The sequence below is a fragment of the Elgaria multicarinata genome, chromosome 7 (assembly GCF_023053635.1).
Source record: "Elgaria multicarinata webbii isolate HBS135686 ecotype San Diego chromosome 7, rElgMul1.1.pri, whole genome shotgun sequence".
NCBI classification, from domain to species: Eukaryota; Metazoa; Chordata; class Lepidosauria; order Squamata; family Anguidae; genus Elgaria; species Elgaria multicarinata.
In genome coordinates, this window is record NC_086177.1 from 79,483,573 (window position 1) to 79,553,111 (window position 69,539).

The window sequence follows — 69,539 nt, forward strand, 5'->3', positions numbered from 1 at the left end:
GATAAACACGGCCAGTTCCTTAAACCTTTCCTTGTGGGGCTGGCTTTCCATATTGCTGACCATGTCTGTTGCCTTCCTCTGAACCCATTTTAATTTGTCTATATCTTTCTTAAAGTGCCACACCCAGAACTGGACACAGATGAGGTCTGATTAGTGTAAAACAAAGGGAAGCTATTACCTTCTTGTAATTTTTATGCTGTTAATACAACCTAAAATTAGGTTGTATTAGCCTTTCCCCGCCCCCAGCCGCATCACACTGCCAACTCATTGTTTTGTACTTTCATATTGTGTAATGTACAGTGCCAGAGTGGAAATGCTCCATACATCCAAGATCCTCATGATAATCCATGCTACACAGTATGGTGATAGCATGAGGACAGCACTTGACAGTTCTCTGAAGCAGTATCCATGTGATAAACTCTAGGCTAGATCAAGCACTTTGGACTTCATTAAACTCAGCAATAGCACTTAGGGGTTAACCAGTGAAATTTGTTAAAGCTGTAAGAACAGCTTACAATTACTGCCAGGTATGAGAAAGCCCTTGGACCCTGGAGAGATTGTTTGTATAATGTAATCTTCTTTTGATAAGGTAGGGGCAGTAAACTCATGTTACCAACAATAAAGCATCCAGCGTAACATACACAGGAGAAAATCTTATTTCCTGGGATGTCAATTGCAGGAAACTGATGGACGGTGAAAGAGATAAAGTTACTTTTTGGGGGGTCTATTTCACAAATATGATGAACATATGAGTGTATCGCTGTAAGAAGCAGTGAGAAGCTTTTTATTCTGGTGAACTGAGTCCCTCTACTGGCCAAAGGTTAACATCTGTGCATCTGCTAACAGTAAGGAGGCTGTCTATATGTGCTCAAAGCCCTGTGGTGGCTGCGAATTTGCGCCGTGCCAGTTAGATGATGCAGTGCAGCCACCACTGGGCTTTCCCATGAAGTTGGGTGGTAAAAAAAGTTGGGAACTTACCCCAACTTTTTCAGAACTGGCTGTTCTGCCATCTGACCTTGCTCCATGGCCGATCCAGGCTGATGGCGACCAGCGATTGGTCACCAGAAGCCAGGAAGAGTATGGGTGGTGGCTCCAATACCCAGATGATCATTGGAAAACCTGCGTTCCCTCCTTGGCATGGGGATTACCTGACGCCACCCCAGGTAAGCAAAACCATGGGGTTTTAGGGGGAACGCGACGCCATCTTGGCACCATGAACCCAGCTCCCTATATAGTCCATCTCATTTTAACTCAAAGTAAAGGAGCACATATATGTTCTTTTTCGGAACACAAGGTTATCCCTTCTATTATACACACACACACACTTTGCAGACCTCTTCCTCTCACTGTTTGAAAGCTAATTTCTTTAATATTTTACACTCGTCAAATACCTTCATTATTTTTAAAGGCAACAATCAATACAGCGCCTTGACAAGGCTACTCCCATCCATTATGTTGGAACATAATGGACATGTTGGGAATAGCCATAGTTTTAGGCTGACTCTTAAGAAAACCACATTGATAGAGATGTGGTTTTTACAGGCTAAATATTAATCGTTCAGTGTATGGAGCTTGTAAGTTTCTGAAAGGCATCAAATTAATGTGGAATGGCAAAAGAATATTCACGATCATTTTCCAGCAAAAATCTTTATTACCACAGTACATTTCAAAACAATATTCACTTTACAAAGTATATCTGCTTCATATTAGCATTTTTCATACAAGAGCCCAGAATTCCTCTATTTGGCCTGGTGTGCTAAGGAATCATTCTGACACTTTTGAAAAAAGTAAAATCCTTAAGGCTGTTTAAATATAAGAAACATCTACAGGCAGCTTGCATCATGTTGTCCCTTTACATTGGTGCTAGAGACCTTCCCTCAAAAACTATGCACTGCTATGTCAGCACAGTGATGCACAGGACTGAATCATAAGACCCATTGTTAAGCCTGCTCCAGGAATGCATGCCCAACTGAAATTAATCACAATTTGAGGATTGGGCTAAGAACAATTTGCCCCCACAATGGCTATGAACCCATATAATTCAAAAGAAAATGAAACTGGGGAGGAAATCTTATTGGTTACATTTAGTTTGACAGTTATCATTTTGGGGGAGAAAATGGTGCCTGCATGGTTATGGCTGTACTAGATGAACTAACGTAATGCATGATCTAACAGGGAAAGCAGAGAATTAGTAAATAATGGTATGAAACATCTTGGAACGTTACATTTATGGTACATCTCCAGTGTTGTGAACAGGTCACGCGTACATTAGGACATCGTCAGATGAATCAGAATGCAAAGCCCCATGTGACAAAGATAGGCGATAGGAGGCTTGCATGCTATATTGAAAGCTCAGTGGCCAACAATTCAGTGATGCAAGTTCAAGCTCATATGCACTTGGGGCGCGATCCTCTCCAGATAGTTGCCAGACTCTGAAATCAGAGGCTGTAACTATCCAATGCAGGGCGGCTGGAGCATGGAGGGAATCCTCTCCTCCATGCTCCAGCCACCCTGCATTTTTGTCTGGACAGATTATTTCACCCACATAGGCACAGCGTTGGGGAGGGAAGTGGTCTGGAAACCTGATAGAAAGCTGTGTTAAGCAGCATCCACAGTCTCCTCCCCACCCCAGGCCCGGGACAACCCTCTTTTCATCCTCTCTGTACTCCGTTTCCAAGTGCAGAGACAAGGTCAGCACAATGAGAGTCACACCATCTACAATGGGGCGGGAGAGAGCAGTTTCTGGGCTCCGAGGTTGGAGGCCTGGTTCTAACCTTGGTTCCCAGAAACCAAAAATCCTATGTCCCTTTAGACAGTGTCTAGTGGTCATAGGATTGCTCCCTCCATGTACAATTTAAGTCAATATTTCTGGATGTCACAAGGCTCACTCACTGAACATCCAATTCTTTAAATATATCTTAAGAAATTCTGCTGTCACTTACTTTTCTAGGAAAGGTGAACAAATACTTGGTCCCTCCTCTTTCACCTGTCAAGTCTTTTTCAAAATTAGAAATAAATTCCTCAGAAGAAGACTTTAAAAAGTCCTAGTAAAGAATTTTCAGTTTAAAACCCATTCTGTGTCTACTTAAATGTTGAGAATATTTATTCAATGAGTTGTGACCAAATGTTTTTACATTGCTTTAATAATTTAGTATTAATAACAGTCTATTGATTTTATTTTTGTACTTGAATCTAGGTAATTCCCCCTCCCCCAATTCATCACCCCTTCTAAAAGTTACTGTGAGGGTGGAAAGAAAAGGGACAGTTCTCTGAACAACTGTGACATGATCAAATCAAAGTTGTTACGCCAATTTCAATTTAAGAGATTTAATTAAACACTTTACTTCACCATTGCCTTTAGAATGCTTAACTTTGGCTGGACCATGCCGTCAACTCTGTAATTACATCCTTTTTCAAAGAGGATATCTGACAGGCCAGCGTGGATATGGTTTATGTGAAATACTATAGGCGCACCACCAGGTGGAAAATATGAAAAACCAAAGTTGGAAAATGTAGAATCGGAACCTTTCCATCATAATGCTAATGGGAAAGCATTTGTAGGCAAGACTTGGCAGCAGGTGGCACTCACTGATTCTCTCCCAGAGGTTCTCTCCCAGATATTTTGTAAAGGTTTCCCTCACTCCCACCATCCAGGGAGAATCATTGGCATAGGAGGAATTATGCACCTCTCCCACATACGAAGCGAAGATGTGATGCTCAAAAACAGTTTTCCAAATGTTCATTTGCCATTTGCACAAGACAAAAGAAATGACCAGAAACATTTGGGGGTGGGGGGTGGGGGAAACAATTGAAATATTAGGCTTTGAAATGTCAGGATTCAGCATCAACCCTGTCTGCCACACTACTCAAATCCAAAAAGTGTGCTCCACATAAAAAGTTTTATTAAAAACAAAAACAGACCAGCTGATAGGAATAGTCAATCGCAGGGTCAGTGAAATTTAACCATTAATTTGTTGCATCATCCCTTTCAAGAGGAATGACCTGGATCTCTTTGGCTATCCGCTCTGCTATTACTTGGTTATTTGCCGCAATTATTCTTCTGGACATCAAATCAAATGGCCCTCCTAGAAAAAAAAAAGACATACACAAAGCAGTACAATTAGTTTATAGCCTTAAATATAAAGGGGAAGAAGAAGGACCGAGGGGACAGGAGCAGGCCGAGGAAACATCGGGGCCTGCTCCTGTTGGACTCTTCCCCTACCCCCACAGGGCAAACTGCCATCTTGGCCCTGTGGGGAAGAAGAAAGACCGAGGGGACAGGAGCAGGCCAAGGAAACATCGGGGCCTGCCCCTGTTGGACTCTTCCCCCACCCCCACAGGGCAAACTGCCATCTTGGTCCTGTGGTGAAGAAGAAGGACCGAAGGGACAGGAGCAGGCCGAGGAAACATCGGGGCCTGCTCCAGTTGGACTCCCCTCCTTCAGGAGCAGGACAATCCCATCAGCCCTTTCCCCAGTCCACTTAATATCTCTCTCTCTTTACCTCTTCCCCCCTGAACTCCTTTTCCTTGTGTGTCATGTCTTTATTAGACTGTAAGCCTGAGGGCAGGGACTGTCTTTTTTGCTAAGTGTAAGCCGCTCCGAGAGCCTTTTTTGGCTGAGGAGCGGGGTATAAATATGATAAATAAATAAATAAATCTGCCCTAATAGTATGAAGTAAATCAAAGTAGGATAGAACCCAACTGTGTCCCTCTAATCATGGGAAGATAGGGAGGGAGTTGCACTAGCGGGAAGGAGCAAAGCAGAAGCGAAAGGGGCTGCATGCTCTCTCTTGGTAAAGCTGGATTCTCTGGAATTCTAGCTCACCGTTGCAACTGAATGCATTTTTTACAAAAGCACTTATGACAAATTGAGGTAAAAGCCATATTAATCACATTTAGAATACTGTGTACAGTTCTGGTCACCACACCCAAAAAAGATATTGTAGACCTGGAAAAAGTGCAGAAAAGGGCAAGGAAAATGATCAAGAGACTGGAGCATCTTCCCTATGAAGGAAGGCTAAATCTTGTCGATTTTTCCTGTATAATATTGCCAGGATTCGATCATTTTTGTCTGTCTCTTCTGCCAAGACGCTTGTTCATGCACTGGTTATTTCACGGTTGGACTACTGCAACCTTCTTCTCTCTGGCCTTCCTTCTTCTCACATCAGCCCGTTGGTTTCTGTTCACCACTCTGCCGCAAAGATCATCTTCTTAGCACGCCGCTCCGACCATGTTACTCCGCTTCTGAAATCTCTTCATTGGCTTCCAATTCACTTCAGAATCCAATATAAACTTCTCCTGTTAACCTTCAAAGCTTTTCACGGTCTAGCTCCTTCCTATCTCTCCTCTCTCATCTCACACTATTGCCCCGCTCGTGCTCTTCGCTCCTCTGATGCCATGTTTCTCGCCTGCCCAAAGGCCTCTACTTCCCTTGCTCGGCTTCGTCCATTTTCGTCTGCTGCCCCTTACGCCTGGAACGCTCTTCCAGAACATTTGAGAACTACAAGTTCAACCACAGCTTTTAAAGCTCAACTAAAAACTTTTCTTTTTCCTAAAGCTTTTAAAACTTGATGTTGTGCAGACTTCTACTGTTACTTTCTACTGTTAGTTTTTCCCTACCCTGTGCCTGCTTACCCTTCCCTGTACCTGTTGGCATTCTCTTCCCCTCCTTATTGTTTTACTATGATTTTATTAGATTGTAAGCCTATGCGGCAGAGTCTTGCTATTTACTGTTTTACTCTGTACAGCACCATGTACATTGATGGTGCTATATAAATAAATAATAATAATAATAATAATAACAGCTGGGATTCATTAGCTTGGAAAAAAGAGGCTAAGAGGAGACCTGATTATGCATGGTGTAGAGAATGTGGAGAGGGAGACATTTTTCTCCTTCTCCCATAAATACTAGAACCCGGGATCATCCCATGAAGCAGATAGGTGGGAGATTCAGGACAGATAAAAGGAAGTACTTCTTCACACAGCACATAGTCAAACTATGGAATTCACTGCCACAAAATGTGGTGATGGCCACCAATTCGGATGGTTTAAAAGGGGGCTGGATAAATCCCTGAAAAAGAAGGCTATCAATGGCTACCAGTCTTGATGGCTACATGCTACCTCCAGTATCAGAGGCAGTAAACCTATATAAACCAGTTGCTAGGGAACATGGGTGTGAGGGTGCTGTTGCACCATGTCCTTGGTGGGTCCTTGGTCGACAGCTGGTTGGCCACTGTGTGAATGGAATGATGGACCAGATGGACGCTTAGCTGTTCTTATGTTCCTATGTGTGTCTTTTGGGACAAAAAGTGGATGTAATCCAGTAGAAATTAGTGGGTGTAATTTAGCATAAATCAGATGCGCTAATGCTATTATCCTATTGAATGGACACAATTAAATGCGTAACATTCTCTAGATTGTGCTCTTTACATTTAGCTAGTTGGCAATTGTTAACTGCACACAAATAATACACTTCCTTCAATTAAGAAAACAAAAAGAAACTGGTCAGGTTATGTTTCTGACGTATTTTACCGGAGACATCTAGCAGCACTCCGCCTGCTTCAGTAACAATAATTCCAGCTCCCGCCATATCCCAACAATGAATTCCCATCTCATAATAGGCATCTGCTCCTCCTGTTGCCACCAGACACATATTTACGGCTGCCGTCCCGACTGCTCTAATCCTAAAACAGATAATATAGATTAATGCCGTGAGAATTAAAACCCACAGTCTTACATTGAGATATTTACAGCAATCACCAGTCATCTGTAATGCAAAAGCACAGATGCAAAGTTTCTGGCTGTTCAGTCCTTTTGACTTCTTTGGGCTCTAAATGCAATAGTCTGGTTTGAACTAAACACAAAGTGTTGGAGTTGTGAGACTCAGGTTCAAATCCCCTCTTGGCAATGAAGCTCACTGGGTGACTTTGGGCCAGTCACTGACTCTCAGTATAGTATACTTAGTAGTATACAATTGGCAACCAGTAACAAGCAGGCGAGAATCAGTGTTATATGGTCGGACCTTCTGGGCAGCATAGACAATGAATATTGCTTTTTGGCCTTCTGGCTAAGATCAAGTGACCTTTGAACAACATGCCCTTGTGGAATTTATGGCTGGGACATGCAACTCAGAACATCCAGTTAGCCTCACATCTCCCACAATCCTACCTTCTCTGCTGCCACCTCTTCCTAATTCTTAGCCCTCATTTCTTGGTTCAGTACTACCTTCCATTTCTGGAGTAAGGGGGAACACAGGGGTAGGACTACTGTAAAAGTTCTTTCCACTGTGGACACCTTTTCTTATCGGAGTAAGTTTTTGTCTTCTGTTCCGACTGTATGGGACAAGATGCAGTCAGTCCTTCAGCCAATATGCTAGACAGGGAGCTCCTCTTTTTGGCTCTTGGGTCAGATGGAAAGGAGAAACAAAGCTTTCCTATAGTTTCTGGAAAAGTTGTGCTCATGTGCCAAATCTTACAATTTTGTTGTGCTTATGTGCCAAATCTTACAAGAAAAAGGCAAATAAAATAGAAACAAAGAAGATGCCATACCCATGAATAGGAATGCTGAGGAGTCTTTGCATGTTGGAAAGAATAGTTTTTATAACTTCTGGATCGCGGCTGGATCCCAGTTCTGACACCAAGAGTGCTTTTGTAATATCTGCAAAAAAGGGGGAAAATATCAAAAATAAATCAAGCCTACCTACTGTATTCATATTCATTTGGTCTGTGTTGTTCAAAGCCAATGTTTACGACAGGTGCTAACAGAATGTATTGCCCAAAGCACAGCATTATTTTGCAAGGAGGTGTTGAGTCGTGGCCATCCTTGCTCACAGATTTATCTGGATTTACATAGAGTTCTTTGGCAAACCTTTGACTTGTAACAGATCTAAAGCAGAGTACAAGGTTGATTTAACTGGTTCTGACCAAGGGCCAACACTATCTCATCAGTTTAATTGTGCTCCACAAGGCTCCATTGTCTCCTGCCCTGAATATTGTGCCTGGGTGCCTACCAACATACATTAGATGGGTAATGAAGCTACTGTGGAAGGACTTGCCACATTTTGTTGATATGAATGATCTATTTGCCAGGATTATGCTCTGGAAAGCCTGTTATGTTTGCAGTAGAAGGCAGCTGTACTCTGCATTCCTTGTCACAAACCCTTCTCCCCTCCATGGATCATTTTCATTTTTTTAAAAAAAATGTTTAGTAATAAGGCAAACAAGCATTTAACTGAATAAACCTAGAGGTAGCATTAAAAATAAATAAAAAGAAAATGCAGACAGCCTGTCTGAAACCTGGTAAAAATATGTTAGACAGACTACTGAGTCAGCATTCAATTTGCTGGTTAGTGTATTTGTCAAATGCAGTGCAGAGGCAAGAGGACACCAAGCAAAAAACCAGGACAAGCCATGCCTTAACATACATCTGTATGAACCCTTTGAAGTTCAACAACTGCATGGCAATTGTTCAGTGGGAACAAGAATTCTTCTAGCCACACACTTCTCTGGCTGAAAGCACCCCAGGTGAAATAACTATTCGAATACCATTTGATGTTTCAGATTAAAATACATTTGGGTGCTTCCATCCCTCAATCCATCACTTCCTCCCCCAATTTTGTAAAAGTTATACTGCTGTATAAATACAGCAGAGGTCTGTGAGAGATTGGTGAAAGAGCACATGGAGAGGAAGCTGGCCCAGGAAGAGAGCCCAGAGCAGGAAAGACTGTGGTGGGTCAGCAAGTCTAGGAAGAGAAGAGAGTCTGATGAGTTAAAGTCAAGGGAGGCTAAGTCAAGAGACAGGCAGAGCTAGTGGACAGAAGAGTTTAAAAGGGGAGAGTGTCACTCAAGGAAGGGAAGAGTCTGAGGTGGAAGTGGATGAGGGAAGGTGAGCAAGTGAGAAAGCAGAGTGAGAATTGGAAGCTAAGTCAGAGCTAGAAAGAGAAGACGCCCAAGGCTGGGTCTTGGCACTAGCGAGAGAGGGATGCAGAGACTAGCCTGGCCTGTATGGGCATATAAAGGTGAAGGGGAGACTTTGCTTCCAGGCTAGGAGTACGAAAATGGGGCAGAAAATGGCCCAGAGACTATGGAAGCAGAGAAACTCTAAACTGTAAAGGCCAGGACCTAGCTAATGGGATAATGCAGGGGCGGGCAACTTATGGCCCTCCAGATGTTATTGGATTGCAACTCCCATCAGCCCTAGCAGCACAGTCAATGGTGAGGGAACATGGGAGTTGCAGTCCAACAACATCTGAAGGGCCACACACTGCCTACTCTTGGGATAACAGGTGAAGTAAACACTACATCTGATACTGTAACCTAGAGAAATAAAGCTGATAAATTATATTTCTCAAGTTGTTTGTGGAAGAGATTATGGAACCCTATGATGTGGAGTTGCCTCAAGTGAGCTCTGAGGTTACCAAAGCCTTACCACGTTGTTGCGATACTTGGAGTTTTTGTCCATTACAAAATGCTCCTTTTCCTTTCATGCCGGTATACATTTTGTCTTCTACACAGCTATACACAATTCCAAATTCCATCTGCCACCAAGAAAATGCAACATTTTGTTTAAAAACACGCATACACACACAAGAGTTTACATTCTGTAATAGGATGCAAAGGAAGCATTTCTGAATCTTAAAATGAAAACAAGAAGTTACCTTTTTCTTCACAACAAAGCCAATTGAAATTGCCACAAAGGGAAACCTTGAGAATAAAAGAGAGAAGAATATTGCACATGTAAGCTCAGAGGCAAGTTAACCTAGTTGGAAAAGTCAGAACTTGTTCAACTGTAATTAAAAAAATAGGATTTGGAGAAAAATTTAACCGTCCACTCCTGTCTTAACCAAGATCAAGCTAGAACACAAAAACTATCATGTTTATACAACAACACAGCTCAAATACCATACCTCTGATTCCAGAGAAACTGGATATTAAAATATCTCCCCACCCCCTCACTCCAGTATATGTAGGGGCTAAGAGACAGATTGTAAAAATGTACCTGTGTACAAAGTTAGTAGTTCCATCAATAGGGTCAATAATCCAAGTGGGATTATCCGTCAAGTTACTTCCTGCACCAGCTGCAACAGATTCTTCTCCAATAAAGCTAGGGAAAATATAGATCATTTTTAAAGTGTGCATTTACACCTGATATACGTAGATTTTAAAACATCACCACAAATTCCAAAACCATCACTCATCCAGCAAACCATTTCTGGAGCATTCTAATTTCCTTGAACCAAATTAAATTTATTCAGTGGAAATGTATAAATATAAGGATAGTGCCAGATCAGATTAAAAACGCTATTAGTCCAGCATCCTGAACTGGGCAGGATGTTGTCCTGGCAGACCACAGAGGCCTGCAAGAAGCTTCTCAAAAGCCCACAAGAAGGACATGAATGCAATAACATCCTGCATGGATGACCCTTAGCAACTGATATTCAGTTGATATTCAACATGGGATTTCTATACAGAAACCAAAGTAAATAGCCATCTTCCATTAATTTCAAAGCCATCTAAGCAAGTGGCCATCACCAGAGTGAATTCCACAAGTGGGACTGAATTCTACAAGATAATTTCACATTGTGTAAAGGAGTACTTTCTACTATAAGTCTATTATATATAGAACCTTGTACCTCCAGACATTCTGCAATGACCCAAAACAAGCAATAACTTTGCTTGTCTACAATCAAGTTCTCAAGTAAGCAATCTGCTCTGAAAAAGATGAGAACTTAAATTTCAACACCTTAACAACTATCTTTACTAAATAAGGATGCTTTTAGACAGAGAGCTCCTAGCATTACTGATTAGAAGACATTTCTTTTCCTTAAAAAAAAAAAGGAAGAAGCAGTTGGAAAACATGGGAAGCTTACGAGTCAAAGATGATGTTGCCTAGACCCTTTTTAAAATTCTGTGAACGAGTCAGGGTGATGACACTACAAAAGCCTTGGCTGGAAGCACTCTTAGACCGCTGCACTGGAGAGGTTGATCATGCAATGGTATGACCACCACATATAACACAGGAGAACTTGGAAAATTACAGAGAGTTCGTTCTGCCCACACTGTTATTTGACATTTGGTATCCTCACCTCATCATGTCAGGAGTCTATAAAGGCTTCTTCAAACTTACTATGAGTCCTAAAACTGGGATATATCAGTTAGATTTATCTTGCACATCACCACAAGCAGTGGTCAAAGGGGACTATAAGACAACTGGCTAGATTTGCCAGTGGGTCAGATGTTAAGGCCTGACCTCTTTGGTCAGAGGAACACAGGATGTGCTATCACAGGATATAAATTGGAATGGGCCATGAAAGGTGCCAAGTCCAACTGTCTGTCTTACCAAACTCTGCAGCTTGCCTCTTGGTAGTGTTATTCTTCAGAAAGAAATCACAAAGTATGGAGGGCTAGAGTAGCCACCTCTTCTCTTCAAGCAAGGAGAGGAAGGCTTCCCTACCTAGGAGAGGTTTAGGGTTGTCATCCTCACCCATGGAGGTCTGGTAATGTGGGAGAATGTTTGTGTGTGTGGGAGAGACACTAAACTGGTTTGTATGATTAAACAGCGCGCTGTGGTTTTATCTAAAGATTGTCCCAGGCGGTTTGAAGAGGCTGAGGCCCTGTATTATTTTCAAATGGAAGTGACATCTTATACCACATAATTGTGGGAATTATAAAGTCAGCCCAATTAAGTCTTCAGGGAGCATACAGCAGACCGCATTTGCCACTGATGAAGACCTTGTGTTGAAATGCATTTGGCCTTTTTACTTCATGTTGTGCCTGATAGATATTTATTCTTGTGCAATATGAGGTTGCACTTTTAAAGCAATACTATTGTTAACCTTTATTTTATTTTTGTACATTAAACATTATTGTTCCATTGTATATATATATATATCCTTAACTTTTTGTTTGGTATTATGGGGTTGTAACTTCACCCTGTCCCAGCAGTGAGTGCGTGGGTAGCTCTCTGCTGCCCACTCAATGCCTCATGCAGCCCTAAGGCTGTACAAGTTGCCCAACCCTGGCCTCAACCTTCCAAGTTGTGTTATTCCCCCTTCTTCCATCTCAACCTAACTGGAACTGGAATGTGATAACAGAAATTATGCAGGCCAAATGCAGCTTTAAAACATATACAGAAACCAACTTTATTAAATAGGCAGGCTTCTCCTGTATTTCATGTTGAGCCATTAAGTCCCAAAAATGAGTGACTTGAATTTCAGGCACATCTCCCCTCTTGCCACTGATAATAAAACTTAACTTCTAAAATATGCTGTACCTGTGAGATGGATATTTTTCTTTTAGAGAAGAAATAAGCATATTTTCCACTTTTTGATCAGTTACTGTCACTAGATCTGCTGGAGAGCTTTTAATCATGATATCTATCTCCTTCGTCAGTGCCTCTCGGACTACCTGTAAAGAAAATTATGTACATGAGTTGTCTCTGGTGTTTTTGAAGAACATGAGTTAATTAAGCTTATAAGTGAGATAAACCAGACGTATCAGTTTAAAGCAGATTTTAAATAGATTTGATTTCATGTTTGCTCTGGAAATCCCTAATCTCTTCATACTATGTAGGCATTAGATAGAAGTACAAGTTTCTTCAACACATATTTTTTCACAATGAAGAATAATATACTTATGTAGATCTAAATATGTTATACCTACCTCTCCAGCTCTTTTTGCTAAAGTCACTGCAAAGTCCATGCATTCTTGCCAAGGATCAGCCATCTTTATCTAGGTAAAAAGGCAGATTTCACAATTTATGCATGTTAAAAAATCATACAATACAGCAGTGATGCTGTGATAAAAAAAATTATGTGACATTTACTAAATAGCTTTCAGCTTATTAGTCTCCATATTCTTGACTTCAAAGTGTTAGTTATTTTAATTTTGCTGTGGTTTTATACATGTTGAGGTGACAGGCAAATGAAAGTTAGTATTCCCCTCCTGGTACCTTGCCTTGCTGTGGCTTTGATGACAAGAAACATTAGGATTTTAATATATATTCATTTTCAAGGGTAAAATCTCACATATACTTACTTGGGAGTAAATTCCACTGACTGTGGTTGTGTAATGGAACATATAGAAAGACAGAAGGGAAAAAATCCAGAAAAACACATGTGTAAAGGAGCTGATCTTAATCCCACAAAGAATCCAGAAGCAGAAGCCTTGATAATGTGGCAAGTTAAAAGTCCCACGTAGAAAAGCCCTTAGACCCGGGGAGTGCCATTGCCAATCAGAATAGACGATACTGAGCTATGTCGACAAATAATCTGACTTTGTATAAAGCAAGCCTCATGTGGCGCAGAGCGGTAAAGCAGCAGTTTCTGCAACTGAAACTCTCCCCACGGCCTGAGTTCAATCCCAGCGGAAGCTGGTTTCAGGCAGCCGGCTTGGGTCGACTCAGCTTTCCATCCTCCCGAGGTCGGTAAAATGAGTACCCAGCTAGCTGGGGGAAAGGTAATAACGGCCGGGGAAGGCAACGGCAAACCACCCCACTATAAGGCCTGCCAAGAAAGCGTCAGCGAAAGCTGGCGTCCCTCCAAGAGTCAGTAATGACTCAGTGCTTGCACAAGAGGTTCCTTTCCTTTCCTTTCCTTGTATAAAGCAGCTCCTATGTACTTATGAGAAAACATGATAAACATACTGGGTAGTATGTCTAGTTAAGATTAGGGTGTAATTTATGAAAACACAAGTTTTCCGGACAGAAGAGGATTTTTCAATACCGTAACCAGCTAAAAATACTAATTTACTCGACCACCCTGAACTAAAGTTTTGAACTGAACCTCCACTATATAATTAGTGGTTCATTCCTATTCCACAACCTTTTTGAAGTGACCACCATTTGCAAGAAAAGGTGGATAATTTCGACTGCTGGGAAACAAGGGATCCATTTGCTGTGGGAGCAGTTACTAAAAGTAGCAAGTCAAATTGGGACGCCGCTTATTTTAATAATAAGGGAGTGAAAGAGATGAAATTACTATTAGCAAAATATATAACAAAGCATAATAAAGAAGATCTCAGAGTACAGCACAAGAGTTAAGATAAACTGAAAGAGATCTTTTGTTTTTCCTGCAAGGAACTAAAAGAAGAATACACCAAAACTTCTAAAAAGTTAATACTGTCCAATACTAAGGGCTGAAATACATTCACTAGGATCCTAAGCTCCCGTAAGCACAACTCTACACATGAGACGCTCCTGCTGTTGGAAGTGGCTGAGGCAATTTTCTTCAATTCCTGGTTCCTCCTGAAGCTCCGGAGGCTTGTGAGACCTTCCAGAACAGCACGGGAGGTGGCTTTGGCACTGCAGGAGGAAGAGGGAATCAGTGAAACCAATCTCCACTGAATCTGAGTCCCTTCTGTGAAGGGAAGGGGCCTCTCTGCTTACAGAAGGGCAACTGAGTCAGGATTTATCCTAGGAATCTGGGATACTGCTCCTGCTTTTCTCGTAGAAAATAAATATTATCGGGCTGGATGTCTGCACATACAAGCCTCACTGGTAAAATGAAGGTGATATTATTTATTTATTGATTGATTGCATTTTTATACCGCCCAATAGCCGATGCTCTCTGGGTGGTTTACAAAAATTAAAATGATACATAGCTGCTTCTTGGTCTCCTTGATGTAATGCTAGCTTCTATATTCTGTTATCAGCTAACTGTTTTGCAATGGTCTCGCTTAGTTGAAAAACAGTGAGCACAACTCGTCTGAATTCTAGTTCATAGGAGAAACAAATGATTAGGATGGCAGCTCAAATAAGGAGCTTGTTTTATTCTTTCCAAAGAATGACAAAGGTTAACTGCTGTGCTGTCAGATTCTACTGAGGTCCATAAACCTCTTCATGGTGGAGGAAATTGCTTCTCTTCAATCCAGTGCAAGCCATCATTTTGTAACATTGGACTACACAGTGATTGCATCATTTCCTGTTATGCTGTCAACCTACATGACAGGCATATGCAGAGCAAATAAGCCCTGCTGCATAATTGAGGCAAAAGGCATGCATGCCCTGACACTGATGCCTAAAATTGGCACTGACTTGTAGTGAAAGCTTGCAGTGAAAGTTGTATATAAAGATAAGCAACTGATAAAAAAAACCCACTGATCGCTTATTATATATGACAGATTGTAGGCTTCTTGACTATGGGATCTGACTGTTTTACTATATCACATTGTAAAGCACTTGTGCATTGATGGCACTGTATGCATTTACGTATAAGTGAATAAAAATGGATATGAACAATGATTACTTTCCCCATTCAGAAGCAAAATATTTTCCAGATCTTTCAAATATCCAGATAATCAGTTTATAATGCTAAAAATTGCAGCTTATACCATCTGTCGAGACCTTCAGAGGGAGAGAAAGTAGCAGTCCTTCTATTAGGTTTAGATCCAATTCCATTACCTGCTGCACTTTGCAACTAAAAACCAAGTGCCTAATTTGGTTTTTTTGCTCCCTTCTAACTAATTTCCCTTCCTTTTGTAATGGGTCTTTTAAATCAAGGGTGGGTGGGCAGAAGGTAGCTCTCTAGGTGTTATGGATTTCAACTCCCAGAAGCCCTTGAAAGCACGGCCAAGGGTCAAGAATGCTGGGAGTTGAAATCCAAAATGCCTGGCAGTCTACTTTCTTCCTGCCCATTTTAGACAGTAACCCTGCGGGCAGGGAGTGTTTTACTTTTTATCCCTGTAAAGGACTCTGAGATCCTTTCTGATTGAAGAGCAGGATAATTATATATATATATATATATATATATATATATATTTGAATGAATAAATAAATAAATCTGTTGGTGGTGGCCCAGCAAGTCAGTGGGCTGAATGGTTAATTTTCTTAGCACTCAAATACCCAAATGTTGCTTCTGGCTGGGCATGTCCATAGCAATAGTGAGTGCTGTGTGCGGAACATAATGATGAGGATCATAATCTCCATCACCACCACCAAATGATTATTTTTTAAAAAATCTATAGAGACTTAGGCCATAGCTAGACCTAAGGTTTATCCCTGGATCGTCCAGGGGTCAAACCTGTTCATCTAGGTGACGCACAGGGGAACCAGTGCTCAGGCAGGGGCGAACCCTGGATGATCCCAGGATAAACCTTAGGTCTAGCTGTGGGCTCAGTATTCCTCTAGAGTGGGGAAGTATTTTTGCAACTTTTGGTAAAGGCTATGCTGTCTCTGTACATCAGCCTCCCAAAACCTCGCGCTGTTCAGCTGTTTTGGACATCCACTCCCATCAGCAGGGCCAGTGGGAAGGGATGCTAGAAGATGTAGTTCAAAACATCGGGAGGGCACCAGGCTGGGGAAAGCCTGCTGCACAGCAATACGCCCAAGCTTTAAAATCTACGTCTTCTCATTCGTTTTATGCTATATAAAAATGCTACGTACTAGTGAAGTGTCGCAAAACAGGGACCCCCGTTCTATTCCTGGGGGTTTTCCGTGCTGAATGGGAATGTCCAGGAAGGGTTTCGATCGGCTGCTTCTAAGCAACGAGGATCTTTCTATGTAAGGACCTGCCCCAGGCTTCATTTCAGCCACGGTTCAGCCCTACAGGGATAATAAGGACGACCCCCTGCGCGTGTGCAGAGTGCATTGTCACCCGAGCGTTGCCAGCCAAGGGGACCGCAGAAATAGCTGGAAGGGATAAGAGCCAGCTAGACCTGATCTGCAAAAGGGCAGGCAGGCAGGAGCAGCCCCGCCAAGGCCACGGGCTTACCGTTAGGAAGTCGAGTCGCTGCCGCTTCTTCTACTGCTGGCAAAGCCGGGTCGTGAGCCTGGTACGTGACGACATCAACGGGACTCACTGCGCAGGCGCCAGCGTGCCTGAAAATTGCCCTCTGCATAGCAAGGCTTGTTCCGTTACTGCGTCTCGGGGGAGGAGAGGCGTCGATGACCAAAAAGCCGCCTCGCGCGACACACGCCCGGTGCAGCTGATTGGCTCTCGCGCGTTCCGCTGTTTCCCGGGGAGGGGGGGGGAGAGAGGCCAGATTGCGCACAGAGCTCGACTTTAGTCGCTGCCAGGGGAGGGGTTTTCTCTAGGCGCGTTTGGAAAACAGCCAAGAGCAGGGACAGGCGGAAGGTAAACTGGGATTCTGTATGCGTAATTTGCAAAATCATCCCCTTATTCATTGCTGCTTGTATTTACTGGGTTATTTCTGTAAACGCGGCACGGTGAGTGCTAAATTAGCCCCCACACTAAGTAGAGGTGTACGAAATTATGCATGGTATGGAGAATGTGGATAGGGAGACATTTTTCTGCCTCTCTCAAAATGCTAGAATCCGGGGTCATCCCATGAATCTGATTGGTGGGAGAGCCAGGACAAATAAAAGGAAGTACTTCATCACACAGTGCATAGTTACATTATGGAACTCACTACCACAAGATGTAGTGATGGCCACCAATTTGTTTGGCTTTAAAAGGGGGTTGGATAAATACCTGGAGGCGAAGGCTATCAATGGCTACTAGCCCTGATGGTTGTGTGCTAACTCCAGTACTCGAGGTAGTAAGCCTGTGTGCACCAGTTGCTGCGGAAGATGGGTGGGAGGGTGCAGTTGCACCATGTCCTGCCTTGTTGGTCCCTGGCCAATGGCAGGTTGGCCACTGTGCGAACAGAGTGCTGGACTAGGTAGACCCTTGGTCTGATCAGCATGGCACTTATGTTCTTACTTGAGATCCATTATTGCCTGGCAAATTATATCTACATCTATATAGATATACCATGGGAGGCTGGTGGCTGCAATTTTGGTGGGGCTATGAATCCATTATGCTTTTCAGACAGAACTCTAAAGGTGCTATCCACAGTGCTGAATCTAGTTTGGGCTACAGATCAGCACCTTGGCCAGCTCCTTTAGAATTCTGGCTGCCCTCAGAAACCATGTAGGTTTAAATGGAGGCAGTCCTTGAGTTGGGCCCTGAGGCTGTAGGATTTCTAGGTTACAATCAAACAAACACTTTGAATTTGACTCAGAAACAAATTGCCAACCAGTGCAGTCAAGCCAGGACTGGATTTTATATGTTCACATCACCTAATCCCAGTCCTGGCCAATGAATTCTCCATTGTCAAAGGCAGTCCAACATACAATGAAGTGCAGTAACCTAACGTAGAGGTTACCAGAGCATAGAGCACTGATTCTAGGCTACCCCCATCCAGATAACTTTGCAATTGGGCTACCAGGTGAAGATAGAAGGTACTGCGACACAAAGGCCACTTGAGCTTCCAATGACTGATGAATCCAGGAGTCCACCAAGCTGCTGACCTGCTCTTTCAGAATTTACCATTAACATTAGCCATAACCCATTCAAATTAGGTTCTATTGAGTACAGGGATAGTTTCAGGTTACATCCCACACCCTTTCTGGAGCAGGGCCCAATTCTGAAGTACAGACAGGGCAATGAGGATAATTGGGGGTCTGGGAACAAATCCCTACGAGGAGAGACTAAATGAACTGGCCACGTTTAGCCTTGAGAAGAGAAGGCTGAGGGAAGACATGATAGTACTCTTCAAATACTTGAAAGGTTGTCACACAGAGGAAGGCCAGGATCTGTTCTCGATCCTCCCAGAGTGCAGGACATGGAATAATGGGCTCAAGTTACAGGAAGCCAGATTCCAGCTGAACATCAGAAAAAACTTCCTGTTAGAGCAGTATGACAATGGAACCAATTACATAGGAAGGTCATGGGCTCTCCTACACTAGAGGCATTCAAGAGGCATCTGGACAGCCATCTGTCAGATATGATTTAATGTTGATTCCTGTAGATTGAACTCAATGGCCTTATAGGCCCCAATTATTCTATGATATTTCCCACAGCCACATCCCCAAGGAGAGCCCAAAACATTAGGCAGCTGTATTGATCTAGATCAACAGATTAGTTCTAGCAGTTTCATCTCCATCAGAAGCAGGGCTTTCATAAAGCTAACAGGTATGAATTCAAGACCAAGGCACCTCAAAAAGCTTTGCTTTATCAGAAACAATGTACTGTTCCTGGGGAAATTCATTTCCTCTTAGCTACTGTGAAAATTGCTGCTAAACTCAGAGGGATGCAGAAGACTGATCTTCTTACTTAGAGTAGACCCATTGAAATGAATAGGACTTAAGTTAGATTGATATTGAATAAAAAAACAGGGTCTGCAGCCTCCTCCCACTTTCCATTTTAAGACTAATCATATTTATTAGCAATATTTCCATGCCACTTCACATTTACACAAGTCCTGAAGCAGTTTACAAAGGAATACAATAAACACAAAGCAATAAATAGCACCATATTAGAGACTAATTCATGGCCCAGGGAAAGCCAAAGTAAGAGGGATTTGATCAATTTTTTGTTGGGGGATAGATTGCCCCAGGTTTCTGAAAAAGTGGCCTGCTTTGCTTTCAGAGCAGCAATTCTAAGGAGGAAATTATGTGACAAGTTGAACTGTCTTGATGAGTAATCTTTTACAGTTAGGATTTATTATTGTTTTAAACTAATGTATATCTTGCTCTTGATTTTTTTTTAATGTGTTTTGTTTATTGTAATGGCTTTTGCGACACAAATAAACTATTTACTTAATATTTATTAGCAGTATTTCTATGACATTTGCACAAGTCCTGAAGCAGTTTACAAAAGAATACAATAAACACAAAGCAATAAATGGCACCACATTAGAGACTGATTCATGGCCCGGGGAAAGCCAAAGTAAGAGGGATATATTTTGAATCAATACGTAAAATGTGCCAGTATCATTCTGCTTGATCCCAGGGCAAAGAGGAGCTGCAGATGGGAACTCTTAGATGCTGTCCGTGCATGCAATAATTCTCGCACGTGCCTCCCAGCTACACATATTCATGGTTTCCTATAGGGGGCAGCAGCAGTAGGGCCCCCAACATCACACCTGTAAAAGGCCCCATAAACCCTCTGGGAGGCCCTGTGAAGCTGACCCTGAGCCAGTGGGGGATATTCTCAAAGGTACTCTTCTTCCAGGGTGCTATTAATTGTAGGATCTGCCCTGGCTTCTTGTCCAACCCTGCGTGTCTATTGTGAATAAATAGATAGTGATTGTGTAAATATTCATACTTTTTCACTTTTGTTCAGTGCTATTTTTCCACTGGTTGCTGCTGCTTCTTCCTTCTTGAACTAGTCACATGCATTATCCCAGCCAATCAGGGCTCATGCAGTTAGCAAGCTGATGTCACAATGTTATGTAGGCAATCAGAGCTAATTGGGTTTGTGATCACATAACTTTAGGCAAGTGTGAATTAACATAATGTAAATGAATCAACATTTTTGGGAAAGAGTTGCAAAGAATTGCCCAAACAATGCATTTTTCTACTCTGCCAATAACAAAAATGTTTGTGAAAAACTAAGTAGTTTTGGCTTAGCTTTTTATTATTTTCTTATATTCACACTCAAGCGCTTCTGCTAATTGCCTTGTTTCACTTTTGTTTTCTTGTTTACAAGGAACCATTGGGACACTTATTTTGTGCCAAATGTGGTTAACCACCTAAGATGCCACACATTATCGGGCCACGTTCCAAGATCCTCTTCTACAAATAGTCACAATTTACCTGGAATTTCTTAAAATATAAAGCCTATGGAACAAAATGGCTTATAACTATGGAGAACAAAGGATTTGATTATCCCAGGCTCTCAAACAGCCATAACACAACTTGTACTAAAATATGATTCTACTGCTACAGCTGAAAGAACTTTCAAAAGAATAATTAAAATTATCAAGAAAAATACTAAACAATTTAAAAGAACATGCTAATATGATATATGCACAAGAACATCAGCATGAACCACCTAGTAGGTTCAAACAAAATTCAGTGTCACCAGAGGTTTGTTGTTAAAAGACAAAACATTTCCTACAGCTTGCTATGCTTAGTCAGCTCTCCCTCAGCAAAGACATCCATGGTATCAACACCACCATGGAGAAGTCTGTGGCATACTACAATGGACTTGACAAAACAAAAATGACAGAATCTTCAACGGAGCCTCTTCTACTTATCTCCAGGAGTGAGATATAGATTGAGGCACTGTGCTTAAAAAGTTGTGTGTGACTCAATAGCTGCTGTCTCTTGGCCTAGAAGGAGAGTATAGACTCCATAAATGCATCATGTGGTGAATGGCATAGTGTTACAGAGGCTGTATGCATGGCTCTACCTCCACTGCTCCATTGGAGCACAGTGAGCAGCTGATACAGCATGTAACATAGAAAAGCTTAGACTGTTTGACACTCACCATCACATATTTCCTTTTCTTGTTGGAGCGGTTACATCTTGGTTTCTCGTTATCTTTCCTTTGCTAAAATCTCTGTCATGGCTGTCTGCAGCAACATGTAAAGATGCTGCACTGACAAAAACAAATTAATGTAAAAGTGCACATTTAACAAACCTGTGCCTTATTTAGGTATTATTTCTCCCAAAGCAGTTCAATGTAGGGCAGGTGGAGATCACAATTTCCCTTCTGTTCCTTAGATTTTCCTTTATTACTCACTGTAGATTGGCTACTGAACTTATGATGACCTGCATGCAGAGATTTAAGAGGGTGGGGGGAAGGTGGAGGGACAGAAATTCAGGGGAATAACCCCCCATTTCCCCTTAAATTTTCTAACTTTCATGGGGGGGGGGGAATGGTTCCTCCCTCCCACCCCATCCCCCAAAAATGTTTCTGAGTTTCCCCCCCATTTGGGGGTGTGAGAGATTTCCCAGGCCTTCACATCTCTACCTGCATGTAGGAATGATCAAGCACAGATTAAGCATGACAGATAGAACTTCCAGATCAGCAGCAGTCAACTTAAACTCAATTCTTTTAGTGGAAAAAGTGCACACAAGTGTTAAGAGGCATCAAGTGATAAGTAAATCCTTGGCCTACTTTGGATTAGAATAAGCTAAATACAAATATATAGCCATTTCTAAACTGAATTCATACCAGTAAAAAACCAAAACAAAAACCCTTGTACCTTGCAGATATATATGAGAGTATAGCTCTTCTCTTGGGTTCAGTCTGATGATTACACGTGCAGTGTTTTCCATAATTATTCTAGATATGAATTTACATCTTCTAAAAACTGAACTTCATTATCAAGGTATTCCAAGATCACATTTCCACCATTATATAGCGGGGATTCTTTGCAGCTTATCCAAGATACTAGGATGTGGTCCAAAGGCAAGGCTTCTCCAGTTGCTGTGTGGCAAAGTCTTAATTTCTGAAAATTAGGGGGGGGGAAATACTGTGTATTTCATTCAATTTGAAACCATATAACAATACTGTAACATAAAAGTTGATTTACCCTGGCTGTGGTTTTGTTGTTGTCATTTTTAAGGTTTGCCATGGAAGCTGCAAAATCGATCACTTTGCCAATGCTCCAGTTACCACAAAAGAACATAGGTTTGTTTTTTTCCTTACTTCCTTTAGGTAAAATCACTTGGAAATAGATTCTCTCTGTCTACAACAGAAAAGGCCATTTATAGTGTTAAAATATTAGTTTCTATTCATATATTTTTGTTACAGATTCTACATTTAAAGGTAGCCTAAAAATGTTAAATAAACTAAATACATCAACTATAAGTCTCTGAATAGAAGACTTGTATAGAAGCATCAGGAACATATAAACCATAAAGAATATCTGGTAACTAGGCAGTATCCACACATATTTCCCTACTATTTCCTTTTCAATTTCACGAACCTCCTCCCTGTATATAGGCATTTACCCCTTCATACAGCAAAAACCATTTTCCTTCATTCTAGTTTTAGTTTCCAGCTGTGCCCCCAAAAAGGAGAATTGGTATTTCAATGGATTCAGTCCAATAGAAATTACTGCAATAAAGAGTCCAAAGAAAATAGTCCCCACCTAAAAATATTTTAATTTTAATATTAGGGAAGAAAAGCAATTTCATCTTATTTGTTAGCATGTTCTAATTCAGTGATCAATGAAAGCATAACATTTAATGAACACCAGTACACACCAAAAAGTATTGGGGAATGCTGGGAGATGTAGAACTTTTTTCTGTCTAAACATGTATAGCGTAGCAACTTTACACATTAAAGGATCAGTAGCTCTACTATTCTATGATACTACAGACATCACCTTAAAAACAAACAAACCATAACTAAATATGGCAGAAAAAACTGAAATGTGTTATCTTCTTTGGAGATAAATGTGCATGACTTACCTGTGGCAAGGATTTATCTCCACATGCATGCATTTTCAGTTTCATTAGAGCCACCTTTGCTGCTGTTTCACTGTTCTTAGCTCCTCTGCATCTTTTACTCACTGTAGCTTCTTTCTTAGAATCTGAGATATACACATTCATTTTAATAGGAATCACCTGTCCTGCTTGTTTTGCTAAAAATAAAATATGTTCCAGTGTGCATTTTCAAGGTGCTTAGAAATCAGTGCAGTGAGAGAATGTACATTCTCCCCCCCTCAGCTTGTAGATATAGGAAGAAATTTCTTCTCTGACCTCCAAACCACTGTATGCTTGCCAGTATTCTACATGTGCGACAGAGAACAGACAACACCAATAACTACAAGTATAAATGTAGATATAATAGAATCTACTTGCTTCTATGGGCTTGTCCAGACAAAGATTTCAAAGCAATAAACAATTGCTACTCAATTGTTCTGTGGGATACAGGTGTCTCCATGCTTTTTCAATCAATATTTATTATATAGTCACAGACTATTTAACCACACCTTTTTGCATTTTCCTAGCACCCAAATTGCAGTACTGTAATCACTAGGAAACTACAATTTTATCTAAGAATGATTTCAACCTGCACAGGTTTTCCACACATTCTAGTGTACAGAATAATAATAATAATAATAATAATAATAATAATAATAATAATAATAATAATTTTATTTATTTCTTACCCGCCTCTCCCTTTGGATCGAGGCGGCCAACTGCACATAAATATCTAGCATGGGCTTGAAGGCTGTTGTAGGGAGATGGAAGTTAAGGATTCAGTATTATTTTCAGGACACAATAGAACTAACAGCACAATCCTATACATGTCTACTCAGAAGTAAGTCCCACTGAATTCAGTTAGGCATACTCTCAGGTAAGTTTGCATTGAATTGCAACCTTAACCTCTGTAATACCTCCATCTGAATAATAAGAGAGGCTCTTAGGGCAGCAATCCTATACCCACTTACTGAGAGGTAGCCCTATTGAACTAAACAGAACTTACTTCTAAGTAGGAATGTATATGATTGTGCTGGAAATACTGTAAAAATTCATAGTCAGGGCTTGTTAAGTTAAATATAATTAATGCTTTCATATTTCCTTTTAATATCCTTGTACTCTATTCTAATGTAGAGTCCCAAACAGTCTTTTTTGTGTGTGGTTTAATCTTTTTATTATTTCCAAACACCAATAAATAAAAGACACTACAGAGCAAAAAACAAAACAAAAACGAACAAACAAAAAACACAAAAATAAAATGTTCTTCTAATGTCCCTCCCCAGCAAAAATATGCAATGTTGTTGTTGTTGTTGTTGTTATTATTATTATTATTATTATTTTTCTTCTTACTCTATCACTGTCAAATCCAAATCTCTAATTTCTCTCTTAACATTTCCTACATAATTGGTTGAATCCACAGATATACTAGTCATCTTTTTCTCGTCCCTTCATAAAATTTACAAAAGGTTCCCATTCAGTTATAAATCTTAAAGTTGATTTTTCTCTCATTATTGCTGTGACTTTTGCCATCTCTGCTAGCTCAAACATCTCAATAGCCATTCCTCTATTGTGGGCACTATTTTGCCCTTTCATCTTTGTGCATATAGTAATTTTGCTGCTGTCGTCATATATAAGAATATAGTCCCATGATTCTTTTTCATCTGTTCATCCATAAATCCCAAAAGAAAGTATTCCGGTTTCAGTTGGATATTAATTTTTAGGATTTTTTGGATTACAGACCCGTCTTGAAACACGGACCAAGGAGTCTAATACAAGCACGAGTCAGAGACTATGTTGGCCACCCAAACAGTCTTCTGCAAAAAAACATATTTTAAAAAATACTATTGCACTTACCTACAATATCTTTAATAAGCTGCTGTGTTGCAGCCATACGGGGTTTGGGAGTTTCCAGTTTCTCACACTCATGGTCCAACTGATGACGGTGCCTGTAAAGAAAAGGTGAAGAACTATTCACTAGGCACCGTACAGGCTAATTCAAAGGCATAGAAGTGAGGTTGGTTCCATTCATTCCTTTGCTCACCTTAAGCAAAACTGCTTTTCACAGTAAGTGCATAACACAGGTACAAGTTCTCTTCCATCACAACCTTTATATGTGCACAAGAAAGATTTGTGATGATCTGGTTTCACATCCTCACGGTTTAGATTTTTCTAAGTTAATTTCAAAAGAAAATTGAGATAAATATATGTTGTACAGAGACTACTGTTACCTTCAAATGTACACCTTAAATTCTACTGGAATGTTATGCTACATGGAATTTAAACCTGGCATTTTCTTAATCACACATTCCACTCATTTAGTAGCTCTTTCTGAATAAAAATATAAAAAACTATAGAATGCATGTTCTTGATATGAGAGCACTATTACCAAAATGTCAAGGTGACAGAGATTAGTAAATCAATAAGTTAATAATCTAAATAAGTGGCTGAATATTGAAGCCACAATAAGGTATATGGACTCTGGTTTATCAGTAACTCCTGAAAAGGAAAAGGGTTACCAAAAAAGGAACACAGATTAAATTCAACAATTCACAGATAAAACAAAAAAAATTATCTAACCAATCTGAGGCAGAAATTAAGTAAGAAATAGATAGATATGATCACACATAATGCCAAACCATTGTTTAATGCTAAAACAATGAACTCTGTGCTTACATGCTCTTTCCTCTCTTGTAAATTAACTGTTAGTTACTTTCTGAATACATTCAAGTGAGTAAATAATGGCTTATATTTGCCCTGCAAACCAGAAGTATAAACCAGGATAAATCCTGGTTTGGAGTGCAAGACAAACCATAATTAGCTGGCTCAGACTGAATGGCAAACCATGATTTGTTGCAAACCATTTATGTAAACTATTTAAACAGATGCATAAGACATGGGAGTGTGTGAATGCCAGGCTCAGTCATTACTTTTTTAAAAAAGGTCTGGTTTGTACATTTATTTATTTATTGCATTTCTATATCGCCTAATAGCAGAAGCTCTCTGGGCAGTTCACAAAACTGACCAATGTTTAAATCCACACAATCTTTGCTGCATTCAGGACTTCACAAGGAAAGCTCTATGGGAACTATCCACAAGACAACTGAAAATTGTTATGACTATTATTTTTATTTATTTATTTATTTATTTATTACATTTACATACTGCCCCATAGCTGAAGCTCTCTGGGCAGTTTACAAAAAGTTAAAAACAGTAAACATTAAAAGTATACAAAATTTAAAACCATCAAAAACGTAAAAACAACAGTATAAAAACAACAATATCCATTTAAAAACAACAGTACTATCTTGACAGTACATTTTTTCAGCCATTGTGATGACAGAAATGGGCCCCATACATATGATGGATTATTCTGTGGACTTTAAAAAGGAGCTCACTTGTATGTGTAATATGGCAAAAACAATGATAATCTGGATTGCTTTAAAGAAAACTTGTGAAGTGCTGCTTGCAAAATTACTCAAATGGACCTAACAGAACTGAACTTCATAATTAGCTAAAGTATTCAGAGCTGTTTCAAGTGATTTATGAATTATGAATTATGAACTTACTTCAGAACAGCCATGAGCAGCCCGACTTCTGTGCTGAAGACTTACCATTACATAAAAATAAAGATAGCACATATCGTTAGTATGTGAAACAACATAAAAACATAAGATTATAGTGGGAAAGCGCTAAATGAATCTGGTGTAGCCCGTCTTAAATTGAGCCAATACAACATAATAATTGCACGAAACATAATATTTGAATAAAATTTGCTCATATTGATTGCATTTCCCTTAGTTTCTCCCTTTTCTCTCTTTTCTCCACTGCTGCCTTTTCTCCACTCCACTCCACTCCCCTGCCCCAACTCCCTAAATTTAGATTGTAAATTGCTCAGGGTTAGGGCTGTTTTTTTTAAAAAAAATGTATTTTAGAACTAAGCAATAAGAATGCTGATGAAACTATATAATTATACACTTTCTTACCAGAAGACTCCTGAACAACCATCACAGACAAAAGGTAGAAAATCTGAAATGAAAGAGGTAATAACAACAGTACTTTTGGTGTACATATCCATGTATATTTTGTTAAATATGATTATAAGACTGACAAAAATAAGGCAGAATATGCTAATAAATCTCCCATGCCAATAAATTACATCCAGTATGTGGGAGCCTCAGGCAATAATACAAAAACTTATTATGCACAGTGAATTCTGATGCATTATGGCCTTCATATTTCAGATTTTCAAGGAAACCCTGTATTCTTAGGTCACAATCCTATGCATGTTTAAACAGAAAAAAATCCTACAATTGTTTGCGACTTTAATCTACAAAGATCGCACCTTTAATAGGATTGTGCCATTAATCTACAAAGACTGATATACACCAATCAACTAGTGTTTCTAACTTGTATAGTTTAATAGGAACTATCCAATGAGACACTGCAGTTAACGTAAATAACTTTTTACTTGTGTAAAAATAGCAAAATGCCACTAGCAAAATGCCAATAGTGCTTCCTGGAGTGATGGATTTTCCAGGGTAACCCACTGTGCCAGCAAACTCTATTGGCGTTGCACTAGACATAGTTTACGTTATTTATGTTATGGTATTTGCATTAATTGTAGTGTCGTATTGGATGCTGCCCCTAAGGAAAAATGTTTATTTGAGTTTACAGTTACAAGAAACCTCAGCGTTCGGTAATTACCTAGTCCTTTTATTAAATCCTCAAGTAACACAAGACAATTACAGCCCTTTGTGTTTCTTTCTTAACTATTAAAATTTCATTGGTTGGAAAAGCAAAAAATACAAAATGAGTCATATCTTTATTGTCTGTACTGACATATATATAACTAGGATTTTTGAAAGTCTTTGATATGCAGTTATAGGAATCTATGAACACAAATGTCCTCCTTCCTTCCTCACAGTGTTTGCAAAGACATAATGCACATAGACATTCTCTGAGTTGCCTAGAAGATACTGGGCCTCAGAAAAGCATCATGCAAACAGATGTAGGGAAAATGTTACCATTTCATATAAAAGGGACGTGTAAGCCTATAAATGTCAACTGTGTCACTTTCACTTTATTATACAGTTTGTAATAATTCACACTTTTAGCTGGAGGTTACTCTGTCAGAATGTGAACAAGGCAAAAGGTATACAAATGATTTCAGTAGAAGAGATGACATAGAAGAATGACAGAATCATAGAATAGTAGAGTTGGAAGGGGCCTAAAAGGCCATCGAGAGGAGCAACCAAAGTACAGATATCATGATCCAGGCCTCAAATGCCAAGTATTCTCAGTATCAGGACTCAAGGGGAAGAGTCTTTATTTAATTGTTATATTTTACCCATCCTGGAAAGAGCTCAGAATTGTCAACACAGTTCTTATCCTCCCATCTACTACCATGTTATCTTCACAAAAACCCTGTGAGGTAGTTAGGCTGAGAGTGACTGGTCCAAGATCACCAGTGAATTTCATGACTGAGTGAGGATTTGAACAAGAATTCCTAGTTCCATCTCTCTCCTTTTAGAAGTCCGGTGCTGCTCATTGCTGCTTGAACATAACATAGAAAACTAAGACAGTTGTGTTCTGCTGAGCTTCTGCTTAATGACACAATTTCTGCTGCTGCTGGTTGCTTTTAGCTTTTGTTAATTTTTTAGTTGTTTTAGTGTCATTGTTTTATTATTTGAGTTTATACCTGAACTACCTGCCCCTTTCCATAGATGCCTGTGATTGCTAACAATAATAATATACAAGTGAATTTAAAAGATGAAAGTAAATATTTTTAAAACTACCAAACCCAAATACAATTATAAATGTAAAAACGCCAAGCAAAAGAAAACATTGTTTTGCCTTGATTAAAGTGTACAATATTGAACATAAGCTATCTTTTGAGCACACTTTGTCAGTCAATTTATTGTGTTACAAGCAGTTAGCCATTATACACAAGTTATAAAAGAGAACAGTTTACAATAAAAATAATTGAGCATCAAAGAGGTCACTACCCAAACCCTTCATGCATTGTGTAGAATGTATCTGCATAGACTTAGCTAAAAATGTCAACACTCTAAGAAACAATTTTTTTTGCATCTGATAACAAATGACAAATTTTAGCATGTGATGAGGAGCCCTTCAGCGATTTTAGCAAAGGAGAAATGTATATATTTTATACATAGGACATTCAAGCAAAACATGAATTAAGTCTTTGATAAAGACTGAGTTACATCCACATACTCGATCTTTAATTGGTAATCTCTTATATCGTCCTAGCTGAACTGCTAAATGGAGAACATTTAGTCTTGCCTGTGTATCCTCAATTTAATGTTGGGTATATCCACCAGATAACTTGGTACAGATAAATAAAATGGCATGAAAGAATTATAGAAAGGGTTAGTTTTACAGGACTTAAGCTCTTCTGACTGAGACTGCATCTCTATATCCTTTAATCTTTGCAATAGCAGGGTTTTAGCTTTATCATGGCCCTGGGATAAGAGAAAGGGTACTGAAAATCCCAGATTCATTACCACCCCTTGCATTCTATGCATCCATGAGTCTGAGCCCTCCTCTGCCAATGTCGTCAGAAGAATCTCTGACAATTGTTGGAAGATGGATTTTAACCAAAAGAGCAGGGCTAATCTAAGAGCTTCCGCTCTAATTGGCATAACTCCTGCTTCTGCACGCAGCAGAGCACACTTTGTAGAAATGCAGGATAAAAAAATATTTTAAATATATAAACCTAGATTACCACCCACAGATACATCTTTCCAGACTGGCAAGATCTCGTTTTCTTTTTAAGTAAATGAGGGCCCAAACCTATGCATGTTTAGACAGGTCTGCTAGCCCTGCTGGTTGCGGCATGCTGGGAATTGTAGGATGTTTCTCTCTCCCTCAACACACATAGGATTGCGCCTTTAATTACTCGCCACCTGCCCTTTCACCGTCTGATTACAGCCTTTCCTAAACTACGCTGGTTACCTAGCAACGGGATGGAGGCGCACTCCACGCTCTCTCCTAGAAAGAGCCACGCCCCCCATGTTTGCTTATTGTCGAACACCTCCTCCCCTCTGGAACACCCGCGAACGGAAGGCACTGGTAGAGGCAGAAAAGGTTAGAGATGAACCCATTGCTCTACACTTCCGGCTTCCATCTGAATGTTGAGGTTCTGAAGCACGAAGCAAAATGTGAGAGCCGCTCTAGCATTAAATCCTTTTCCCCCTATAGTACTGCCCCCTATGCGTTCAACTGAGAACCAGAAGTCTTACCACCACGAGACTGACCAGACGGAGCCACCTAACAGAAAAGCGCCCCTCTTTCCAGTTAGTCCCTACCGTTCACTTTTCTGCAATACATTTGACCGACCCACCCGCACCCTCACGTCCTCCGGTCCCTGTGCCTCCGATCTCAGGGCTCTTACCAAGCTGGCCACAATTCTCCACATCGCAGTGTTGCCCTATCTCCAATTCCGCCATGTTCTTGTACAGCGCATGCGCACGCCGCCGCCATGTGCCTTCGACTCTGATGGTTTAGATCCACCCCTCCTCCCAAGTGGATGCGTTCCAATGGCTATCGGGTTACGGTCGACGTCATCTTGAGGGGCGGGGCTTGGCCATTTAAGGATTCCGAACGGTGACTGGGAATTAAGTGGGTTAAGAGGTGCGTCGTAACTACTGCTTCTCTCCCAATGCCATGATTTCGTTGTCTTGAGTTTTGCGTGCAGCCGTGTTTACTCCAAATAAATCCTGTTGACTTCATTGGGACTTACTTACAAATGTAAATCCCACTGAAATATGGATGGCAAGAACATCAGTGGTCTATGCTCTAGAAACCTCTAGGTTAGATTACTGCAATGTTATGCACGTTGGGCTGCCTTAATGCAGAATTTGACCAGGTTGTTGAATGGGATTAGCCAATGTGAACCTATAAACCCGGTCCTAGCTCGTCTGCACTAGTTGCCAATTTGTTTCCAGGACAAATTCAAAGTGCTAGTTTTGACCTATGGAACCTACATGGCTCAGGTCCCCAGTACAGCTTGGACCACTTCCCTCCATATGAATCTAGCCAGCTTTTGAGGTTAGTTTCAGAGGGCCTCCTTTGTGTGTTCCCTCAGACAGAAGCTCAAGAGATGCCAATTCAGGAATGGGCCTTTTCTGTGGTAGCCCCGTATTTATGAAACTCTCCCTATGTAAGTTAGCTTGGTCCTGACGCTGTCATCTTTGGTGCACCAAGCAAAGACTTACTTATTTCCCCAGGCAACTGGACAAATAAGCTTTTGTGGTGTTCCTTCTAGGCTGTAAACAGGGGAAGATTTTGTGTATTTGTGGGTGAGCACTTTTCATACTGTACTATTTTTAGATTGTTTTATGATATTTATTTGTATTTATATTATTGTGTTGATTATGGTTTATATTGATTGCCCCCTGTTATATTAATAATTGATTTCTGTATTGTGTGTTTAAATCACTTTAAGACTGCTTTTTGTGCTGGGAAGTGACACATACATTTAATAAATAAATAATGATCAGCAGAGTTTACTTATGCCAATGTGTCACTCATTACACACTATTAGATCTTTTCTCCCAATCACTGATATAGCATAAGGAATTTAAATTACAATCTTAATCCTGTTACTCCTTTAGAATTTGAGAGACTTACTTCTGATTGAACAGGCTTCAGATTGTGCTATCAATTATTTCAAGAGGGGTCTAAGAACTGGTCTCATGAGGATTTCTGATCGGCAAGAATCTTTTTGCCATTAGTTTTTAAAATAGACACACTTATTTAGGTCTCTCCCTGGCCTCTTAGCTTTCACTGGTGACAGGCTCAGTGCATGCCCTTCCATGGATTAAATACATTGTTATCCTAACACTAACCCTGTGAGGGTCTAAGGTCTGGTTCCTGTACCTCAATGAACATTTAATTCCCATGCTGTTATGTTAGTTGCTCAAGTTTATTTTCATTTATTTCTAATCTAATACTGGATTCTTTATTATAACAATAAATGTCATGAAGCAAGATTAGACATTTGGTGTTAACTTCAAGCGATACTAATTAGACTCTAATCATGTTGGACTTTTACCTAGGATGTCTGAATTCAGATCTTTCCTAATGCAACAACTCTGCAGGAATCTTAGTTTACCCCTCAAACCTGTAAAATCAGAACAACACTGACTGGCCACACAAAGCATATAAATAGTCAACCAGGGACTGGGGCTTTCAGACGTTAGTCCTACTCTTCTTTGGAATATTAGAAGCAACAACAATACCGAAGGTGCTTCTGAGCATGTGCAGAGAGCACTTTCCGCCACGTCCGTGTATCTCCAAAACCAACAGCTAAGAGTGCTGAAAACTTCGTTTCAGAGGGTTCATTTCCCTTCTGTTCCAAGGAGAGTCCAAAGTCTCAATTTAGAAATCACTCCCTGCTTCTTCTGCTGGGCGTGCTGCTCCCAGGGCGTCCGCTTGTGCGTCGGCAGCGCATGTCACTCCCCTGGCAGGGGCGGGGCACATTCCTCAGGTCGAAACACCTGTTGCAGGTACCTGCCGGTCACGTGGCTCCGCCATCAGCCCAGGGAACGGCGGCAGCGGCGGCGGCGGCAGCAGCAGCAGCTTCCTTCTCTCCCTCCCTCCTTCCTTCCTTCCTGGCGCTTCTCCACTGCCTCAGCCGGACGGAGCTAGGAAATGCCGTAATCACCGCTCTCGGCTTGTTGTTGAGCCTTGGGGAAGTACTCGGGGGCGCTACGCAAAGTTTCGAGGCGCGGAGAGACGGCGGTCAGACGGCGGCTGGCTCTCGGGGGGGCAAAGATGAGTAAAATCCACAAGTTTTTCAAGGGCGGAGGAGGCTTCTCCAAGGGGAAAGGCAAAGGGGGGCCCACACCCCAGGAGGCTTTGGCCCGGCTGCGGGAGACGGAGGAGATGCTGACCAAGAAGCAGGAATATCTGGAGGCCAGGATAGCAAAGGAGTTGGCGCTGGCGAAGAGGCACGGTACCCGAGACAAGCGAGGTGAGCTTTACATTGGGCCAGGCCTTTATCGGTAGCAGGGCTCGGCCCTGGAAGTGACGGGCTGCCCGCAGGCGTGGTTTCAGGACTTGGTCGTGCTTGGTCGCTTTAAGACCTCTGAGCATGTCCAGAGTGCAAACCCGTTCCCATTAACTAACTGCTATATGTTAGGGGTTCGGGCTCTTCCCCCCCCCGCCCATTCCTTAAAAATGAGTCTATTGTGTGCGCGAAGGGACTTAATACGTCACAGAATTAATATGATATGGGAGGCAGTTTTAACTCTCATGAAGTCACGAGGAGTCGGAAGCGACTGACCGAATAAACAACAACAATAAATAAATAAATTACATGACTTAACTCCTCTTGCGTGAGGATTTACACTTTTGTGTCTGCCTCTGTTTCGTTCAGTGTTTTATTGATTTTACGCCTGCTGGTTGCTAGCAGTTGCAGTTTTTATCTGGATTTCAGATTGCTGTATTTGTACAACGTTACTGATCTTGTTTTAAACGTTTGTAACCTTCGGAGGTTTTGTTTGTTTTTTGCTCTGAAAGGTGGGGTGTTCGTTAGTAAAACAAAAATTGGATTTCCTTGTTCTTGATATTGGAAGGCATAATTGCTTATTGATGTCAGTGTATATATCCAGAGCACACACACCAGAGCATACACGCAAGACATCCATCCATCCATTTGCAACCGTACCATGTGATTGCATGCAAGACGTACATAATTCTTTCCTGTGCAAAAGTGCTTTCTTCATTCCCAAGCAAGTGTCCTTGATCAATAGAAATGAATGGTGTCATTAAATAATTTTATTTATTACATTTCTATACTACCCGATAGCCAAAACTTTCTGGGTGGGTCACAAAAATTAAAATCCTAAAATACAACGTGCTAGAACTTAATATAAAACTTTAAAAGTTAAAAACAGGATTTTGGACTCTGAACGTAATGGTTTTATGGGCCCTCCTCTTTAGGTGGCAATGTTTATTACTTCACTTACTTCAAAAAAAGGTCAAGCCAACTCTGCTGCAGTTTGTTTGTTTGTTTATTTATTTATTTATTACATTTTTATACCGCCCAATAGCCGAAGCTCTCTGGGCGGTTCACAAAAGTTTGTGGCCCTCCAGATCATTCTTCTGACTAGGGCCTTGAAACTTATTCTCCAAAGTCCTGCCTTGGTTGTACCAATGCTAGCAATCTTACCTACACTGCCCCTGCATGCATTCCCTAGAAAGGAGAAACCTGTTAGCTCCCCTAAACTATTTCTATATATTCATATCTCTGTATACAACTGCTTGTTTTATAATTGTCTTGTGTAACACAGTGAACTTTATACCTACCCTCTTCGAAGTCAGGTACTTTGATCTTAGGTTAATAAATGAGTACGGATTTAATAATATAATGCAGTGGTGCAGAACCTCAGGCCCAGGGGCTAAATGCAGCCCTCTGAAGGTTCCAATCTGCCCCAATCCGTTTCCCCTAACAACCAATCATTTGGTTTCCTGGCTTTTGTGCATTCCCCCCACCCCATTGTACAAGGTGGAAATGCCCCTCCTAAACGGCAGTTACTGGCAGTAAGAGCTTTGGGCTTTTTTGGGGGGGGGCATTTGTGGCTCTGCCTCTTTTGCCTTCAGCCCTGCCCACCACTGGAATGTCTCCCCCTCCCTGAGCCTCTCTGAAACAGAATTGATTCTGAGGCTGAAAGACATTCTGCACCCCTGGTTTAAAGGGTCTTCAGAATCAGATAACTTCATGCTGTGTCCAAAAATGGTATCTTGCACTTCTAAGTTTTCCTATTGTGTCTTGTTGTACTAAATTGAGAATGCAGTCTTAAATACATGCCAGGGCATAAATTTCATCAAACTGAATAGGTCTTTTTAACAAGTTTAGAATTGCTCTGCACATCATCTTGAATAAGTGAACTGAGGACTAAGATAGAAGTGGCTCTAGGATCATTTGTCTGTTTGCTTGCTTGCTTTAAGTGTCTAAAAAATTCTTACCATACGGGCAGTCTTATATGTACGAAATCTTGTAACTTTTGGCGACATTGTGTTTTGTGTGTATCATAATACCTGTAAAGTCTTCCACATCGGTTAGACTCCTTTTTTACGTGCAAAATTTTAGCAGCACTGTGTGTTAAAAGTAAACTGAAGATCATGATGTGGTATAAGTAATTACCGTATTTCTTCGATTGTAAGACTCCATCGATTGTAAGACGCACACTAATTTCAGTACCACCAACAGAAAGAAAGCTTTGATTCTAAGAATAATCGCACCCATGATTCTAAGATGCACCCCGTTTTTAGAGATGTTTATATGGGGGAAAATGCGTCTTAGAATCGAAGAAATACGGTATGTGCAAATGAAGAATATTCTTCGATGTGTTATTTTGGCCTTTTTATTGTTGCATTTTAGCATTGGCCGCAGTCTAACCTAGAATTAGAACTGTGTGCAACAACAACAACTTCAGTGCTTTTCGTGTGACCCACCCTAGCTAGCCAATAAAAATAGCAGCATGAAGTCACGTAGGTGTGTTCTACACTTATATAATCATACAGTGTAAGAATGGCTTTGACAGTGCTCATCTTTCAACCTTCGGTTGGCTCTACCCTAATTAAAAGATGAAAATTGCAATCCTGTTTAGCTTCCCCCAATGTAGCACCCTCTAGATATGTTGGAATACAACACCCATCATCCCCACCCAGCAGGGATATAATGGCTGGGGATGATGGGAGTTGTATCCCAACACATCGGGAGGCACCAGGCTAGAGGAAGGCTTCTATACGACTTCTTGGGAGTAAGCCCCCTGTATTCGATGGGATTTACTTCTGAACGAGCAAGTATGTGTCCCTTCATCCATTTATCTTTCCTTTTATGAAAAGCACTCTCTAAAAGACCGTTGTTTGTATTTATTCCTGCAGCAGCTGTTTCAAATAAGGGATGCGCTTTGTTAACAACCCTCATGAATGGGTAGACATCCAACTGTTTAGGGCTCAGCCACATGAAATGCTGTGCATTGAGGGTTAGGCAACCTGGTAGCTTCCAGATGCTTTGGACTATGCCTGCTGTCAGCCCCAGCCAGCATTGCAATGGCCAGGGATTATGTGAATTATAGGTCAAAACTTCTGAAGGTCTTATCCCTCGATTAAGTTTGGGAGGATTCAGGAGGAGAGGGAGTTGTATAGAAAACAAAACGTTGCACTGGTAGTTTTGGGGTTGTTACCAGATATAAGAATAGTGTAAAGCTTATTACTAGAGGTCTGCCAGATCGATTTTCCTCACTTTTGTTTTAAACTGAAGCTTGAGCAGTGTAGACATGCAGACAATTTTGAAACTTTGAAAAAGGTCAAAGCTCGAGCTTTGGGCATCTTGGGAAAGGAGAAGGGAGAGGAATGAATCAAAAGGGAGGTGTAACATGTGATACTGTGTGTGTATGCACGTGTAATAATGCTTACTCCAGTGAGGTTTTAGAATGCTGGGCCAATGAAAGGACAAGCACAGAATGTTGTCAAAGGGACTGAATAAATGTCAGTTGGTGATAGAGGAGGAGGAAAAGAAGCTGAGGAGAAAGAGCTGAAAGGACACCATAGGGAGAAGGGAGAGAGAGAAATCTTATATCACATGTTTTCAATCTCAAACTTCAAGAAATGGTTAACAATCTTTTTAAAAGGAACATTCTCAGACTACTAGCCCTCATGGTGACATGGGGTTTGCACTAGTACAGTAAGGATGCATTTTAAAAAGCATACTTAGAATTAGCCAGGTTAAGGGTCCCCCCCACCCCGCTCCCAAAGCAGCTGTGCAGCTCCCCTCCCAATCTGGACTGGGAGCGTGGTGCACAGGGAGGAAAGCAAGGGGCATTTAAAAATGTGTATTTAGCATAACATTAGGCTTCGTCTTTCCCAAGTGATGCCAAATCACAAGAACCTTTTGCTAGGAAGTGGGTAGAGGAAATCCTCCTTGGTGTGTGGGCTGTAGATAAGGAAATGTCTATTGTGTTTATAAAAAAGGAGCCAGGAAAGAGGCATGTTGGCCTTTGCAGTTTGTTTTTGAAGCAGCCTTTAAAGCAGGGATGGGAATATGTGGGCCTTCATATGTTGGACTGCAATTTCCATTATCCCTGAACATGGACTAAGATGGCTGAAGATGATGGAGGTTGCAATCTAACAATATCTAGAGGGCCACATGTTCCCCATCCCTGCTTTAAAGCTATCCAGGCATAGTCCCAGGTCAGATATTATTATTATTATTATTATTATTATTATTATTAATAATATTTATTGCTCATGGTAGTTTTTCTAGACAGACATGACAGGCTTTGCCAACTCATGCTGTCTTTTACAGATTCAGGAATTTCCTGGCAATTGAGCATGTTTTAATTATAATTGGTAGACCCAGTTTCTGAAGGTTTTCATCATCATCACCATCATTATTATTGTTATTATTATTCCACTCAATTATCTAACACAGATTCCAGAGCGGTGAACATAGGTATAAATAATAAAAGAAAGATTAAAAGAACAAATTAAAATTGTTCAATTTAAAAACAAAGGAACCAGAAAAACTGTGGCCAGTCAATTGAGGAAAGCTTTTAGAAACAGAGTTGCTTTCAGGAGGCGCCTGAAGCAGCCTAGTGTTGCCACTTCCTGACCTCCAGGGGCAGAGAGTTCTAGAGAGAAGGGGCCACTACACTAAAGGCTCTTCTCCTGGTACATTCCAATCGGGCCACAGGTTGACGTGGAGCCACCAGGAACAAGCCCTCTGATGACCTCAGTAATCATGCAGGTTGGTAATGGAGAAGGCACTTTCTCATGAATCCTGGTCCCAAGTTGTTTAGGTTTGTACACTAGTACCAAAACCTTAGACCTGGCCCAGTAGCCAATAGGTAGCCAGTGCATTTCCCTCAGCAACCTCCTCCTCTCTGGCCTCCCCTCATCTCACATCAGTCCGCTGGTCTCTGTCCACCACTCTGCCGCTAAGATCATCTTCCTGGCCCGCCGCTCTGACCATGTCACTCCGCTTCTGAAATCTCTTCATTGGCTCCCAATTCATTCCAGAATCCAATATAAACTTCTCCTGTTGACCTTCAAAGCTTTTCACGGTCTAGCTCCTGCCTATCTCTCCTCTCTCATCTCACACTATTGCCCCGCTCGTGCTCTTCGCTCCTCTGATGCCATGCTTCTTGCCTGCCCAAGGGTCTCTACTTCCCTTGCTCGGCTTCGCCCATTTTCCTCTGCTGCCCCTCATGCCTGGAATGCTCTTCCAGAACACCTGAGAACTACCAACTCAATCACAGCTTTTAAAACACAGCTAAAAACTTTTCTTTTCCCTATAGCTTTTAAACTGAGTTTGTTCTGACTCTATACTGTTAGCTTCACCCTTCCCGGTGCCTGTTTACACTTCCCTGTGCCTGTTTGCATTCTCTTTCCCTCCTTATTGTTTACTACAACTTTATTAGATTGTAAGCCTATGCGGCAGGGTCTTGCTATTTACTGTGTTATCTGTACAGCACCATGTACATCGATGGTGCTATATAAATAATAATAATAATAATAATAATAATAATAATAGCAAAGGAGTTATATGCTGAAAAGAGGCAACTCCTGACAACAGCTGAACTGCTGCGTTCTGCAGTAGCTCCAGCTTGCACAGAGCAGTCTTAAGGGCAGCCCCACATAGAACACATTGCAATTATCCAGTCTTGAGGTTACTAATGCCCATACCACTGTGGCCAAGCTATACCTGTCCAGAGGAGGCCGTAGCTGGCGAGCCAGAGCCACTGTGGCCACTTGGGCTCCAGTGACAATGATGGATCTAGGAGTACCCAAAACGATGAACCTGATGTTTCAGAGGGAGTGCAACCCCATGCAGAACAGGCAGTGAGCCTATTTCCTGGACTCGGGAACCACTCATCCCCAGGGCTTTTGTCTTGCCAGGATTCAGCTTCAGTTTATTGGCCCTCATCCAGCCCATTACTGAATTTAGGCACCAATGTAGGACTTGCACAGCCTCTTCTGATTCAGATGTCACAGGGAGATAGAGCTGTGTGTCATCAGTGTACTGATGGCATTTTGTTCCAAATCCCCTAATGACTAACTTTGGATATAGCCCAACATGGTACAGGCATAGAAGGGTAGTTGTCACTTGTCCCTGATTAAATCACAGATAATTTTTAGTATATGTCCATAACGTCTAAATAGCCATGTTCTAGCCGATGATGGATGCATTTCCTGAAAACAGCTTTTCATTTTTCTGGGGACCAAATATCCTTTAAATCAGAGGTGCACAACCTCTACCCTGCAGGCCAGATCTGGCCATCCCAATGTGACTCTCCTGGGTTCCTCAAACAGCTGTGCCCCCTTTTCTTAGCCCCCACCCTCTTTTCCTCTATCCACCAATCATTTGCGGGTTTCGTGGTTTCTCTGCAGTTCCCCCACCCCTATTTTAAAAGGTTGAAATGCCTCTCCTAAGGCAATGGCAGTAAGAGCTTTAAGCTAAAATAAGCTGGTCTTTTAGCCCTGCCCCTTTTGCCATAGGCCACGCCTACCACTGGAATCCGCCCCTCCCCCTACTAGCTTTTCTGAAATGGAATTTGGTTTTGCACACCTGCTCTAAGCGCTCTGAAAATGTAGCAGTGTTGTTTCGAAAATATGTAAACTCTAGGGAAAAACGAGGTAATAACAAGCATAGGTGGAAATTTCAAGTTGCCAAGTTTCTGAATCTGGCCATTCTCATCAGACCACATATGATTGCTTAAATTTTCCTCCTATGTTCAAGATCTAATGTTAACGCATGTCCCATCCTTGCTCTGATCTTACTCCCTTTTACCCTTGATTTTTATGTATTAAAATGTATTACTAATGATACGTTTTATATGCTTAGGTTACCTTATTGAGCTTTTGCTTGGAATAACTGTACCTTTCTTTTTCTGGTCTATTGACTGTAAATAAAGGATTGATTGAAGAAAAAACAAGCATAGGTGGCTGTGAATAGATGCTTAAACATGGATGCCCTGTTCGTGTTGTTTTGCATGCCTCAGGATGATGGTTAACATTCCAAGTGCATGACTTAGTTTGTCACAATTGCATTGTTACATGAAAGTAGGCAATGATGCAAGAGTTTCCTGTTACCACAGAACTAGCCTAGCAGCATGTTCACAAGAACGCTATGTCAAAGCTGAAGGGGAGCGGAGAGTTGGGTGGGAAAATATTCTCAATTGCTGAGGTCCTCTAGCCTTCTAGGAAGTAGCTTGTGTGAGCTTAATTTGCAAACCATAAAAAGAGAAAATAACGTACTAATTTCTAACTATAAAACAAGCAATCCATTCCCCCCAGTTTATGGTGTCTTTATCGAAGGCCCATGCTAGATTTGAGGTGGGAAATGCATGAATAGGATTTCCTGTGGTGTATAAAAGTCTTAATAGCTGTTGTGTGTATATTTGGGTGGAAACATTTGGATTGGGACCATAGCAGTGGTTCGAAGGTGTTTAACTCTCTCCCCTTGAGCTGTTAGTTAACTAACCATGTGAACTGGCCCATTTTTTTTAAAAAACAAAGGGACGAAAAAGCTTGGGAAAATAAAAGGTCTTCACCTGGCGCAATCCCCTACCCCAACGTAAGTGTCAGGTAGGCATTCCACAACAAGGGTGCCACCACAGGAAAGGGCCTGTTGTAAGTATGTATACTATACTGAAGTCGTACATAAGTCACCCATGATTTGACGGACATACACTGTACGAGAGCCATTTCCATTTGCATAAACAGCCTATCAACACCCTGTTCATAGGTTGTTAGCATGATACCCGAACCTGGACACTCTCGGTTGTTTATGGGTTGAACAAACCAGAATTAATCATTGCTGTGACTTGCAAACTGTGCAAGTTTTTAGGTTTGTGCGTTTTTAGGGCTTTGCATTGGTGCTGGCTTTTACTTTGGTTTTATTCTGTTTTAAACTTAAGGTTTTAATATTGGGTTCTATTACATAATTTTTTTTCTGCGGAAGACCCTCTCCTTCTGATGAAGAGGATAGTGTCTACAAAAGCTTGTTCCAGAATAAATTTGCTCATCTTTAACGTGCCACAAGATTTTGGTTTTGCTGCTGACATGGCTACTCTTCTGAAAACTGTTAGTCAAAACTGATAGTACTGACGTAGATGAGCAAATTGTCTGAACTGTTATAGGGTAGCTTCCTCTTGTTATATTGAGGCAGTGCTAGGATGACTGTCAGTGAAGTCTCTTGGGACTTTAGGATTTACTATTTTGATTTCGCAGAAGGTCACTGTGATTTTTTTTGAACAAGTATGGAATTTGAAAATACAGATCTTAATATCACTGCTTTTTATTCTTTTGAAGCTAGACTTGAAGGTTATGTAATTAAAGAAGTAGTTGTGGAAATGTCAGAAGTCGAGAATTCCCATTTTCCATTGGTTTCAGTATCTATAATTCTATAACAAAAGCTGAATGAAGAGGCGAATACATATTCTTTGTTTTTGCATTTTATATGAGTTGTAGAACTCGGTGTTTGCTGGCATAGGACTTTGAGATGTGTATATATAAAGATGAGGCTTTGTTTCGGGATTCATTCAGTGTATTTGGCCCACACAGTCCACATGCTCATAAGTCTTGAGCCACACTAGTCTCCTATACACCTGAATGATGTTAAGGTGTTGTGTTTAACTGCATTTCTCAGCAATAGTGGTTTGTGGAAAAATGCTTCATGCCAGCACTACTGGGTTCAGATAGTTTTGCAGTACTGATAACCAATACTGCACTTAAATGTGGTTAATTTATCCCACTGCTTCAGATAATAGCAGCTGCTGCATCATGTCTCAAATATACAGGAATAAGCAAGAGAGAAGCTAAGATAAGATGAGTTTTATTGTTTTGATCGCATTCTTTCTACATTTTGCCTTAGATCCTCCAGAGTTTTGTAAGAAATAGTTCCCATTTAATAGAAGGTCTTTGTCCAAATTTCTAATGTAGGGCTAGCTTGAAAGCAAGAGAAACTCCCTTGGAATTGCTTTTGAGGTATGGCTTGGAGCATGATCAGATCAGTTCCTCTAGGTATAAATATCTTTGAGCTATTACTCTCCTTGCAGAATTGATCTAGCATCAGCTCACCTGAGATGCACCATCTGGGCACCCCTCCTCCTTAAATAGGTGTTAAGAGCCCTGTGGATAAATATTTGTCAAACACATTGTAAGTGGGTCACCCAGAAGGGACACATTAAACCCTCTCTTTTCCATAACCTCCGTAATTATAGGAGTCCATAAGTAAGTGCAGTAAGCTTTTTATTGTTAGTCTTTCCCTCTAGTTACAACCCTGAGGATTACTAAGCATATACACTTAGGAACATAAGAAGAGCCACGGTGGATCAGACCAAGGATCCATCTAGTCCAGCATTCTGTCCACACTGTGCCCACAGGAAACCCACAAGCAGGACCTCTCCCGCCCATGTTTCCCAGCAACATGTGTATGTTGGCATACTGTCTCTGATACTGGAGGTAGCACACTTACAACTCAGGCTAAGGAATTACACCTCCCTTCTTCCTTTCCTGGCTTTAAACCATGAACACGCTCATCTCTCCCCTTTAGATGTACTGGCCTTTCAGGTGGCAACACTTCCTCGTTTTCCTTCAATGAATTTTGCCCGTTTCTAAGGAAGTAGCTCTCTCGACCAAGCAGTGGGTGGGACTCTTCAGATGCCTCTGAGAGAGAAGCTAAGCCCAGGTTTTGGTATGCCTGAGGTTTTCCTGTGGCTGCCAACTGGGAATTTCCAGGTCTCCCAGTGAAGGAAACCCTGGATGGGGCTTGCAGGAGTGGCCTTCCTCCAGCAGGTTCCTTGGCAGTGAGTGTCTATCTGTCTGCCCTCTTGCGAGCCACTTTCACCAGCTTGTCTTCTCTAATGTTGCTCCAGTTCCTGCTTCTTCCCAGAGCTTGATAGCAGCAGCCTGATGAGTCCCAGCTGTTGTGGCCAAGGCTTCCCTTTTGTCCCCCAGCTGTGGTGTGCTCCCATTATCAGCAGTGCATCCTGTTAACTTTATACTGAGACCCAGCTGCCTGTTGCTGCTCTACCTGGGTGTTTCCAGCAAGAGGAGGATGACGTGATGCAGTGAGTCCCAGCGAGCTGTTAGACACGTATGAAAGGAAATGAATCTACCTTGATTCAAATGCAAACAAATCTTTACACACACACACACACACACACACACACACACACACACACACACACACGAAGTTCTGTGAGATTTGCCTACATTTATTCAGCCGAACCTGCAAAATACTGTACAACACGTTGTAGTTTTATTTTATCTGATATAAGATATATAGCTTTGGCTATTGGGTGGTACAGAATTGTAATAAATGAATAAAAGATGGGCGCTATGAGAAACTGGCTGAGTAACTTGGTTATCAGTTCCCTACTCCGCCACCCCTATTCTAATATTTTGACAGGACAGGTTGCTCTTTTTTGTTGTTAAACTCAAAAGGAAACCTGCAGATATTGGGTGGAATCTAGAGAATCGAAGGTGGAATTGTGCTCTTGCAAAGGGACTTCTCTTTCCTCTTGTGTTGTTCCCACTCTAACAACAACAAAACCTCTCCAGAATGGTGTGAGGTATTTGTGTGTTTGTCAGAATTGTCAAAAACCTGCTTTTGCAAGAAGCTCTCTGGGATCCCGCCTGTTGTTCTGTCATGGTGATTGTGAATCGTTGTGGCTTTAATGTATGGAATTATTAGCGGAAAACACATTGTTTCATTTTGCTTTTAGCTCTTAGATTGAGGAATATTGAGTGTCTGCAGTTGAAGCCTGCCTTAATAGGCTCTATGCTGGCTTGATGTCTATTCTTTCAAAGGACATTTTGATTTTATTTCAGAGTATAACTGTATAATACAAAACTCTGTAAAAGAACTTAGATATTTCTCTTACTACTGCAATTTTCAAATTGTCACTCTTCAGAATCATGGCATTGTTAAAGTAAAATATATTTAAGATAATTGATATAGTGTTATGACCTGTGATGTTATGTTTATTTCCTCAGATTACTCTCTTGATTCTAATCTGGCTCTCTTCTTTTTCTGAATCTTTGGAATGGGGATCTTCTTTTTCCAGTCTCAGAATATCTGTCTGTGAAGTAAGTTTTTCCTCCAATATTGTGAAACCTTCAGGTTAGACATGTTGGCTGCACAATAAATGACAAATGTTCATTTCCCAAACAAATAAATTCATTGATTGAACTGAAAAACCTAAGTCAGATTCAGCTCATTTTACCCACTGTTGTCAAACTTGACTCATAGTGATTTTGAATACAACTGTCCAGCATATTGGATCCCTGCAATCGGCAGTTCTATGTTAATCTATCAATTCTACTTGAATTAACCTGGAATATTCCAGGAATTGCTAATTAAGAATAGGATATGATATATGTTAATGTTAGATTTACATTATACATGCATGTCATACATTTCTCAGGTCGGTGGGTGGGTTTTGAGTTTGTCAGGATTTCTGATTGTACAGCAATAATCTATTCATTGACTGAGTAGTAGAGTACGAAGCTTGCAAAATTGAGAAGATTTCTTGCATAACTGCAAACTTGGTGTTTACATTTATCCGTCTAGATGGATCAGGATAAAGCTGAAGCGATTGGCTGCTTGTCTTCCTAAAAGAAGAAAGAAATTCTAATAACACTAGTCATTTAACCGCTTAGGGAGGTTCATCTCAAGTTCTTGGGACATTGTTTGGTTTGCCCAGCCATGTCCCAAGATATGGGTAGTTCTTGAAGTTTGGAATTCTCACATTTTGGCTACCATGAACCTGAGAGCGCCCTCTAAGCACAGCTGCTGCTCAATAGTTGCTTCCGGCTTGAATACAAGGTTATTTATTTCTCCCTGCTACTGAGAGGAGAGGCTGAACAGTGTTTATTTCTACCTCTCCTCTCATGCTGCATAACAAATTGTTATAGAAACAGGTTTCTGAAAAGGATTTGAGGGGAAATTAACTAAAAAAAAGTCAAAAGCCCAGTGGTGTATGGTCTGTGAAGGGTCAAAAGGAGATTGGCTGTAGCCACTTCTCCTCCCATAACTCAGTGGGTGGGATTTATATTTGATGTTTTTTCTCCTCCCCTAAATCAGTCCGGTGTTTGTGAGCCTCAAGGCCAATTATAGTTGTTATCCTTAATAAAGCTGTTCAACTGTTCTCCTGAAGTCTGCTGTGGTGAATGGTCAACAGAGAGGTGTGCAGTCATGCGAGTAATTGCACAGCCGACCCATACAAGAATACGACTGGCAGTGTGGAGTTACTTTTGTGTTTCAGTTGTGGCTCTGTAGTAGGGGGGAATATCTCCCAAGTGCATATGCTTTTGTATCTTCTCTTCCAATTGATATCTTGCATTTTATCTTCACAATTTCTCTCGTTTTGTTGAAGTTCGTTGTCTCGTTTTTCTCAAATACGGAATCATTTGTCTTTTAAAGCTAAGGAGGGGGATCTCTCTCAGGTTTCTGATGGATTTCTAAACTTCTTTATTTTACCTTTTGTCAAGTTTTTCACCTTCCTTCCTTATTATCTGGTACTCTGCCTTATGTGGTGGTAAGTATTGCAGCAAGCAGCTCCATTTGCATTGGGTTATTAAGAGATGATACACAGCTAACATTGCCCCCTTTTTTCACCAACAGCTGCACTGCAGGCACTGAAGAGGAAAAAGAGATACGAGAAACAGTTGGGCCAAATTGATGGGACGCTTTCCACCATTGAATTCCAGCGAGAAGCGCTTGAAAACTCCTACACCAACACAGAAGTGTTCAAGAACATGGGCTATGCTGCCCAAGCTATGAAAAAAGTACATGAAAATATGTAAGTGGAAAATACGGTCAACAACAGTCCATTGAAAATATCCATCTGTCAGGGATGCTTTAGGGTGGATTCCTGCATTGAGCAGGGGGTTGGACTCGATGGCCTTGTAGGCCCCTTCCAACTCTGCTATTCTATGATTCTATGATCCCTCATAATGATGGCTACAGTTGCTGTGTATGTGCTGTTTGCTGTGCTATGCCATGCTATTTTGGTTAGATCCTCTAGTATTATGGAAAGATTTTTGTATGCAGTCATGGGTGAGATTATCATGGTTGCCTCTTATGCTCGATGGCCAAAATTCAATTCATGTGATATTTTCACATGCCTAGTGGCACCCCAAATAAATATGACTTGGACAACAGCTCATTGCAATCTCTGGTATTCAGACAGAGGTCTTAGTTGATACATACCTGCATTCCAACTGCACTGAGATTCCCATGTACAAAGCTTGTGCTCTACCACTGAGTGTTGTCCCTGCTTTGGTAACCTACAAGTTAGACTACTGCGATGCATTGAATGTGGGGCTGCCTTTGAAGACTGCCCAGAAACTGTGGTCAGTACAATCTATAGCTGCTCCTGGGATACTAACAAATAACAGTAGTGCTTAATAAAAAAAAAGATTCATGGGCATTTGGTCTGTTTTCAAAGCCAGTTCAAAGTGCAGGTGCTTACTTTTTAAACACTTACATGGTTTGGAACCTGAGCACTTGATGGAATGTTTGCTGTTCCATATTAGTCTGACCATACACTGGAGTTGTCTTCTGAGGACTTCCTTCAGGTGCCTAATTATCTGAGGTGAGTTTGCAGCTTGTGAGACGGCCTTCTCAGTTACAGCACCCTATTCAAGATCTTTTCTACTTATGATCTGATATGTCTTTTTAGGCACCAGGTTGAAGACATTCTTTTCCCCCCAGGCTTTCAACAACTCAGACTTTTATTTATAACATCTAGTCATTTTTATTGCTACTTTTTATTCTGCTGTTTATTGATAGTTGATATTTTACGGTACTCCTGCAACTTTGGTTGTTTCTTTTAAATCCTATCAGCCATCCTTGTAACATATATTATATAAGAATATGGTAGTAGTCTAAGGCTTATTATTCAAGATCTACCAGACCGATTTTGTGACATGGGTTTATACGAGTATATTGAAGAGTGGTATTTAAGTTTATTTAAGAAATAAATGTTTTTTGTTTCTTTAGGGACTTGGACAAAATCGATGACATGATGCAAGATATCACTGAACAGCAAGATATTGCCCAGGAAATCACGGAAGCTCTTACGAGAAAAGTCAGTGATGACTTCGATGAGGTTGGTAATGACATTTTAAGAACAAAGAATGGAGGCAGCCTAAATAGTACTGCTTATTTTGTGCTCAGTAAGATCTTGTCAAGCTCCCATCTAAACATTTAGCATCTCTCTCTCTTTTTTAAATGCACTTGAATTCTCAGTTGACTGAGGAGGTATCTGTTTAAGTGGCAGAAAATTAGATTTCGGACTACCCTGAGGAGAATTTTCAGACTGATGAGTGAGATGCCATGTTAAAAAAAATTCCTCCCACAATGAAGTTTATTGGACTTTTAACATAGCAAGTGGGATCCACAGCAAAATTCTGTAGTGTTCCTGTTCAGGGTTCTAGCTTTCCAGCCATAACCTCTTCCAGAATATTCCATTTCCCCTGTGTTTTTTTGCACTCCCATTGAATGAGTCAGTTAGCATTTATTGCCTGCGGAATATGCTTAGCTCTCTTTGGGTTGTTTTGGGGTTTCTCCTTCAAAGTTGTTGTGGTACAGGTGCTGTTGTTTTATCTCTTGTATGTGGATGTTGCCATTTTGGTTTCATAAGGATCCACACTCAGAGAATGGAGTTCAGTCTTAGGACTCCTTTAAACAAGCTGTTTATAGCAGGCTCATGACTGGCCACTCACGGAAATTTCCTGGTCAGTTACATGACGCTGCAACCCTCCAGTGACTCTCAGTCTTTCGGTGGTTTAATTGAACATGGAAAAAAGTAGTAACAAAAAGACCCCCCATTTCTGTTTCACCATGAAAAGACAAAATCACGCTATAAAAAAGAGCCAGAAGACAGTGCTATCTTTTGGATGCATAAATTAAACATCTAGAACTCCTTGTTAAACGTGAAAAAGGGGAGGGGGAAGGGAAGTGTGTGTAAAGGGAGCATGTTTTGATTGTGGGATGAAAACTGAAGCCAGAAAGCTGTGGTAAAGTAGCAGGATTTTCCCCTGGTGTAGAAATGCTCTTAGTATATATTATAGGATAGTAACTGGCTGAAATATCATGGCTTGCTTTTTCCAGGTAGTTGGAATGGATTGTGTTGATAGTTAATGTATATGACTCCCAAATATGGGATCCATATTTGAAAAGGTTTCTTTCTCAACAATGGCTCCGTCTCTGAAATGCTATTCCTGTTAAGTTTAGAAAGTTCTAAAGATGTTTGTCAGTGTATTGTGGGGGAACTAGAATGCACAATCTATGGTCTCAATCTAACTTCCTCTGGAATGGGGGAAATTGCTGAGGTAACTTTATAGTTGAGGTTTTTATTATGCAATCATCCTGCCTCATTCCCAGAATTTTACAGCAGGTCCAGATGTCACAATCTTCAATTTGTGTAACCCACCCATGTTTTCCCACCACTTCCATCTTTTTTTCTTTCCACAAAAAAAAAAAAAATTAAGGCGGGAAAGATGGAATTAGCTGCACAATGCCTCTTGGTTGGTAGCGCTAGGAGCTCTCTGTTTGAAAGCACACTTGGACTAGGAACACTCCAAGAGGGAACCAAGTTCTATGAAAGCAGGGCCATGTAGTCTTTGTTTGCTAGACCAGTGGTTCCCAATTGGTGGTCCGCGGACCCCAGGGGGGTCTGTGGCACCATTCACCTATTAGCTCTGCAAGGTCTGCATTTTAATAAAAGAAAATATGCTGTCTCCCACACTCTGTTTGCTTCAACGGTGACGTCATGCGCGAAAGCACTTGCGTGATTTAGTGACTAGCTTCAGAGATTACTTCCCTGCACCTAATCCTGAAAACTCATGGATAAGGAATCCTTTTGAATGTGGTGATGTACAACTAACAACTCTATCTGCGGAAGAGCAAGACGCACTTCTTGACGTGACTTGTGATGGTTCATTGAAATCGTTTTTCAAAGAATATAGACTACTAAGCCAATTCTAGGTGAAGGTTTTTCCTGATTCTAAGAAGTTAGGTGAAAAAGCTTTGACACATCTAGTTCCCTTTTGTTCCACATATCTTTGTGAACAAACATTTTCCACATTTTGTTATATGAAGAACAAGCATAGAAATCGGCCCGATGTTGATCCAGATTTGAGTTTAAAAGTAGGAAATATTGAACCAGATGTGGAAGGGACAAAAAGAGGCATGATTTCTCCCATCACATTTAGGTTTAGTAGCTGCTAGACATGTCATAATCTGTTCAATTGTAAACTAGACGTTAGTAAAATTAAATTCGTTTTTATATTCCTAACTAAATCATTGTCATTTTTGCGTGGTAATATCACAAATTGTATGGCCTACTTTTTAGTATACCTAAAATCCTTTGCTTATTATGGTCTAGCCCTTATTTTCTCCAAAAAATTGTTTCGCATAGGTAACTATCATAGAGATAACAAAAATTTCAAAGCTAGGGGATCCATGTCTTCGCATTTAAAAAACAAGGGGGTCCGCAGTTCTTAGCTAATTGGGAACCACTGTGCTAGACCATCTCCTTGGCTTTTCTTCTGGCCTTGCTTCCTTCGGGGAATAAGGCCTGGTCTCCACATGCATCAGAATGAGTTGAAATACTGTTGGTAGACAGCAGAAGTGACAGAGTAGACTGTACCAGTGTGTTGTAGTTGCTGGAGTGTAGGATTGAGAGTCAGGAGATCTGAGTTCTAGTCCCCACTTAGCAGCTCACTGTGTGACTTTGGGCCAGTCACAGACTCTCAGCCCAGCCTACCTCACAGGGTTGTTGTTATGAGGATAAAATGCAGAAGAGGAAGATTATGTATGCTGCCTTGGCTTCCTCGGAGGAAAAAAGGCATGGCATAAATGTAATAAATAAATAAAATACAGCATATGGAAGCATTTCTGCTCCCAATTTTTTGGCACTTGCTTCTAGTCCCAGCATGCTTTGCTTGGACAGGCCTGGCTTCTCTCATGCCATCCTCAACTACTTCTCAAACATTGTCACCCATCATCTCTCAACCCAACCAGAAGTTGCTCTAAGCCAGGGCTTTGCATTTCAGGCCCAAGGGCCAAATCCAGCCTGCCTGGGATTTTTATCCGGCCCTCTAGGTTTCCTCAGATGGCCACATGCCCCCTTTCCTGCAACTGCTGGTCATATGGTAGTTTCCCAGCTTTTGCGTGGTTTTGTTCCCATTGTTGAAATGCCTCTCCAAGGCTTAGTTACTGGCACGAAGAGCTTTATGCTAAAATAGGATGTTATTTTTTGCCCCTGCCACTTTTGCCTTTGACCCTGCACACCACTTAGAACATCTCAAAGATAGAATTTGGCCCTCAGAGGTTCAACACCCCTGCTCTAAGCAATTGGGGTTGACATAGTCATCAATTCCCTCAATTCTCTTTTTAATATACACAAGACGTTGAAAGCATCGTATTGTCCATCTTGGTAACAGCGACATCTCTTTTACCTCTAAATCTTAACCTGTGTCCTTTTATCCTTGTTGAACTGTCAGTTCTTTGTTGCATTTTGTAATTTGTTGTTGAGCCCTAAAGACAAGTTCAGAAGTTACTAGTCCTCAAAAAATATTACTAGCCCATCTTCCACACAACCTATGTGATTTCTGGCATGTTGAAATAACTCTCTTCCAATTCACAAACACTTCCCTGCCTACTTTCCTGGAGGGGATTCTTTATTGCCACTGGCAATCAGGGGAATACATATTCAGAAGACTGTTGCAATTAGAGATTCTCTTAATATAATGGACTCTTTTTTTGAAACATAACCTACCATCTCTTTACTTCCAGGATGAGCTGCTGGCAGAATTGGAGGAACTGGAGCAAGAAGAACTCAATAATAAAATGACAAATGTCCGATTACCAAGCGTGCCAGCTACAACACTGCCTTCCCGTCCTGGTAAATTGTTGCCTTATGTTAAGCTGCCTGTTATTAATACACAATTCAAAATATTCAGTTGAAAGAAAGGGATAAATCATGGTATACATACAATCTAGCCAGACTGATTTTGTCTTTTTGAGCTTTTTGACCTGCCTAGTTCTTGCAATTCCACAGTCTTGAGACTCTTTGCTTAGTTCCTTACAATGCCAGGGCATCCTTTAAGAACCCAGATAGCCTAAACCACAGTCTTCATAGTGGAACACCCAGGAAAAAAACAGGCTAACATGGCAACCTTGCAAGGCTGCTCTGCATGTGGTTTGTGTGAAGCTGTCTGGCATGCAGGTTTGGTGGTTTGCAGCTTGGCATTGCAAAATGTTCTTCCTTAGGTTTGTTTGAAAATCTCTGAATCTGCATGGTAAGCCATTTCATGAGAACGGCTTGCCATGTAGATGAACTTCCACATGATTGCATGCCGACCGGTGCAATGTTGCTGTATTTGAAAAGTAACATAGCCATAGTATCTGGATCAAGCCAAATGTCATTAGATTACCCTTCCACATCCGGACCTACTGGCAAATTCTGTTTTTCTGATGTCCTTATGGGCTGCAATGTCCTTGGGAGCTGTAGTAGTCAGCTAGCCTACTGCAGTCACCAGCAATGGCGGAAATCCCGTGGTGATGTGTCTCTTTAGAGAGGGCACAAACCTTCCCACTGCTAGCCCTTTCTGCTACACTTCCCTTTAGCATGTTGGGAACCATCCTCACCAGGGGGAGCCACTGATACATAGCAGAACCTATAAGAAGGTCAGAGTGTAACACTGATATAAAGAGGTTGGATGACAACAATGCTGGTGTCATGGTTTGTAGTGTATCGGCATCAGTTGGGGGAGTTCTAGTTTCAAGTACCAGTCGCCTTGAGCTTAATAGCCACCCTTTATGATGACATTTTCCTACCTCTTGGGGATACTCTGTGGACAAAGGCAAGGCTGCTGGGCTTTCTGACACCAGCATATTTAAAAACATTACTTATGTAAGAATCCATCTTTAGATGAAAGCAGTCACTGCATTTATAAACTGGAGCTAACATACACAGAACAGCAACACTACTGCACACTAATAACAATAATAGATAGATATCTGTGTGCACCAGTTGCTGGGGAACATGGGTGAGAGGGTGCTATTGCACCATGTCCTGCTTGTTCATCCCTGGCCGATGATCTGTCGGGGATGCTTTAGGGTGGATTCCTGCATTGAGCAGGGGGTTGGACTCGATGGCCTTGTAGGCCCCTTCCAACTCTGCTATTCTATGATTCTATGATGGCTGGCTGGCCCCTGTGTGAACAGAGTGCTGGACTAGATGGACCCTTGGTCTGATCCAGCATCAGGGCACTTCTTATGTTCTTATGATTGATAGATAGCACACTAATAGCAATATTTTCTACTAATAATCTCTGTCTGTCTATCTATGCGCCTACGTCATCACCAGCTGTCTTGAGATTGTCCAGGTAGATGTTCGTTAACTTTATAGAAATAGCAAATGCTGTCCTGCATGAATAGCTTTTGAAGATGTATGTTCTCTGATATAAGTTTGGCTAGGCATTCTTTGCTATGGTTCCTACATCAGTTCCCATTCCCAAGACTTCCATCTCCTGCTGCCCGACCCCCGACATCCACCATTGCTGAAATGCATCATACCTGGATGTAACGGCAGTGATCTTGACCTATGGAGGAATGTTATGGGCTGTTTGGTGTGGCAGTGGTGAGTGGGAAGTTTGGGGACAGAATACACTGGCAGCAGCTCAGGCCATCTGTATCTCCAAGCTTGGCTTTTGGTACCTGGGTCCAAGACCTGATTTGGGTCTGACCTGCAGCTGTGTGAGCAGTTCTGGTATGCACCTTCCACTGAAGTCATCCACGCCAATGTCGAGGGGGTCATTTTCAATTGATGTCATGAGAATTTGAACTAGATGCAGGATGGCCAAGACTTCCTGTTGAGTCATCAGACGTGTACCTTGTTATTCCAATGCGCTGAATACTTACTACTCATCTCTTTCTACAGCATCTTCAAAGAAGAGGGTGGAAGATGATGATGGCATGCAGCATCTGGCAGCCTGGGCTTCTTAACACCAACTTACTGCTATTGCTACAGACGTTCATGAAATGTGTTTATGTTGTATATACAGAGCGGGATTGTGTTTGATATAGGCCAAGATTGGTCGCTGATGGGATTTTGTAAGAGTAGGTGTACATGTTTTTAATTTCTTTTTTTAAAGAGTCCACATCACTCAAGACTTGTTGTTAAAATTATCTTTCTCCTTCAGGTGTAGCCTTATCTGACTTTCATTTTTTATACTGAAGGAAACAGGTGACACTTTTCTATTACAGGTAAAAATTGGATAGTCATTTCTACACAGAAGTATCCTGTGACACTGTAGGTGTGTGTGTCTTTGTAGGCACACATGTATATATCCTAAATGAATTGAATTCAGTACTGTAAAAGCAAGCAGATTTGAGAGCTGGTTCATGCAGTTCTCCTAGGCTGTTGCTTTTCCCCTGGGTCCATAAAAGCCTTTGCTCAGAACATGCTCAAGTTGCAAAACCTGTTTGCTGCAGAGGATAGGTTCTGGTAGAGAGAGCTAGAATTAAGTGAAATCCCTTTTTCTGGTGGTTTTCAAAATAAGTTTGGAGTGGTTAGAATATGTGGTCTATTATGTGGTCCCACTACAACTGTGTTTATCCAAACCCTGCAACAATTTTGCACTGCTCAATTTTTCTGCTTTAGATGTGTGTCCCCCTTCCACACAACTACTTGCTTGCTCCGGGTCCTATAAGGAAGAATGAAGACTCCTGTGGTACCTTAAAGACTAAGGCAGTTTCTACACAAGGCATTTATCATGCACTCATGATTGGTCACTCACGGAAGCTCATTGGTCCTATACACAACCTCATCAACCTCCAGGACACCACCGGCTCTTTGCAGCCTTTATAGTATTGTTGCCCCCTTGACGTTGAAAATCTGGCATTTTCCATCCTCCCACAATGAAATCCTTTGTCTACCCCTCAGTCTTCCCCCAACGACGATTGAGGGGAGACATGATAGCTCTCTTCAAGTACTTGAAAGGATGTCACACAGAGGAGGGCCAGGATCTCTTCTCGATCATTCCAGAGTGTAGGACACAGAATAATGGGCTCAAGTTACAGGAAGCCAGATTCCGGTTAGACATCAGGAAAAACTTCCTGAGCAGTACGACAATGGAACCAGTTACCTGGGGACGTTGTGGGCTCTCCCACACTAGAGGCAGCTGGACAGCCATCTGACAGGTAGGTTTTAATGTGGATTCCTGAACTGAGCAGGGGGTTGGACTCGATGGCCTTATAGGCCCCTTCCAACTCTACTGTTCTATGAATTGTGTTAACTCTGTGGTATACTGACTAAATGGTGGTTTATTGCAAGTAATACAACAGTGCATAGAACTTGCCGAGGGAGAAGGAGAAAACTGCATGGAAAGGAGCCAATCTCATCCCACAAAGAATCCAGATACAGAAGCCCTGATAAAGTTGCGGGACTTTTGCCTTGTGTAGAAATGCTCTAAGAGCCCAATTCTGATTTGTAGATCTGTTAGCCGGAAGGGGTTTGGGTGGGGCAGAAGCACTCCTCTCCTTGCAGAGAGAAGCTCCACCAGCAAGGGCAGGGAGCATCCACCACTGAGAGCCCCAGTACACCCACAGAAAGTTCCACAAGCGTAGATTGCCTACTGGTGTTTCCATGAAACAAGGCATCCTGGGGCAGGTCAGAAGAGGCCTTTGATCCACTGGATCTGAAGCCCATCTCTTCCACAGAGAGGCTGTAAGATTGGATTCATTAACCATAACAGCCTGGATATAGAGTACTTAAGTTCTTCCAATTTGGAGAAATTCAAAACACAGATCTGTCAGGCCTCTTTTGGGCAAATGCCCCCCCCCCTTGCACTGGCCAGAAGGAGGTCTTTGGAAACGGCAGATTGTCCTCCGCTTGACTCCTCTGCCCCACCACTTAAGACTGCTTAGTAACACACCTACTGTGTCAAGAGCTCTGTTCATCCCTGTATATGGAAAGATAACTGCGGCATAGCCTAGTGTACATAAGCCGTGAAGCACGAAACCAGCCTTCCTGAGACTGGCACCCTCCAGCTGTGTTGGGATTGCTATAATAGTCCCACAGAGGCTGGGGCAGGTTACATCATGCGATTCAGAATTCTGGATACAATTTGGCATGTTGAAAGCGAGTGGCAAAACTTTCCCTGACTCTCATAGGAATTAGATTAGCTCCATTTTAATAAAGGTGGCTAGGGAATGGGATGAGTATGTTTGGTTCAGTGACCAACCAATTTATAAATGATTTTATCAAATCATTTTAAAGAAGAAGGTCACAATCCAGTAAATCAAAGGCTTTAAGCAGAGCTAACAATATGCTGGATCATGGCTAGAGAGTGGATGAGAATAATCTGTTCTTTTCTTCCCCTTGCTTAGCTTTCTGTAAAATTACATCTTCCATATTGAGGCTTTATATTGCCACGCCTGTTGTCAAATGGAGAATCTTAATAGCTTTTTAAGGTTGTGGCTTTTGAAATGTCCTCCTTCCATTTGTTCAATTTCTTTCCTTTTGTTCTGTCTGAATGAAGCACTTTTCTCTTTAAATATTTAGTTACAGAAAATTGGAATAATTTATATGACTTTATGTACCTTATTTCAAACCTGATCATTTTTTTGCCTTGGGGAAATAGAACTGGTTATATACAGAGAAATTTCAGATGTATGGAAATTGGAGGCAAATAAAAAATATATATTGATGTGAAAATTACCTTCCAAATTTGCATTTGACGGAGCAGTTCTAGTATCTTGCTTTAAAACATAGTAACCTAATCACATATATTATGGTGGTGTTCTTATTTTTTAAATGGTATTGATCTTGTTTACTTGTTTTATAAAATAGTTTATAAAAGGGGCTAAAGTACATTGGCTGTTCTCCAGGCTGTAGGTTGATGCTTAATCATAAATGTTTAGATGGGAAATGTGACCATCACCTCCCTACGATAAGATATAGGGCTTCTTCAGATGGGGGGGGGGGGGGGAGATCACATTTCCTTTCCATTGCTTTGCCTCGTGCTGGTGTCCCACGATAGAGACAAGCAGCTTCCTCTTCCTACACACTCTGACGAAAGAGGAAGTAAACATGTTTGATTGCGCTGTTTTCCCTGCATACAGCAGGAAATGGTGGCACATTTTGCTAAAAGAGGAAAAATTAGACTTTCTAGGGTCTTTTTTTTAAAACAGGAAAACGACCGGAAGGAGCGAGAGGTGTGCGGTGGTATGAAAAGGACTCATGAAAATCCATGAGTGCCCAGTAACGCGTGTGCTATAAAATGCTCATCTGATGATCCTCATAATAATTCTTATATTGCCTGGAAGTTCCAAACTGGTAGTCAACATTAAGTTCCAATAAGTGCACAAATACTTTTTGAAACAAACCAGTCATTACAATTGAATGTGTTGCTCTTCATGGGGGGGGGGGATCTTGTGGCACATTACTATAGACTAGGAATGGTGAAAATGTGGCCCTGGAACACTCCAGTATGACCCACACCCCAAAATTTAGGGGTACCCCCAAAGAATCATTAAAAAGTAGTGGGTTTTTTGGCAAACAATATGGCATCTGGAGCCATCGGGTGCAAAAAGTCAAAATTAGCTTGTTTGCAAGCTGTAATGGGAATCATTTTTTTTTTTTTACTGTTTTTATCCCTCCCTCCATTTTTAACTCCTGTGGAAGGGGATGGTAATGCAGCCTGCAGGGGTGAAAATGGCCCTGAAAATATGCCCCTGCTGTGGGCAATAGACTGTAGTAAGCCCTAATTATGTATAATTCTGCCCCAAATAGTCTGCCCTCATCCTAAAAGTGCCTGTACATGCCATAGCATCTCATTCAGTCTACCTGATGTGATGCTAAGAATTTCCCCACCTTGTTGAGTAGATGGTTAGGGAAATGCTTAGTGAAGTCTTCCCTAACCTGGAGCCATCCAGAAGTTTTGGGCCACAACTCCCAGCATTCCTGACCATTGGCCATGCATGCTGGCAGTTGCTTCAAAACATCTGGAAGCCACAAGGTTGAGGAAGGTTGGTTTAGTAGTGTTGGCAAAATGCATTTGAGAGCCTTCTATTTACGTAAGAAGGAAAGGCTAACCTATCATTAACTTCCACCTACAGACTATGCAATTTTTAGAGCTCCAAACATACAGGCTCCTTGACCAGTTCCAAACCAGTCTGCAAGAAATGGTATTTCGCCTTTCTTTTTGTGCCCTAAATACAGCATAATACTAAAGCTGAGGCTTGTACATTACTTCAGCAGTGCAATCCTATTCATATTTATTGAGAAGCAAGTGCCACTGGGTTCAATGGGCCTTGGTAAGTTATACGGAAGATTGCAGTTCGAATTGGTTACAGCTGAACCAGATCTGCAAATAATAGATTTATATATCTTGTCTGACCATGGAATAATGCCAATTTGCATCTGTATAGTACTTGCCAGAATCCTTTAATCTCAAAACACAAATCTCTCTTCACAAGCACAGTATTTGGGATCCAAAGAGAACAAAGCTAGAAAAGGAAAGAAGGTACAGGGGTGCTTTTAGATGAGACTTTTATTGTGCAATTGTCCTGCCTTGTTCATGGAATTTTTTGGGATCCAGATGTCATTGTTTTCCATTTGAAGCTATCCCATGTTTTCCAATACTACTTTTGTCTTCTTTTTTTGACTAGAACACCCACACCCACCCACAGTATTAACGGTTGTTTAACTTGGGGGGGAAAGAAGCTAAGAGGGGGACATGATAGAGGTGTATAAAATTATGCACAGTGTGGAGAATGTGGATAGGCAGACATTTTTCTCCCTCTCCCATAATACTAGGACCTGGGGTCATCCCATGAAGCTGATTGGTGGGAGATTCAGGATAGATAAAAGGAGGTACTTCTTCATACAGCACGTAGTCGAACTGTGGAATTTGGTACCACAAGAAGTGACGGTCACCAATTTGAATGGCTTCAAAAGAGTGTTGGATAAATTCCCAGAGGAGAAGGCTATCAATGGCTACTAGTCCTGATGGCTAAGTGCAACCTCCAGTATCACAGGCAGTAAGCCTGTATACATCAGTTGCTGGGGAACGTGTGGGAGGGTGCTGCTGCACGATGTCCTGTTTTATGGGTTCCTGGTCAACAGCTGGTTGGCCACTGTGTGAACAGAGCGTTGGACTACGTGGACCCTTGGTCTGATCCAGCATGGCTCTTCTTATGTTCTTAAAAGATGGGATAGTTGCACCTTGCTTTTTGACTGGCAGTACTAAGAGTCTCTCTCTGGAAGCACACAGGGTTAACCTAAATAGCTGAGTTCCAAAAAATGTTCTGCTAAGGACACAATCCTAGGCATAGTTAGACAGAAAAGGTCCTATAACTCCAAGATTTCCTCAGCAGTTATGCTGGTTATGGAATGGTGGGAGTTATAGGACTTTTTTCTGTCTAAACATTCGTAGCATTTTGCCCTGAGGCTTCAATCCTATATACACTTAGCTGGGAGTAAGTACCATTGAATGCAGTGGGGTGTATCTCTTAATGGACATGTATAGGATTGGGCAGGTAGGCTCCCAAACACCTTTACTGGGGAGTAAGCCCCCATTTAACACAGTCAGACGTTTGAGTAACCATGTATTGCACTGTTTTTTACAAAATCATTCATTGTAAGTCTATTCTCCCAGAAGACACCACTGACTATTAATCCTACAGAAATCTTTGCTTCATTTAGGACTGCCTTGTTCAAACTGTTTTCCTCCAGATGTTTTAGATGATTACTCTCAGCATTCCTCTTCCATTGGCCATGGGGGCTGGGGCTGATGGGAGTTGAAATCCAAAATACTTGAAGAGCCCCAGGTTGCAGAAGGCTGCTTTAGGTCTACAGATAAGAGATGGCCCTAATATTTCTAGTACAGGACAGTGAATGATTCAGGATGGACCTCTGCATCCTTGGAGGAATATACCATACCTGGGAAACTGATTGCATACTGAATGATAAATGAGTATTGCTTGTTTTCTGGAAGCAATCCATTAAATCATACAGAAGAGTTCACACATCTTAGACTCGTGATGTCAACACACATGCTTGGGCTGGGTGCTGGAATGAAAAGGAAATGTGCCATGTGAATAAAGTTGTGATACATTACACACAACAACAATCATCTTTTGGATTTTGATGAACATATGCATTCTGTCATATTGTTGGTGTTAATTATCTAGTTACATGTGATTTTCATGTGACTAGTATTTTGTGTTTTTCTTCAGATACAAACGATGCTCTATGAAGTGACACTTCTGCTGGGATTTATAACTAGGGATTATTTATGTAAAGTAGCTGTAATTTGTTTTTGATTTACTTTGTGTAAAAAAACAACCTAGTAGGATATGAAAAAAATAAACAACTTTCAAAAGTTGCTTGGAGATAAATTCTATTTAAATGTATTGAAGTAAGTAGAAATCAGTTGAGGATCAAGGTAAATGCTTGGTAACTACTAATTCATGTAAAATAGGCATTGCAAGGCTAGTATAATATATATATTCATCCTATTAGGGTGTACCCATACAACAATATTCCTGTGTAGTATTTCTGCATCTGTTGGTCCCTGTCATGTACACTATTAGGTGCTCAAAATGCGGTTTCTAAGAAGAGCCTATGGGTTGGATTTGAATTTAGTCATGTTTAGAGTAGATATATTGAAATTAATGGGATCGAAGTTAGTAATGATTAACTTGTCCCATTAATTTTAGTGGATCTTCTAAGCATGACTAAAATCTGGATGTATCCCCATATATATTATTTTAAATTCACTTTAAATAAAATCAGCCAATGCTTTTAGGTTAAGTGGGAATGGGAATTGATTCTTTTAACTGAGATAATGCTATATTACAATAAAGGTGGTGTTACATGAGCCATTATTAGAGTGGCAGGCCAAACTCTGAACTCTGAAAACATTACCCCTTCACCTGCATTTCTCTCCTTCCTCACAGCAGGAAAAAGAACAACATACTTGCTCACCAACATACTTTTCTGTTTTTTAAAATAAATAAATAAAACAGGTATTTCCCTTCTAAATATATAACCCACACAAGCCTAATTTGTTGATTCACACATTTTTCAAATCTGTTCCAGTCACAGCAAGCAACATCCTCATACCTGAAATATATTTTGAAGACTAATTAAAGCATTCACAGAGAAAACTAAAGCTACATATTAGCACCGTTGCCTTCCTGGTAGGTGCAAAACAAGCTGAAGCTGTAGTCACATCAGCTAAGAATTGCATCATACTATTTTTCCTTGGTAGATCAGGTGTTACTTTTTTTTATGGTATTCTCTAACTTCAAACACTGCATCCCTACTTGGGAGTAAGCGTAATTCTAAGTGCATGTGCACCAATCTGTAACTCTACAGAATCACTAGACAGTTCCAATGATTTTGGCAGAAATCTTGTGCTATCTGTCCGGTCTTAAATATGTTCACCCAAATGTAGAGGTCTTAATATGCTCCATGGTGGAAGCAACAGAAGCATTTCGGGGGGTGGATGGGATGCTGCAATGATGATGATGTGAAGATTGTAGGACTCCACTCAACTGCATCATGGTGATGTATTTTGGACCAAGATACTTATGCATGAGCCTAATATATCAGAAAAGTCAGCTAGCAGGTGTACAAAACTAGAGGAATTTTGTGGCCACTAGGTGGCGCGCTGAATGCAAAAATAAGGTTTAAAAACCTGCTTGACCAATTCTGTTTGAAGATTTTCTGTCTCACACTGCCCCTCCTTATAGAAGGAGATCAGTGCAACCAGAACTCTTTTTGAGGACACGCAAATACTGTCCAATCTATTGTCTTAGTCATCAGTTTATAAAGTCCAAAAGGATGATTACAGTGGCTTGCTGCATTTAAAACAAAACAAAAAAATCAACTAGGATTTAAGGAGCTGCAAGAAGACTGCATTGTTTTTTATTAGAATTGGATTCAGTTCAGATGTAGAAAGGCTCAATTTCCCCCACCCATTACTTCTTGTTATTTATTAAGTCCATGTTGGAAAGACCCTCTATATAGTTCTTGTTAAGACAAGTGCCAACACCTTCGAAACTTTGCAAGAACAGGCATGGCTACATTTTTATTTACTGCATTTATATCCCACCTCTTGTCGAAGGAGCTCAAGGCAGCTGCAGCATACAAAGCCCTCCCCTTTATCCTGACAACCACCCTGCGGAGAAGCTTAGATGGAGCGTGACTGGCTCACGGTTGTGCAGTGAGATTCACGTAGAGGAGTTTGAACCCAGGTTGCTCTGGGCCTAGTCCTATATTTACGGTATGGAACAGAACAGCTATGTGAAATCTTTCTACATCTTATGTACTTTGCCATCCATGCCACAGATAGGTAGCCAGCCAGGGCTGGCGTCAAGGGTAGGCATCGTTGGGCACCTGCTGAGGGCCCTCACCTTGGCAGGGCCCACTGATGAGCTCCCTGGTCTTGCTCCTCTTCACCATGGCAACCTGCTTGTTCACTTGCCTCTCACTTTGGCCCAGACAACAGTGGTGAGGAGGAGCAGCAGAAAACGAAATCAATGAGACTTTAAGCTAGGGCTGTGCACCGCCTTGGGCTGAAGCCCCAAATTAATACTATCATTCCTATTAATAGTGAAGTTTAGGATTATGTGCTGATCATTATATAACCAAAATAGCACTATCCAGACAAAGGAGGGAGGGCCCTTTATGCTTGAGATTTCCATAACTGCAAAACATCTGAGGGGGGGGGGGAGAAACAACAACAAATCACGAGCCAGACAGGAAAGAATTCAAATTGCATACACATGTGTTCACATAGGGGAGAGGAGAAGCGGGAAGGAGCAGAGATCAAATGCAGAAGAGCAGGGGTCACTCAACCAAGCTGCCTACTCAAAACATGAGCTGCATTCTCACTGTGGAGGATGGTAAATGGAGCATAAAATTGTGGGGTGGGCAGGCGGGAGAGGAGAGGCAAGAACAGAGGACACAGAGGAACTAAGGGGCTTGTGTGGCCAACAGAAAATGGAGCATGAAATGAGGCGGGGGGAGATGAGTGAAAACATAGAGGAAGTGAAGGGTATATATGGGCCACAAAAAACTTAAGAAATAACTAAGGAAGCCCCATGAGGGCTGACCCTTTTCAGTAGCTAGAGCAATGAGTGTCACTTAGAAAAGAGCATTGGAAAAGGTCATGGAAATAGAATCGCAGATCTTGCAGGAAGGTACAGCTGGTTGGAATCCTGAACAGAAGCATTCCATACGGCAACGTTTTACTCTATATTCTACTTTATTTATTCTATTTTTATTCTGTTGTGGGTTCTACTTCCACTCCCTAGCACTCTGTCCCATTTGTGTTTTCACAATTCCTGGATTGTCCTTAAGTTTTTCTCTTTCTGCCCTCTTTGCTGTCTTTTCCATACGAATTTGCCAACATCCAAATTTATTCGCCTCCCGGTTGCTGCCTTCGTATTTCATACCTTCTGCTTCCTGGTGCTGCAATCTCCTTGATTTCACTCCGTCTAACACAGGGAACCCCAACCTTTCCAGACCATTTTGAATTTGAGAAACTGCTGTGGATCACTGTTTTGGCATCTACCTGTCTTGTCTACGAATCTTAGGCTGTGCCTTATTCAGTATAAAAATTTGTTTTGTGTATATTGAATGCCACGATGTCTCTTTAAGAAGGGATAGTCTAATTCAGCTAATTGCTGGCAGTGCAATACAGGTAATGCTTCTTATAAACATATGTTTTGGCAATGTGCAGTAGTAGCTTCTTTTTTGTGCGGGGAGGTTATTACACAAATAAATTTAGTACCGGAACAGTCTTTAATATTCACTGTACACACTCTTTTTAATTATTTACCTGCTTCATGGAAATTAACTAAGTCAGCATAAATAGATTCTCCACGGATTCTTGACAGCTAAAAGACTGATATTACAACATTGGAAGGATAAACACGCACCTCCTATAACGCAAAAGACTGAGGACCTAACAACGCTTTCAATATTTGAAGGGTGGCAAATAGATGCCTTCAAATGGATAGTTATTTTAATATTTGGTCTGCTTTTGTTGAAGCGCATATATAATTGCTAGAACACATGTGTTTCATACATGTTAACTACAAACAATCCAAAGTTCACAACCCAACAACAAACTATAGATTCTCTTCCTGGATTGTTCATGATTAACAATCCACAGCTAAACCACAGTACGGGGTTCGTACATAACAACAATCCACAATTCCACGTATGCATATGGAAAATAATAAAATCCGAAGGGGGGCAGCTGGCAGATAACATCAGCATCCCTGCTAAGAAAAAAGTGCTGGTGCTGTGTCTCTGAGTCCTGGCTCCACTCCACTTATACCTGTTGAACCTGGATTGCAAGCCTTTTGGCAATTAACGCTGTCACTTTGGGGCTTTGTGTGCAGTATTTACTCTTGGGCTGGCAACAGTTAAAAGTTAGTTTGTAAAATGAGCAGCCCTCCCCCAAACTTGGCTGTGCAACCAATGGCTGAGCCGTGATCATATCAGGGATCACTGGTGATCTCGGGAATCAGTCATGTGATACCTTGCTCAAGTTTTGCAATAAATTGCACTTGTTTATCCAGGCCACATTTTAGATTATATTTTGTGTTTGGAAACAATTCCGGGTCCCAACTTGCTGTGCTTCATCAGGTATTTATCAGAAATGCTTCTACTTGGAACAGAAGATTCATTGATCTACTGTAGGTCTCTCCAAGGGCTCAGGCAGATGACTCCCATATTACCTGCTACCTGATTTGAACAACCTTGACCAGGAAATCAACACAATTACATAATTTGTTATTCACAGAAGTTAGCGGGAGCATTACTAATGGAGCGAGACTGCTGGAATAGCCATGTTCCTGTTGTCCCTTGATATATTAGTATTCGGTCAATTTCCATTTTTTTGTTTAGTTTTGCTTGAACCTGGAAGCTGGTGGAAGAAGAGTTTTAAGCTACAGAACAACCCAGTAGTTTATGAACAATGTTTAGATTTGAAATTAAGGTGTTCTTTTAGATGAGACTTTTATCCCACCATCCCCCTGCCTCATTCATGGCATTTTACAGGGAGTTCAGGCATCATCTTCCACTCATAACCCTCTTGTGTTTTTCCACTGCTTCTTCCATCATTTTCTTGCTGCAAAAAATCTGCTAAGAAGGAAAAGACCTAACTGCTAACGCTAGGAGCCTTCCTTCTTGAAACACCCTAAGACAGCACTTGGATTGATAGAAATCCTACCGGAGCATATTTAATTTTATCTTTCCCATCAACCTTCAGATTTAGCATCAGCAGTGATACAGCCATTTATATGCTAGAAATGCTTTCAATAAATCATTTGATTACCCTCTTACTCCTTTTCCTATTGTAACCCCCTCCCCCCACCTACAATTATGAGATCATATTTATCTCAAACCATTAAGATCTATTGGTTGGCTTCAGACTAAGGCTGCACTCCCATGCATTTACCTGGGAGTAAACCTTATTGAACTCAATCAGACTTACTTCTGAGCAGATATGCATGAGATTGCTCAGTAAGTTAGCTGAATTTAGGTCCAACTTGTCCTATGGGACAAGTTGGCCATGTAGTCCTTTTTATTTCAATGGGAAGTAAATGCAAAGAACTTTGTTTGGATCCAACTCATTGTAGTGCCAGAATGGATGACATGGGTTCAGTGTGGAAAAACATCATCTTAGGCTCTAGTCCTTCTCAATATGAAACTTACCTTGTGATACAAAGATGTAGTTCGCACAACTGGACACGCCAGAGGACAGGCTGAGTATGGGTTGCTGTTGAACCATGGGTTGTTGCGTTGTATGAACCCAGTCGTGCTAACAAACCATGGTTTGTTAACACAACCCAGAAAGAGAACCTGTGGTTTGTTGTTAGGTTGTGCAATGTGGGTTCTGCATAGTTAATAAACCATTGTTTATTAGTAAAGATGGGTTCACACAACACAACAACCCACACTCAACCTGTACTCTGGTTTGTTTTATTGCATTATATGAACCCAATCAATATCATCAACCAGCAAATTTCTCCCTATGATGGAGAATGGGAGGAGAGAAATGCTCAGTGACACCCCATCAGTTTCACTAACCAACATGAGCATGAACTAGACTTAAGAATATCGTTTTTGGAGGCAGCCCTATAATGTCTAATTTCAAATGGAAATCACAACTTCTGAATATTACAGGGAGTGATCAACCATCCTACTTATCACAAATGTTCTCCCCAACCCCCTTGCCAATAGCAGCATCCTGCTTGTGGTGACTTGGGAGTCTAATCTTTGCTATGTTTAGAAGCTGCAATTTTGTACATCAGATAGCATGTCAGAAGGTTGAAATCAAGCCAGATGTTCTGTTTTGATGGCATCTAAATAAGCAGAGAGTTATTTCTGTACTCGGGTCAGAGGGAAGCCCTCTTGGACTCTCTGAAGTGATGGGAAGGAGGAAACCAGCACCAGGAAATACCCAAATACTGGATTGCTGGCAGGATGCCTAAGAGACATATACAAAAACCGCACACTTGAACTCTGTATCAGTGCCATGACATTGCCTTTAGACCCACTTCCAACCATTAAAGCAGATTAGAATTACCAGTTCAGAGGAACATGCAGTGGAAGAAAATCTTCTATACCATTCTTTAACCATACTAACAGCATACATACTGATGATTAAAATGCTACAGGGTAATTAACCTATAGCAGGAGGCTAGTTTACAGTCTCAGATTCCTCCATTAATTATGTGCATCAGCATATGACGGCATGAAGAATGGTTAGCCTGGTGCCTACACTGTACTCCTTTCGTTGCCAGCTGAAGACCTTTTTATTCTCTCAGTATTTTAACACGTAATTTTAACTTAAATTTAAATTTTACTGTTCTAACTCTGTATTTTAATCTTATATCAATTTTTGCTGTATGGTTTTATCCTAGTTGTGCTTTTTATACTGTATTTTGTATTTGTGTTTTTAAACCGTTGGTGGTTTTATTATGGTTTTAATTTTTGTGAACCTCCCAGAGAGCTTCGGCTATTGGGCAGTATAAAAATGTAATAAATAAATAAATAAAATTAGCAGGAACTGGTCATAGGATGCAGGGTTGCATCCATCTCTATGACTGGGCAAGGGGTGGGTGGGTGCAGGAGTGTAACCACATGGAGGAATTTGTCAAGTGTGCATTGGTTCTCAGAATTTGAGTATATGCCCTGAAAACTAAGAAATACTCTTTAAAGCACAAATAAATGTAGGCCTTGTGCTCACTTGTTCCAAATGCCCAATTGCTAACAGGGATTAGAAGCCCATGTAAGCATATCTTTACTCAACCGTTAACATTCTTGCTTTAGAAGCAAGTTAATTGCATCTGATGAAGCGGATTCAAGCTTATGCCAGAATGCATTATTCTTTAATGCCACAATCCTATGCATGTTTAGGAAGAAAAAAGTCCTACAATTCCCAGCATGCTGGAGTGCCACCAGACACTTTGTCATAAATTGCATGAAGCAGAAATGAAGGAGGACTCAGAAAGGTAGAAGGACATTTTTTGCCAGTATTGGGCAAAAGGTGGGATACTATTATTACTACTACTACTACTACTACTACTACTAATTTGTTTTGTGGCTGATGTTTTAGATACACATCGGAGCTAGGGAAATTTAGAGAATCGGCTTTTGGTCACACACAAAGCAGAGAAATTCTACACTAGCCCTCATCAACCTGATGTCCTCCAGATGCATTGGACTACAATGCCCCAAATCCCCAGCCAACAGCAGGTCGAACAAATCTGTAGGACATTAGGTTTGAGGAAATCTGCTCCACACAGGAATTTTGTGACTTCAATTCAGAGCTAAATTACTCTGCAATATATACAGAGAGCGAGCTCTACACTTTAAAAGTATTGATAATAGAGCAAAACCAAGACATAAAATGAAGTCCAACAAAGCACCAGTGTTTTGACCATAAACTTTTTGTGTCCTTGGATAATTGTTCTGGGAAGCAAATAAAGAGACTATTTAATGCATGCCTGCTAAGGTAATGCACAATTGATTTCCTTGTTCTCCTGAAGAGTCATGTTTCTTTCTCTTTTCTTCTCTTCAGCTTCTTTAAAGGTCTCCAGCATTGCTAGAATTTTTTGTTAATTTTTTTTCTTGGACGTTCCTGTTTCAATCAATCTGAAACGGCATTACAAAAATCACTATAGTCCACTCCTCCTTCATGTTCAACCACCAGTTTCAAGGCCCGAGTTTATTTAAGCAGCAACAGAGAACGTCGTGGGAGGCATTTGCTGTTCCTCCAGCAGAGCAACAGAACAGCTTTTCCTCCAACTGGTGACTACACCACTGACAGAAGTGGTGAAAAAGGCGCTGGAGTTTCTGACAGATTCTTAATGTTTACACTCTAGCTCAGAGGTAGGCAACCTCTTGCCCTCCAGATGTTTCAGACTATAAATCCCAGAAAAACTTGGCCAGTGAATTGTAGTCCAACATACCAGGGCACCAGGCTTCCTATCCGTGATTTAGCTCTCGTTCTTCAAATAGGCAGTTCTTGGAATGCATGAATATTATAGAGTGGGAGCTATGATAGAGCTTACTACAGTTAAGGTAAATTATGGTGAACTAGGTGCACCCTCCCACCCATGTCCCTCAGCAACTGGTGTACATAGGCTTAATGCCTCTTGTACTAGAGGTAGCACATAGCCATCAGGACTACTGGCCACTGATAGCCTTCTACTCCAGGAATTTGCTTACCCCCTTTAAAAGCCATCCAAATGGCCCAGCGCTGCCATAGAACATACGCCATACCGAACTTAAAAACAAAACAAAACTAGCAACTGTGTTTTTTCTACATATGCACATAAACACAGATGTAATTCTTAATTTTTAAAACTTCACATTAGATGAAGGATCATGCGCATTTTTAAACACAATGTGATAGCATAGCATTTCAGTTGAAATTACTGAAATAAAGTAGAAATTATATTTTGAATTTAGCCAGAATAAACATACCTTTTTAGGTATGAATTTAAAGGTTGGATCGAGGATCTGCCTTCCATGAGAGGAAAGCCTCTGCTCACAGAAGGTCCCGCTGCCAAATTTTGTAGAATCTCCCATCCTTCCTGCTCAGCTCCACTTCATCAGATGCAATTTGGTGTTGCATTTTCAGGGATCTGGAGGGGCTGTCATGGGAAAGAGGGTTTGGGGAACTCCATTTCTGTCAGTGCAGATGATCCAATGTAAATCTTGAGCCAACCCTAAATTTACATAGAAATCTAGACATGTGCATAATAAGGGAAGATTGAACAAACACATTTAATCTTTAATACATGCTTTAATGCTTACAAACTTAATAATAAAGCAATGAAATGCCACACCCAAGGCTGCCTATCCAGTTGTTACAAAACACTCTATTGTACTACTTAGTATTATACTTCTACTAGTCCAGGTTCAGTAGCGCTATTGAGATTCTAATGATATAGGGCAGGATGCAAATGTTTTAAATAAATATTTTTTCTCCTCAAAATGGGCAGAAACAAGCCTTATTAAATTTGGAAGTTTACTGTGTGAACGTATCTGTGTCTTGTAGGATGTAGTATTAGAATGACCAGGGGGTGGGGAAACAAAGGACCACACACCTTGGTTCTCACATAACTCTTAACTCATGGTTTGTTGCCCTACCCACGTTTTGTCTGGCAGACAATCAAACAAACTACGGCTTTCCCCAATCCCTGGTTTGTTTGTTTCCCTCCACCTTTGCCTGCTCGCTCCCTGTATCCCAAATGCCATTGCAGTGTTGTAGTACTGGCATGTAGAGGGGCAGGCTTCTTTTCTTTTACCACTCTCGCTCACCCCTCTGTAGTGTGGCAAAACAACCCACAGTTTTGGGTTCACACGTAATGGCAATCCATGGTTTGAACATTCTAGAATTCACAACCAAGCAACAAACCATAGGTTCTCTTTCTGGGCTGCTGTTTGTTAACACACCCTAGTTTGTTAACATGTTTGGTTTCATACAATGCAACAATCCAGAATTCAACAACCCATATCATGGGTTAGTGGCATACATGAACTAAGCCTAAGTTGGTGTATAGCAGGGGTAGGCAATCGGGTGCCCTCCAGATGGTTTGGATGATAACTATAGTCTTAACTCCTATAACACTCTGTCATTGGCCATGCTGGCTAGGGCTGATGGGATTCTAGTCCAAAACATCTGAAGGGCACTATATGCCTATGTCTGGTATAGACTATGAGCTTACAACTGCGTACCATCTTGTCCACACCCAAAGATCTGATGGAGAAGCCCTTCTCACTATC

At 41.1% G+C, this 69,539-nt stretch overlaps 3 protein-coding genes across 4 annotated transcripts; 1 reads left to right on the forward strand and 2 right to left on the reverse strand.

The window, feature by feature from the left end:
• Positions 1-1,628: 1,628 nt before the first annotated feature.
• IMPA1 (inositol monophosphatase 1) lies at positions 1,629-16,767 on the reverse strand. Of its 2 annotated transcripts, none has more exons than XM_063130891.1 (9): positions 16,706-16,767; positions 12,656-12,728; positions 12,271-12,400; positions 9,997-10,101; positions 9,656-9,701; positions 9,427-9,535; positions 7,548-7,656; positions 6,532-6,683; positions 1,629-4,085 (listed from the first exon to the last, which is right to left on the reverse strand). In XM_063130891.1, exons 2-9 carry the CDS (start codon positions 12,720-12,722, stop codon positions 3,967-3,969), a joined length of 837 nt encoding a protein of 278 aa, XP_062986961.1. In that variant the 5' UTR covers positions 12,723-12,728; positions 16,706-16,767; the 3' UTR covers positions 1,629-3,966. The 2 variants fall into 2 exon arrangements, with proteins under 2 accessions (XP_062986961.1, XP_062986960.1); XM_063130890.1 differs by lacking the exon at positions 16,706-16,767 and adding an exon at positions 15,242-15,305.
• Positions 16,768-21,632: 4,865 nt separating this feature from the next.
• On the reverse strand, positions 21,633-30,671 carry ZFAND1 (zinc finger AN1-type containing 1). Its single transcript, XM_063129876.1, has 8 exons — positions 30,575-30,671; positions 27,144-27,186; positions 26,727-26,766; positions 25,202-25,329; positions 25,015-25,106; positions 23,146-23,267; positions 22,263-22,418; positions 21,633-22,178 (listed from the first exon to the last, which is right to left on the reverse strand). The coding sequence occupies exons 1-8, from the start codon at positions 30,627-30,629 to the stop codon at positions 22,008-22,010; spliced, it is 807 nt and encodes a 268-aa protein (XP_062985946.1). The 5' UTR covers positions 30,630-30,671; the 3' UTR covers positions 21,633-22,007.
• Positions 30,672-32,958: 2,287 nt separating this feature from the next.
• On the forward strand, positions 32,959-55,931 carry CHMP4C (charged multivesicular body protein 4C). Its single transcript, XM_063130892.1, has 5 exons — positions 32,959-33,157; positions 45,824-46,001; positions 47,204-47,312; positions 51,005-51,113; positions 53,154-55,931. Exons 1-5 carry the CDS (start codon positions 32,959-32,961, stop codon positions 53,216-53,218), a joined length of 660 nt encoding a protein of 219 aa, XP_062986962.1. The 3' UTR covers positions 53,219-55,931.
• Positions 55,932-69,539: the final 13,608 nt, after the last annotated feature.

What these genes read in the sequence shown, in the direction of transcription:
- IMPA1 (XM_063130890.1), bottom strand. An exon ending in CCAAGTATCGCAACAACGTG is followed by an intron (nt 7,657 to 9,426) that starts GTAAGGCTTTGG and finishes CCTTTTTTGCAG; the next exon opens with ATATTACAAAAGCACTCTTG. An exon ending in CTCAGCATTCCTATTCATGG is followed by an intron (nt 6,684 to 7,547) that starts GTATGGCATCTT and finishes TATCTGTTTTAG; the next exon opens with GATTAGAGCAGTCGGGACGG.
- ZFAND1 (XM_063129876.1), bottom strand. Translation starts at nt 30,629, where the DNA reads ATGGCGGAATTGGAGATAGGGCAACACTGCGATGTGGAGAATTGTGGC. An exon ending in GGAGAATTGTGGCCAGCTTG is followed by an intron (nt 27,187 to 30,574) that starts GTAAGAGCCCTG and finishes CTTTCATTTCAG; the next exon opens with ATTTTCTACCTTTTGTCTGT. An exon ending in CTGCTCATGGCTGTTCTGAA is followed by an intron (nt 25,330 to 26,726) that starts GTAAGTTCATAA and finishes AAATTAACTTAG; the next exon opens with AAAAATCTAAACCGTGAGGA.
- CHMP4C (XM_063130892.1), top strand. Translation starts at nt 32,959, where the DNA reads ATGAGTAAAATCCACAAGTTTTTCAAGGGCGGAGGAGGCTTCTCCAAG. An exon ending in CGGTACCCGAGACAAGCGAG is followed by an intron (nt 33,158 to 45,823) that starts GTGAGCTTTACA and finishes TTTCACCAACAG; the next exon opens with CTGCACTGCAGGCACTGAAG. An exon ending in AAAAAAGTACATGAAAATAT is followed by an intron (nt 46,002 to 47,203) that starts GTAAGTGGAAAA and finishes TTGTTTCTTTAG; the next exon opens with GGACTTGGACAAAATCGATG.